This window comes from Pyrus communis, chromosome 2 (assembly GCF_963583255.1).
Source record: "Pyrus communis chromosome 2, drPyrComm1.1, whole genome shotgun sequence".
Lineage (NCBI taxonomy): Eukaryota > Viridiplantae > Streptophyta > Magnoliopsida > Rosales > Rosaceae > Pyrus > Pyrus communis.
The window spans coordinates 34117773-34189861 of NC_084804.1; the positions used below are offsets into that span (position 1 = coordinate 34117773).

A 72089-nucleotide genomic window follows, 5' to 3' on the forward strand; every position below is an offset into this window, starting at 1 on the left:
AATATGTTCATAGCATGTGGTTCTTCTCTATTCACAGGGATGTCTTGGAATCTGGAGATTCAGAATGCAAGGCATGGGCTCGTGTTGAAAGTTTGAAGTCCTCTCTTGATGAACGCAACTTGGAATTACGAGTTAAGACAGCAAATGAAGTTGAACATAATTTGAAATCATTCAGCAAACTAAACGTTCAAATGTTTACATTCAGTCCTTGAAAATTAAAAATAAATGTTATAAGATTTGAGAAATGTGGGGTGTATAGAAAATGTGAGGTGTATGTAGAAAATATAAGGTGTATATTAAGAATGTGGGATGTGGGGGTATTATAGGGAAGTATATGGGGTGTATTAAGATAATTTTTAAGTGAAAAAGCAAATGTGGGGTGTATTATGTGGGGTTTATTCAACAATTTGTGGGGTGTTAATATAATAAGCTATTTTTAAAAAAATTTAACAAATAATATTATTTACACTAAAGGGGAGGTGGGTGGGCTTAGCCTCACAATGGGTTGGCAATAATGTAATTTAATCAGTTATTTATTAAATATTATTTTCTCTATTTTTAATGTAAATTCTATAAAAACCGATTTTATTACGTGGATTCAGCTGTTTTAATTGTTTTATGAGGAATTTGTTCTAGCATGATATAAGATTATTTATTTACTTCAAAATATTTAACTTTCCTTTTGTCAATTTACGTATATAAATATATTTAAAAAGCATAAGTCGCGTGTAGCACATCGTGATTCAAAAAAAGTTTTTTGCACGCGTATGCGCATGCATGAAGGCTAGTATTTTATAGTATACTTAGGAGTTTGATGCAGTAGGTGCCGAATGTTCTTTACAATATATGAAATTTGTCAAGAAACTTGAATATCTTTCTGATTTGTTTTACCAAGATCTTCCAATCACCTTCAATGTCAATTTTAGGATAACGCATTCAAACTGCCCAACGGATGAAAGCCCTTTTCAATGTTGTAGCCTCTGCTTGCAAAACAAATGAGAAGTCTGGAGGAAAAGCACTGTTAGTATTCCTTAACCTTATTATTATTATTTAAAAATAAAAATAAAAAATAACATCATATACATTAAGAGAGAGAGTTTGGCTTAAACTCATAATGAGTTAACTTTTTTTAACTTATGATAACAAAATAAGGAAAGTGATAACAACTAAATAGCATTTATATTTTAGATCTTCTATACTATATGCCATAGGTAAACGGATACTTGTGAAGAAACCTAACCATGTGATTATATCCATTCTCCACACAAGTTTTCTATATATTAGAAATTGATGACTGTTGGGACAAGATAAAAGGAGTAGGATTCTCTTCTCTCTCTTTTTTTCCTCCTCTTCCCTTCTTTTTTATTTGAACGGTTATGGTTAAGTCACGTCAGCATCTTATATTAATTTTTTATAAAAACAAAAAAACAAAATAGAGAATATAAGAGAAATGGACGAAAGGGGATGAAAAAAGATTAAAAGGAGTAGGATTCTCTTCTCTCTCTTTTTTTCCTCCTCTTCCCCTTTTTTTTATTTGAACGGTTATGGTTAAGTCACGTCAACATCTTATATTAATTTTTTATAAAAACAAAAAAACAAAATAGAGAATATAAAAGAAATGGACGAAAGGGGATGAAAAAAGATGGGAGAAAATGCTAGTTAAAGATAAAAGGGTTACATGTCAATTGATCAACATCACTCTACTGTTTCCTCACTGCATCAGCTTGTCCTCGTCTACATGGACATAGAGACCTCCCTTTAATAAAACTCATAGGTTTGAGATCAGATTACACACGGATTCGGCTTTCCATCAGTCCATCTCTCTCCCAAGTCCCAACATCTTATTCTTACATGAGAAATTGTTCAGTGTATCAAAAACACGACTCAATGTATTAAATATTATAATAAAATTTGTTGATTTTTTTAAATATTTAAGTATTTATCTTATAACAATTGATATGCCGGGTCAAGTACTCGACATACCAAAAAATCTCTCTTTATATACCACAAGTGGGACCACTTCATTCATTCTGTTTTTTTTTTTTTGAAGAACATAACATGAGACCCTGTCTGCATTTGTCCAAAATCCCGAAAGCGATGAAGGTGAGTCCCAATGGGCGGCCAACTGGATTTATATCCAACATAAAATAGCCAGCATTTGCATCACCACTCCCCACCCTCCAAGAATGGAGGGACACAAACCAATTATACAATCTAGAATGGTCTCTGTTTGTGTGTATCGTTAAGTTTAGTCGTTCGCGCCTGACAGTTGATAGAAAATGAACTCTATGGGCATTAATGGCCAAATATCACCAATGTGACATACGACTGAAAAAACATAGCAAAAAAAAGCTAATTCTTAATTTTGTGAATCGCATCTCTACGGTAAATAGTGATTTTTGATATTTTAACATCTTCCATTTTTGGTTGAAAGGACAAGACGACCAACTTACTACATTGTTGCAAAAAAATGATGATTTTGGCGATTTAATAAGTTTAGTAGGTTAAAAACACTTTTAAATCTGAAGATTATTTTTCAAATTTTTTGTAAATTCTTGTTTTGTTTTTCTGTTGCAAGGGCTTCCTTAGACTCTTTAAATCATTTTTAGAGCTTTAATTTGATATGTGTTATTCATCGTATATATAAAAAAAATTAGAGTTTCTCTCAACTTCTAATGTTTTATAAACAAACCTATTGAAGAGTGGTCATTTGTAATTTCTTTCAAATCGTGATAAAATCATTGATTTAAAGTCTAATGGAAAACTACTTTCATGTTCGGTTTAGAGAGCACTTTTTTCGTTGAGAGTTCCTCATTCCTCTTTTCTCCTTTACGAACATGGAATGATCAGCATTGTTTCCCTGGAAACACATCGTTCTATCAACGATTGACCATAACATAACTAGAACTTGCTTCTCCTACTACAAATGAAATCCATTTATTAGATTAATTAACATGACCGTTTGATAATTGATATATCATACCCCATATTATCACAAAATTTGATATGTACCTAAAGTGAAAGCCTTACTGAATTTAGGAACGCAACTTGTGACATCATATGTTGAAAAGACTACATAGACTCTACTTTAATGCTTGAACTAGGGACAAGTTTTTCAATTTGTGCAAGATATACACATGAGAACTGTTAGCCGGCCATTAACTGTGATAGAGACCCACACATTTACCTAACCATCCCACACCCTCCCATTTTTCACTACCAAATATCTTTCCATTAAACTTTCTCACCATATATCCCTTAATTAGGCCTTTTTGTTCCATCAAACCTTCGGTGATGACTCAGAAACACACCTCCTAAAGATCCGTTCAAGTAATCTTAAAAGAAAAAAGGTTCAAACACTATTACTACATGTTACCTTTGTTTGATTTTGCACCTTGCTTAGTCACACACAAATTCATGTACAGAGCCAACATCTCCATCCAAGGGCACATGACTCAGTTCCTGCATTTATTTCCTAGTGTTTCCACATTCCCTTCCTCATTGTTTTGTATGTGTGCCTCCATTTCATACATACCCCAAAGCCATTCACCAAAATTCTTATCTTCTTCCGTTCTTATTTATTTATATTCGGGGAGGGGCGAACTGAACAAAAAATCTCGGAGTGCATGCAGAAGTATATATATGTTATCAACTGATTCAGTTATATACCATTTCATGTCATAATCATTCATTCATACGCCAAAAGCTATTCGTAAAACTACAAAGCTTGTTCCTTAATTTCTTACTTATTTACATTTGGAGAGAGTCACAAAATCTCATGTGCATGCAAAAGTAAACGCTCTCAACCACTTCAGTTACATACTCAATATTATACCCAGTATTATGAATATCTATAAAGTACAAGTAATCAGTCTTTGTAGTTTGTGCCACCATTATTACTAATCTCTCACTTCCTTGCACTTTTCAGGCTTGGCGACAACAAAACACCCCCTCCCTCCCTTCCTCCGCGGCCCCATCTCTCTTTCTCGATTTGCTCTTCCTTCTTGTATTTCTTCCTATATAGCTAGGCTTTTTCATTTCACTTGTTTGGTGAAATGGGAAAGAAACATGATCTGTTGGTTGTAGTAGCGGTATTGCTGCTCATCTTTCTGGTAGGCCACACCCAAAGCTCTAGAGTGCTTCATCGGAGCAGTCAAGTGTTCAAGGTAATGAAGCCTAGCAGCAGATCCGGTCATCAGAAACTGCATGACAGCAGCTTTTTTGCGTTCTTACCAAAAGCAAGGCCTATCCCACCGTCTGGTCCTTCCAGGAAGCACAATGCAATTGGTTTGCAAAGTTCCTCGCAGCTCTCACCTTGAAGAAGACATAGAGATATATTTCTACAGAAAAAAGGTAGATGTAGCTGCTGCTGCTCATAAATCTTCCTCAACTCAGAGAACTAATATTGGTGATGGGTAATGCAGATGGGGTTGATGAATATATATTCACAGTTTTTGTTTTATTTTTGTTTATGCAGTCTAATTTTATGAGAAGCAAGCATAAAATAGCTTGGCAAGTTAATGTTTATGGGAATTTTGTAAAGGGGAAAAAGAAAATCAAAACATTAATTCATATTTTCTGCTATTTCTGTGGAATTAATCCTGTTTTTTTTTTTAATATAATTGAATTCTGCATGTAATTTTCACATGTAATGGAAGTGAAGTTATATGTTTTGTAATTATATTCAATCCAATCAGATGAAATTGTCCCTTCCGTAAGTTTTTGATGTGATCACATAGCTAGCCAGCTAGTAACAGTAATGCAGTACTAGAGATTGAGTGAACGCGAACTCAAAATATTTTGACAACAAGTGAGTGAGTGATGATGACGTGCGTGATCCTGTTAAATATTATAGGCTGACATGTCATCATCTCATCCTTTTATTTAGTTTTGCTCCATGCCTTTCCATCATCATCTCTCTCTCTCTCTCTCTCTCTCTCTCTCTCTCTCTTCTGTGTTTTTGCGTTTGGTTGGTGCAGCTGGCGAGGTGATGAGGAAAAAGAGGGGAGGAGGATGAGTTTTCAAACAAGAAGTCTCACTTGGTGATGAAAGAACCTAAGACTCACATTTCTTAGTTTATTATTTCCAACATTTTTTTCAAACACAAGGGGAGAATAATCCACTTTTAATTTGACTTTTTTGTTTGTTAATTAATTTAATTTTAAATTTTGTTATATATCTTATTTATTAAAGTAGACCAAAGTCTGTAACCGAAAAATAAGTCACCTACGAAACACCAAGCATGAAAATAAATAAAGTGATACTATTTGCACATTTGTTTTTACTTTTCACACACCACTTTTAATTTTTGGTCATCGAATTGAATGAATTAAGAAGATTAATAAAAAGAAATTAATAAGAATGGGTAAGAGATAAAAAAAAAACCGTGTAAATAACACTACCAATGTCTATCTATTAAAGTCTAATTTGGACCGCGATTTTGGAGGGGGGTAGGATAAGTTGACCAACTAATTCATAAAAGTTATAAGTTGGTTAAGCCATATCACATCTTGCATTAAATTCAAACTGCTACACTGGGAGAGACGTGAGACTAAAACCTTTTTCATCTTGCGTTCTTGTGCTGTAATACCTTATAATGTATAAATTTTCTTCACATAATAATATATTATCAAATTAAAATGTTACAACAGCGATGAATCCGATTTATACAATTGTGTTTATACAATTGTGAATCTTGTTCATACAAGTTGCACTCGTAGAACTGGTGATTCTCAAAGTAAAGTCCCTAGGGTCAAAAGTTGCGACTGTTACATTTTACTTTGGATTGTGGTGGAGGAAGATTCAAAGTGGTTTGGTTAAAACTTAATGCAAAGAGGGGTCCCTGCTGGCTTTTCACTTTTGACTGATGTTTGAATTTGCAATGCAAGTTTCAGTGTCGGTAGGTTATGAAAATGATCACGTTAGTATTTGAATAATGGAGCCAGAATGATCTACAATTATTCAATTAGCATTAAATATATGAAGAAATACTTTGTTATCTAGAATACAAATTTCGATATCCTCACGCGGAGCTTGTATGTTTTTTGGGGGCAACAGAAGTAGAAGATTGAATTGGAATGGATATGTCACTATTTTAATATATGTTGAAAGAAGAAATGAAAATTTTGTGATCAACATGAAAGTAGTAGATGAATTATTTAAAAATAAACTTATTGATTACAATCGTCTTTTAAATATATAAGAGAAGGAAGAAATTTTGTTTATGTCTAATCTTCTCAAATTGAAAAATCATTCTTGTCTACCATAAAAATACTTGATATTGATTTCAATCCAATCTTCAGATTCGATACAAAACGAGGCCTTTCTTGTCTAATTAATAAAACGTCGTCCAAAGAGGGCAAGTGAATAAGTCATTGGTGGAGAGAAATGAATGCATACTTACATGGTGCGCCTATATTTGAATTAACTTGGATATGACTATCCATTGCATTGAAAGCATTTTGAAAGAAGAAACAGATAAGAACTTCCAAATTTTATCCAAGTTAAAGATTATTCATGGAAAAAAGATATCCTTACTAGTCCCCTCATAAATGATAGAATTAAAAAGAACAATTTTTCTTCATGAGTAACCTGTAACTTGAACAAAATGGATAAGTTGTCATTCATTTCTACCTTCCAAATGCCTTCAATGTAGTGAACAATCCTATCCAAGCTAATTCTCTCTAGTGAGCGAGGCCCTAAAGGTTACATTCAACACGACTTCTTATTTTTACTTAACATTCAAGTGAAGAGGAATACCACCAAAACATAATAATGGTGGTATTCATTTTCACTCGAAAATGGGAGGTTGTGGATGGCGAATTCGATACCAAATTAGGCTGCTCATTGTGTGGCTTAACCAAACTCCCCCTCTCCTTAGTGTAAAAATGTCAATGTACTAAACAAAATATATATATATATATATAAAAAAAATAATTAAAAAAAGAAAAAAAAAAAAGAGAAAGCAATCTCTTTGGATTACCTACAATAATCATAAGGTTAGTTACTAAGCATTACGCTTGTGCTAATCGTTTCGCTACCAAGTTTAGATGATTTTCGCTAGAGAAAAACTTAAGTACCAAAAGTATGGAAGAGCAAGAAGAGACTTTGATTTGCTCAGATCATCGTCTCATAAATGAAGATTTTATATACACTACAATACAAGAGGTGTATAAAAGGGTAAATACCCATAAATTAAATGGATGAGAGAAAATCAATTTATGAAGGAAAATAAAAGAAAAAAAGAAGAAAAAATTGGGTAAGTGGGAAGGAATGAAAGGGGAGAAACAAAATAAAGGCAAAAGAGGTTGTTTGCATGCTTCCCTTCATACCCACCACCCTTTTGTTGCTTCCTCTCAACACCACCTACACAGTAATTCATACAAAATAAGTTAACGGAGGACTGCCTTCCTCCTGCCCCTCCTCTGCTAAGCTTGTTGAGATGAGGCAGGTGAGAGAGCTCCGTCTGATCTACGTGCAGCTGAGCCAGCAACCGAAGATTTGTCTGACCCACGCACATTGTACTTCTCATACACTTTCTCACGATTCTCCGACCACCAGATCTGTGCTTGGTGCTCTCCAAATCTCTTTCGGCTACAAATGAAAATATATATTATCAGACTTTGATTACAAGATTATTCCATCTTTGATCCATAACAGCAAAGTTATGCACCGAGTATGTGGCATGTTACGGCCAATATGATCAAGAGATCATTGGCCGACCAGCTGACACGTTTATTGTAGTAAGAAACTAGCAAAACCAAGAGTACCTGAAGCGCACTCGTTTGAGATCTCTAGTTCCATCCCGCAGAGCCACAAGAGTTATATAAACACCAGGCTCATATTGTTCAATCCATTCTGCCTCAACTGTATTACCATTAGCAGGCGATGGAGAATTCATGGATCTCGCACCATTCTCCCCATCTTGAAAAGGCCTGGATTCCCGGCCATCAACAGTTTCAGACACACTACTACTAACTGTCTGAAATGATCCACCGCCATTGGGTAGTTTATCTGGGGAGTTTATCATCCCATTGGAGGTCAGAGGGTCCCGACTGTGCTGCATGATTGTTTCATTTGTTCCAAGTTGACCCTTGGGTGAATGAGTCGGGCCGTGATTTCCATTTGTTGTAGCAGAGTCGATTCCCAAGGAGGAGATCAAGTAAGAACTGCTGATGGAAGTTGATCTTGAATGCTGCTCTTCATTAGCATCTGGATAGTTAATGCCATTTGGCTCCAAACCATTTGGCAGGAATGCCTGCTTTATGGTCTCTGAATCATAAACCCCAGGTGGAAGCCGTTCTGCCAAATCCTTGAGCTGAAATTATTATCAACGACGATGATCACTATGGCAGTCCAGCATAAAATAAAAACCAAAAAAAGTAGAGGTATTCAGCTACCCAACTCAATAGTAAATAACACCTTTTAACTTATTCAAGTCCGACAGTTTAAAAGATTGCAACTGACAAAAAATAGGTATGAAAAACTTGTACCATTGGATCCTTATTGCTACAGCCTACAGTTTCATTCATAGAGATAAACCTACATCAATCATGTACTATTCTACTCTGAACTGAAGTTTATTTTATTTCAAAAAGAAACGATTAAATTAAACGTGTACTAAATAGAAGACACAAAAGTTGATGATCGTGAATAAGTTTAGGAAATGAAAGCAAGTAGCAGAAGAAATGACCTGTGCGGTTAGTGACTTTATAACTTCTTTTGCAGCTTTAGATTTAGCAGATTCGTCCGCGGCCAATGCCATTGCTTCTTGTACTTTCTTTGAAGAATTCTGAAGCTCTAATTCTTGACGATCACATCTCTGTCTAAGGCTCTCAACCTTATAAAAAACATTTACAATCAAATTATTAAAATACGATAACTACAAATAGTCAAACATGAAACCCACCACCCCTCTCAAGAGGTTTATAAAAGTAGCAATAAAGTCCAGAAAAGTATGAACTTACCCGTGAACGTAATTTTAGCACTTCCTGATTCAAAAGTTCATTTGTTTTCTTCAGACTATCAGCAATACTTTTTGAGAAGGAAAGTCCTGATGTAGTAGGAACAGGAGTTGCAAAACGAGGAGGGCTTGGTCTCCTCGAGAAAGGGGACACGGACCTTGAACTTGCTCCAGATGGTGTAAGAACTGGTTTGGGAACTGTTCGTCGCAGATCAACAGCCGTTGACATAACAACCTCCTTTAATTGCAACAATGAAGGTGCTTGAGCAGAGCGGACAAGTGAAAATGTGTCAGCTTTCTTTCCCTGCTTGGCTGCTTTAGTATCTAATTGCTTTATCAAATCCATATTCGATGGTACAGCAGTCTTGTATAATTTTATGTCAGCCTTGTCCAACCTGTCCTTGTTCTCACCTGACAACCGAGGTATAGCATTCCTTCTGTTATTACTACCAGTTTCTGACACCTTATTCAATTTCATATAACAAGGATCACAAACTCGATATGGTTTTCCAGGATTAGGAGCCAGAGCTGCCCTTGTTGCTTTTTTTGAACTGCATGAGTGGCAGTGCACAAGTCCACAATTATAGCAGTTGTGCCTCTTCCTTGTGAACCCAAAAGCCTGTCTACAAGCAGAGCACTGTGACTGCTCAGCACCAGATACCCATTTGTGAAGACAAATAGCTGCTGTATATTCTGAACCGCAACCAATATATTTCACATGTCTATCCTTTAAAGCTTCAACCAAAGTCGGTGTTTTCCGATCTTCAACATCTCCATGGCCTAATCTCCCATTAGCTCCCTTTCCCCATGTATAAACTTCATTCCTGGATGTTAATACTGCTACATGATAAGCACCACATGCAATTTCTTCAATACAATCCCCACCGAGTTTGTCTTCTACCAAGCAAGGTAGCTTTCCATCAGAATTGGGATTCCCAAGCTGACCATAAACAGTACTGCCCATTGTAAAAACATGTCCTGAAGTCGTCAAGCCAACTGTTAAACTGTGCCCGCAAGCAATTTTGTGAAAATTGTAGTCAATAAGGGCTGGAACACATGTCGGTTTAAGTCGGGCTTCCTTGTCCCCATGCCCGAGACGATTTTTATCTCCATCACCCCAAGTAAACAACTTACCTGATGAAATACTTGCACTAGATTGTGTTGCAATAACCTCCACCACAGCAGCAGTGTGCCACACCCCACATGCAACAGATATTGTCCTCAACCCTGATAGGGATTCTATTTCTCTCGGATAAGGAACATTTTCTCTGTCTCCATGGCCTAAGACGCCAAATGTGCCGTCGCCGAATGTGAAGAGTTTCCCCGTTGATGTTATCAAGGCTGTATGCCATGGACCACAAGTTACAGAAGCAACTTGAAGTCCCTCAAGAGGACCCGAAATTCTCTTTGGTATCCAATGGCTGACATCAGTGCCATGACCAAGTAGCCCAGCATTATGCGTACCATCTCCCCACGTATAAAGTTCCCCAGCCATTGTAACAGCACATGTATGAAATTCTCCACATGCTGCAAAATCAACACTAGTAGCTGCCAGAGATTCAACTAGATGAGGTTGAACAACATCCTTCCCAGCACCATGCCCCAGTCGTCCTCCAGATTCTTCACCCCATGTAAACATTTCACCTTGTCTCGTGACCAAGGCTGCATGCTTGACCCCACAGGCTATATGATGGACATCCAAAACAACATTGGACTCTAATGGCCTAGGGACAAGCACATCTGATCTTGGGCTCAAATAATTCACATTTTTATCAGCCCCAACCTTAACAACACTATCACAAATAACCTCACCCCATATGTACACATCACCTAGAGCTTCACAATCATCCTGTCCAGAACCATGACTTGAAGTGCTAGGAGCACTTGAAACACTAACTCGAAATGCATCTGAACCAGATCCTTTAACTTGCATATTTGTCAGGTCTGATGCAGCATGTGACCTCTCAGAAACTGGAGAATTTTCAGGGGGAAAACTCTTGGGCGAAGTATTTGGTTTGAAATTAACAGAAATCTCTGGAGAGCCACTATCTCGTGCACCACTAGCAGAACTATCAGTAGGACTATTTGATGTCAAGTCCTTGCCATCCTGAAGTACCCGAAAACATGATAAGCAGGCAGTCATTCAACAGGTGTACTTATACATATCGAAATGTAAGAGAAACTTTCATACATCCAAAGTCTATGTGCGTGTGTGATTTCACCATAAAGAGGTTGGATGACTACAATAAAATCATATGAACAGAACTATAAGGTGGGATGACTCATTTAGAATATATATATATATATATATATATTAAACATATAAAGTAATAACAAATAAGATAAAAAAATGTCTATAAAAAAAAGCCAATCCAAAAATTACAAAGGGAAAGAAAAATATATATTAAACATGCAAAAACACTATGTCTATGCAAGGAGAAGTTTAATTTCTTTAAGAATCAAATACTCAAATTTAAATTAAAAATAATAAAAGAATCTTATCATAGTATTTCAGCATTTCAAATTTAGCTCAAAAGCTCCAATACAGCATGTTGGTACCTATATAACACAGATCACTGCAAGACAAGAGAAAACATAAAATTTAACCACAAAAGAGGTTTCTAAGTTGGCATATTTACATCAAGGTAGAGGCCTCCATCACTCCATCCGTCAATTTTCGAACGCCCACCTCTGCCAGAGGAAATGAGTGCTTTAAGGCCTGCAATCCACACTTGCGCCTCAACTTTGTCCTTGCAAATCTGGACGCAAATAACAGATTATCATAAATATTGTTATTATAAATAAAAATAGGAAACAATGTAAAGACAAATAATTTTGAGCTTCCACCACTAACCAGATCAAGAGACCGCTTTCCGTTATTGTATATAAGAGAAAATGATAAATAGTCCTTTTCAGGACGTAAATATCGTTGAAAGACAGCCTGTAACAAATTTTGGAGCAAGATGAAATTAGAATAAGTATCGCTAGAAGACTTAAATTTAAACTGCAGTAAATCTATGCCAATCATGTACTAAAAAATTATATCAAATTTCTCACAGTTCTTTGTCCAGGAACAATTCTTGTGACAGAAGCCAACTTCAAACTTCTTTCACTACTTGAAATCCAGATCAAAGTTGATTCGTCCTGAAATTATTAAATGCAGCAGTAAGTAGAAAGTAGAAAGAATTTAAGCAGACAAATTTGTGAATTAAAATACAATAAATATAATCACAAGCAAGAATCATAGAAGGCCATTGAAATGCTATCTACCACAGAAGGCCAGTGAAATGGTATCCCATTAGCAGTATTTTACATTGCATACATCAAAACACAAAGTAGCATGGTTATGCAGCAACGTAGCAGCACAACTAATGCCAACTGACATTTAACATATTCCAATACCTTACAAGGTGAATTGTATAGTCTATCAAACCTTCGTAGCTATTAATGATATGTTTCTCCAAGAACTATAGACCATATTTTGCCTTGACTGACCTCAAACTACACTACAAATAAGTTCTCAAATCTCTTATCCAAATTAAATATGCCATAGAATCTGGCAAACTGCCTACTGTACCCTTTGGTTCCAATCTGCCACATGGATCGGAACCTAAATTAACTCAGATTTCCCCTTCAGCTATTAATTTATTTAGCAGAAGGGAAACTTGATAAATTTTATCTTTTCCGTTATAAGCACAAATGGAAATTGTATACTTGTGGGAGAAGATGGAAATTACCTAATTGACACTACATTACCACTGCTAAGCAGGAAATTCAATTAAATATGTTTTGTAGCATTCTTGACTTCATCCTTTCATAAATTTTACTGTCTGTTCATGCAGGAATTGTGGAATAAATTTTTTATTTCAACCTTAATAATTGAGCACACCATGTTCTTTTCCTTCCATGGAGTGGACAAACCACCAATATTTTAAAAATAAAAAATAAATCCTAATAGAGAAGCATTAGATACAAACTTACAGTAGAAAGTCTAAATGGACAAAACTTAGGCTTTCCCTTACGACCATATTTCAGTAGTTGAGCACCCTTCTTCAAAGCAATTATTGCCTGAAAATCATTTAAGAATCATTCAAAACCATGAGAAAGATATGAAGGGCAGATAAACGCTGTATGAACTAAACATAGGACCATAATAACCCACACAAAAGAGTAGTATCATTTATACTCGAATATAGAATTCTACACCATATCAAATGCTATTCTAATTATAACGTTACCCTGAACTCCATACCGCATATAGTAATGACTTTTTGTCTTCCAATTCAAGAAGCACACCAACTTAGTTCTCATTCAGTTACAAGTTACAACCTTCCAAAACATATAATAATTCATAACTGTTATCCTGCGACTAAGAGAATAAATCGCTAAATCCAAACTTTTAAGATATTAAGAAACCCTATGCGTCCTCTAAAGTTACTATAAAAACTGTTCCAACTAGAGCAGCAGGTTTTACACCCTGCGAAGAAAGTAAAATGTGGTTTCCATGCAATGCCATTTCCATTAGATCACTCAGTCGCAATAATCACTAGACATTTATCGTTCGAAGATGTCAGTACTTTACATATGCCTCGGAGCAAACCCAGTTGCCGATATGGAAAATGCACTTGGGAAAAATACAAAATTAAAAAAGGTTCGAAACTTCGGTCCTGTTTGGTTCTGTAAAAGCACCCATACTGCATCCATTGAGCCAAAAACGATGAACCCAGAAGTGATCCTCAAAACCAAAACCTTAAGAAGAATATGTACCCACTAATTATATCTAAAAAGTTGTATGTCAATTACCAAATCAAAATTCCCTCACATTTTTAACATACCTGAAGATTATGTTCCCAGTAATTATATCTAGAGAGTTGTTTTTCAATTACCAAATCAAAATTCCCTCACATTTTTAACATACCTACAAAACTTAAAAGTATCAAGCTAAAAATAAAGAGCTCTCCATCCAATTTCCACTTTTTGGAGGAGGAAAAAAACAAATCTTCTGTTTTTCTAAGTAATTAAACAGACAAATAATTAGGAATTTATTTCATTTTCTTTGTATTTTTTGATACATTTGCAAAAACAAAAAAGAGGCAAAGAGAATTTAGAGAGAAAGAGACCGACCTGGTCGATGTCACGGTTGGCATTCCCGTAGCTAACAAGATCTGCCATTCCATGTGACAGAAATTACCGTAACGCCACCACCCTCTCCGATCCCCCGCCGGAGCTCCGTTCATCATCTACCTTCCAACTGTCTCTCGCGCCTCCGTGCAATACCATCAACGGCCACGTCACCACCACCACAACCACCACTGCTCAGCTCTCTCTTTCTCTACACTACGCGGCGCAGATCTGCCGAAAACCGAAGACCTCCAGTTCTGATCTTTGACTCCGAGCAAAGAAGAAACTGAGCTCGAAGCCGTGGACTGTTGGGAAGCTGGTTGCGGAGAGACCGACGGCGGGTTGAAAAACGAGAAGGGCCTCAGAGAGGAATTTAGGGAGTGAAAGAGAAAAGAGAAGGGACGAAAGGGCGTCGGAGAATGGGACGGGAGGGGAAGCGGACCGGACGAAGGAGCGAGGGAGGGAACAGAAGAGAGAAAATTCCCTGGAAAGAGAAAATTTGGGGGGGTGGGGTGGGGGCCGTGGGGCGTGTCCGAGTCTGTAAAAAGCACAACTGGTCAAACTTGTGAAAAATTGAGTACTACCGATCAAATAAATCAAACTCGCAAAATAAAATAAAATAAAATATGTATCTAGAATTTTAGAATTTGATGCAACTGAGTACGAACTTGTTGAAACTACATGATGTTAGAGATTTTAATAATAAATATATAAATTATTTTATATATATATATATATATATATATATTATATTGACTTGGTGCTGCATTGTTACAACTTTTAGTTAAAAAAAATGATGCTTACTCAAATTGTATGAGTAGAATTAAAAGATATAAATAATTAAAATTTACTTTCTGAAAATTCTAAATAGAAGATATGTCTTTTGGGTCAACACTATTAAGAAGGGTTGTATATCTTCAACTAAAATAAAAAGACTCGATGAATGGGTGCTTTAATGCCTATAAATACCTATTGTGGCATAATGTTTCACACACAATTTCAGAAATTTATTTTTACATTCCTTGTTCTCTCTTCTCTCCATCACATTCATACAATTTCCTTCTACTTATTTCTAAGGGAATGCAATTCGGTTTTGCTAATCGAATATTTCATACTTTGTTGTATCTTGGAAGTGACTTGCCAAGAACCATTTAGCAAACTCATTCTAGTGGGGGCAAATAACACTTTAAGGAAACGATTCAAGTTGTACCTCAAAGTCATCATTCAGATTATTCTCTATAGAAAATTCTCTATATTTCTATATTTACTCTAACACATGACCAAGGTGGAAAGTTACTCAAAGTTTTTCTTTTTATAAACAAGGTTAAACAAGCCACTAATTAGATGTGTCCTCCTCGTATGTTGTTTTTAAAAACGTTTTGTTGTAAGACTAAGATTGCAGCAATCAGTTTTGGTTTTCTCTTTTTATATAAGTAGTGTCGACCGGCCATATAAGTATAACTTTTCTTTCTTGCAAGAGTTTTATTTGTTATTTTCCAAAGTTTCCATTGCTGGAAATTGGCGAGGTGTAATGTCTTCAGCCAAATTTGAACTGAATGTAATTGTAGTCTAAGTTTTGAATTTCGTTTTTCGTTTTGTGCTACATAAATGTTTACGTAACTACTCATATACGTTATGATATATTCAATTTCAAAAACACTTTATCATTATAAGATTGTGGTTAGACTTTAGTGATGATTTTGCGTCCTTGTAAGAGTGCAAGCGATGCATCCTTTTCTTCTTTACGGGTGGTATTAGGTTTGAGCGTTGCGAGAATAGCACGATGACGATAATGGCCTTCATTAGGAGTGATGTGGCGAAAAGAGAAGCGACCAAAAGTTGTACGTTGGTCTACACACAAGCAGGACTGGAGAAGGGTAGAGAAGGTATTGTACAAGTGAAGGTGGGTTCAGAACTTCAGAGGGATTTGGTGGCGGTTGTAACGCCGAAGATAGCAGATTTTGAACCCAAACGAGGAGAATGTAGGAGTTTGTGAATACCTACAATTGCACCAATGTTTCATAAATCCATATTAATTTGTGCACACGAATGTCATTGATTTGTATTAAGGAAATACATGGACGAATATTCTATGCATTTTTAAGTGGAGAAAATCCAACAAAAAAACTCGACTCCTTTGTAAACATGAATATCAACCAGTAATGTGCGTGTTAAAATATTGTCATTCTTTACTTACTAAAGATAAAAGAATGAATGCATGAACTCGAATGCATAAACGAGTATTTGGTTTGTTTGAATACTAGGAAGTGTTTTCTAATAACTAAAAACACTTATAACTAAAGTCTTGTTTGGTATTGTTTTTTTCATCAAAAGCTATTTCACTTTAAACTTAAGCATTAAAAAAATGTTTTGTAAAAACAAAATATCTTGCTTATTTTAAAAGCAGTAGCCTCCAGACATTATCTTTGAAAGCAGCATGCATGTTGCTTTTAAAAGTTATTTTCATAAAAAGTTGAGTTGAACCTTTAATATATATTTTCAATTCCTTAATACCCTTATCAATTAAAAAAATTATTTATCTTTTTTACTTGGTTTTATATTATGTTGAGAAAAACAAAAGTTTTATTACACTTATTTTTTCTCGCTCACACTTTCTGTATTGCGTCCCTCCAAGACTTAGTAGCTAAGAGCTCGTTTAGATGTGCTTTTAAAATGATTGAAAACGCTTTTAGAGAAAACATTTTTGGGTTTCGAAAGCACTAAAAGTGCTTTCTGCAAGAAGCACCAATTATGTGATTCTTCTAGGAAGCACCTTAAGTGCTTTTCCAGGATTTACTTGCATCTTTACTAATGATTGATTCTAAAATCATTTTCACCAAGCACTTTCAATCATTTTAAAAGCACATCCAAACGAGGTCTAAACTTCTTTGGCAAGCAAAGGATTTTGGGCAGTTCTGACGTACAGTCCAATTAATGTGAGAATTTTTAATTCTTGTAGTTTTGTGTAATATTCTTCCGTACTTAGGATGTGAACTTTTCGTATATTTACTGCACCATTAGTATAACAATTGCAATTTACATTCCGCACTGAGCACTTTCATCAATAGTTTTAAGTTTCGATTTTGATTTATTCACACTTTTTATTTTTATAATATGACTTCGTCATTTTTCAGGCGTCAACCATCACGCCTTCATTTTGGTGGATATCCGAATTGGGATGTGTCAGCAGGAGAATCAAGTGTTCAAATGTGAGTACAAGTTTTGAATTATAGTATCTTATCGATGCTTTAAATCACTTTTGACTTGATAAGGGAATTTGTGTAATTGTTATATAATCATTCATGGTGTTGTGTATGGATCTTTTTAAGATTTTTGTTTAAGCAATTGGTTGAATGATGATCATGTTAGTCATTATGTGGATAAGTAGACTCAAACAATTTTGGCTTTGTTTTGTCCCAATTGATCATGTCTCTAGTGAAATTGTAATTCATTTTGATGCTTGTAAATCAAATTGTACTTCGACTAAGCAATTTATTGAATTATTAATTTATTACTTATTGTGTTCGAGTAAATGAAAGTTAGCAGAATTTGTTGTTAATTGAAGCTTAACATTATTATCGTTAAGTTTGTCCAGATAAGTGGGAGCGAATAACTTCGGTTTGCTCTATAAGTAAGTTCACACTGTTATACATACATATTGGGCATCAATAATCTTAAGCCAATTATGCGTTATGTATATTGAGAGCAAAAACTTACTATTGAAGTCGACAATAACTTCATCTTCCTCGATTCTTTAAAGATCAGATTTATTCTTACATGCAATGAGTATGATTTAATTTTCTTTAGTTTGAGAAGCCACGTCAAAATAGACAAAAACCCCTAAAACCTGTGGGACTTTGTTCTTCAAGAAAAAAATAAGGAGGGAATATGGTAAGCAGTTATTTGAAGCGCATGTTCCACCAAGGTGGCTGTTTTGCATTCTGATTTCTCTCTCAGCTCTTCTTACATGATCGATGCTTTTATCTACGTACTCACCCATGAATAATACTAAAAAGAGAAAAACTCATACTATAGATATATAGCACCTTATGTTTACACATTTTCCCAAACCCTAACCCTAATTCGACAACCCTAACCCTAATTTTGTTCTTTTGTTAACTCTGAATGGTGGCAGCTGGCAGTGCATGGCGGTCCACTAAGGGACCAGAGTAGTTTCGGGTCCATCCTAACACTATGTAAAAAAATTTCTAGCGACATGAAAAGAAGATGAATTGTCCTTGTGAAGAAATTGAGTCAAACGACATCATAGCTTATATTTTTCAAACAGTTTTGTTTACTTTGGCTTTGTGGTTTCTTGAAACTCAAGAATGAGGTTTTAAAATCGACTTTAATGTTATGTCTAAAGCAACCTAATCAACTATTATTTGCAACCCTCCTCTTTGCCCTCCTTTTTTTTGTCAAACGATTCAAACCAGATTTCTTTGTATTTTTGTTCATATAGTTTCACATTTTTTACTGGTTACCCTGGTCTCTACATCCTACTTAGTTGTATTATACATTTTCTTTGATTCTCTCTATTAAATTTAGCAGATCTTTTAATTTTGTGAAGATTATTTCAATTGCTCATATTACGAGTTCGTAATTTTTTCTCAATACAAAATGAAAAGCCCTCTCTCACAAAGAATTCTAGCTCAACCGTTGTGGCAGTGCCATGATTGCGAAATTTTCCCATGCTAGGGCTAGCCTATTTGCTGATTCGAAACCAAAGAAGAAGAAAAAATCTGATACCAAAAAGTAATTTCCCTGATCACTTATTTTATAATCCTGAAAGCAAGAAGGTGGGACATGATTTTATCGATGAAGTGGATTTGGAAGAGTGGGTAGCTTATGCCACTAATAATGGCAGTAGTATAATTACATGATGATAACAGATAACCACTTGAAAGCCGCCTATTTGCTGTTTGGTATTTGGTTCGTGATGCAAATTATAATTGTGCTACTGATTAAAGTAGGGTGGTAAGTACAGCGAATTCTTCATGATGTGAGAACCGAGAAGTATATATAATGTAGGAACGAGGCTTCCAAAGGCTTGCTTTGCGGACAAGAAGCCAAAATTGCAAAGTTGATTTGACACAACCACAAAACCTACCTACTTGGCATGGTCGCCTTCTTGCCATGCATATGGGACCATTGCATACAAATTAAGGATCACTTTCACTCTTTTGAGGACCATTTTCATAAGTGCTTTTAAAAGACTGAAAATATTTTTAGATAAAATATTTTTGGAATCAAACTTTAGTAAAATGTAAATTAATTTTGAAAAAACACTTAAAGTGTTTCCAGTAAGAAGTACATAATTTGTACTTTTTAGCATGAAGCACTTCAAGTGCTTTTACCAGAAAGTAATTGAAGTGTTTTTGGAATCCAAAATTATTTTTTCTGAAAGAGTTTTTAGTCATTTAAAAGTACTTGTCAAAGAAGCCCTAATTTTCTTTTCGATTGTCCAACTACATTTTACCCAATTGGTTGTCTATCATTATCGTTACCATGGTAGCTAGTGAGCTTTTTAAAACCCGAAGGAAATATAGATGCGTAGTGGGAGGAAGACACAACAAACAAAACACCCATAGAGGTTCAGGAGATCCTCTACTCATCAAGTTCTTTTCACTTCGTAATACCCCACCATGTTGTGACGGGTACAAACAAACTGCAAGTGTCACTAATTATCAAGTTCTTTTGATATGGTCTCTTGATTATATATATATATTCATATGAATTACATATGACCGTCAGATGATGATTGTATTAAATACATGTTACTATTGTAGCCAATAATATTAGCAGAAAAGAAAAAAAAAAAACAAAAAGTTGTTTGTATATTATATGTTTGATTGTGTCATATGATCTGATATTTACAAATTTACTTAAATTACCTGCAAATAACACAACCCCAACACACTTGCACCAACATCTATGAAGATATGAAGATAATTCTTTGGCATTGCACCTGAGGAAAAGGCCGACTACAGATTAAACGAAGGACCACCCAAAGCAGCCTAGCAGTTGCTAGTTAGGGCAGATGTTGCAGCCTTTTACACAAGGATGTACTTTGCTTGCTGAAACTTGATGACATCAAAGAGTATAAGCATGGAAGAACCCGTGAAGTACTAATAACTGCTAACACGAAATCTGGGCCCTTGGATAGTAGATAATATCCACTCATATCCACATTCTTCTTGGTTTCTAGTTAGTAAAGTTTATGACAAGAGAATAGAATGAAAATATTTATTGGTTTATTTCTTAGTATTGAAAGAAATCTCAATATCGAATTCTACACATGAATTAACTGAAAAAAAACTACATAATTATGGCATTTAGCCCAACAAATTCAAAAAAGCCCATACATAACGGTTATAGGTCCAGCAAGAAAATCTGAAATGAAATATGGTAATTGGGTTTAAGCCCAAAATACAACCCACTAGCAATTTCAATATGATTATTAAATTTGACTTCAACCTACCTTCTTCCCAGCCCAGTCTGAATATTTTAAACCTCTTCACCCTCTTCGGACCATTAAATTCTGACTTTAATTTGCTTTGATAAAAAACTGTTTACAGGATAAAAAGTTTCTTCTCATCTTGATAAATAGTAATGTCCAAAGACGAAGTGTGTGTGAACATTTTTAATTTTTTTTTTAAATGGATGGAGAGAGTAAGAGAGTGTGAGAGAATGTGAGAGCGGGGAGAGAGTAGACAAAGATTTTTTTTTATTATTATTTTTATCTTTTATCTTTTATTTATTTATTTTTAAATTGAAGACATTAAAAACTATATGTGGATGATGCTTTTAAAAAACAACAAAATTTGTGTTCTTGTAATTACTAAATTGCCCATCATTTTTAATTATATTTAGTTTTAATTAGAGAATTAAAATTGTAGTTTTATGGAATTTTAATTAACAACGAGAGTTCTATTAATATGTAGTTTAAAGTAGATGGAGTACACCAACTAGAATTACTGGCTGGAAATATAGATTTGGTTTGGCATGAGAAGTAGAATCATCATTACAATAAGAGATGAACGTCTTCTAGTTGAGCATGATATGGAGTTTTGATCTCTCCAGAACTGCTCAAAAAGTGCTTTTGGAAGAACATTCGCATCCCGTCACCTTGACTAACTACGAGCGAGAGTGAGGTGAGAGAATGACCAAAAATAAACCTAAATTGTGGATGTCGAGTCGATGGTATCGATTTTAGCATGGGGCAGAAATTTCTCTACTTTGGCACCGCATGTTTGAATTCATACCAGAACGGCCAATTTCCCATTGGATATACTATATATACTACGTCAGCTCTGGTTTTTTGGGTTATTTTCTGGACTAGTAACAGATTGGAAAACTAAAGCCTCAGCTCTCTTTGCAAGTTGCATTAAGGCATATGCAAAAAATTCAGAAACTATACGGAAAGAAAGGGCAATTGAAAAAGAACATGAGGTCCTGGAGGCAGAGAATAAACGTGTTTTGGAAAGTTAAAAAATATAGTTTTCGATATATTCTACTTCTTTTTGGAGTTAATTAGTTGTGGCTATATTAGAACCTATTTAAGCACAAAAAATCACCTACCAAGTTCCAACCATGTTTAAAATAGTTCAGTTAGGTAACATCTGCAGCTAAAGTTGCATTCTGAAAATGATGAAGCCGAAATTAACCCGGTACAACAAACTTCTTCTCATCCTGCACATAAATAAATATTCACTTTTTAGTTGCGTCTTAGTCTCGCCATTAAGAATCTACTTTCAGTTTGAGTTCAAAATTATCAGTACCCACAAAAAAGAAAAGATACACAACAAGCACAACATTGTTATAGAATATCCTGCATTTATTTGAAGAAAGATGTACAAACAGCTTCCTTGTCCGTTGTCACATATCATGATCGGCACTGTCCAAGCATTTTTACATCATCCCTACAACTACTTATTTGTTCATAGCATAGTAAATTTTGCTTCAATTCGGCTGATGTGAAAATGTCATAACATATATTGCTTACATATCTTCCATACCTTGCACTTTTTGTTGAAAACTTATTTACATAATACGACTTTGCATGTTTTTTGGTTCAATTTGACATAGATGAGAGACGCACATCATATATACTAAAACTCAAACGGGATGGGTACTGTGGATGACCAGTGGGCGGACCATTTTGCCCCTCGCTTTTTCATTCTTTTCCTGTTTGTGGCATGCTTGGTGCAGTGGAAAGACGGTTTTGCCCATTCTTTCCACGCGTCTGTCATCCTGTGTCTGTATGCTTCCAGATTTTTCTTCTTTGTTTAGCCCCTTCTCTATTTTGCATTTTTTCTAAACTGTGTGCTTTATCCTCTGTCTTCCTCTCCGGTTCTTTGATAGGATCACAGGATGTTACAGTGCAGAAAGTAAAGGGAAGAAGGAAAGAAATAACTAAAACATCTTGATTTCATTTCATGCCTTCCCTAAATGGTGAAAGGGAGCTTATATACAACCCTAGAAGTGGGAACGCTCATGATTGGAAAACATCACCACTTGTTCCACCGTTGGATGAAACCAACCTTTTCCAAGAAAAGACAAAATAACACAAAAGAGGAATGAACAGTTGTCCACTTAGCCAAGATCGTAACAATTCATGCCCCCTAAGAAGAAGTTTGTCCTTAAGCATTGAAGGTAGGGAAGCGCTCGAGGATGACGTCTGCGTCCTTCTATGTAGCATTGTGTTCTGGTAAGCCCGCCCATTTGATAAGCCATCGTCTGATCGCATGGTTACCACGTTTGAACAGGCCATGCTACAGAATGGCTTCTAGTGTCCAAGCCACTGTACCTGTATCCGAGATAGAGGGAAGCACGGAGGAGGCGACCACAGTAGACCCGAGCTTTGGTTTAAAGAGAGAGACATGGAATGTGGGGTAGATGTGAGAGTTCGAGGGTAAGTCCAAGGTGTTTGCGACTTTGCCAACACGAGCAACGATCTTGTATGGGATGTATAATCGAGGAGCCAACTTGGGGCAGTTGGTGTGGTTAACTGAGGATTGGCGATAGGGTTGAAGTCGGAGGAAAACCCAATCACCTACTTGAAACTCTCGCTCAGAGCGTTTTTTGTTGGCGTAGTGGCGCATACAATCTTAAGCAAGCTGTAAGTTGTCTCGGATGAGGCGGAGTAATGTTTCACGGTCTCTCAATTTGGTATCCACAAGGTGGACATGGGAGGAGCCTGGCAAATATGATGAGATCCGTGGCAGAGGGTAACCGTAAACAACTTCGAAAGGAGTGAGTTGTGTAGCTGAGTGATAGGTGGTGTTATACCACCATTCCGCCCAAGGTAGCCATTCGACCCAAGAGTTGGGTGTCACCCACAAAGCTACGCAAGTAGTGTTCTAAGGTACGGTTTAAAACCTCCGTTTGGCCATCAGATTGGGGGTGGTAGGCCGAGCTGCGGTAGAGCTGAGAGCTGTTGAGCTTGAAGAATGACTATCAGAAGTGATTGATGAACACAGGATCTCGGTTGCTGAAGATTGTAGCGGGCATGCCATGTAAGCGAAACACTTCACGGATAAATATGTCAGCCACCTTTGCGGCAGAATAAGGGTGTTTGATGGCAATAAAGTGGGCATACTTGGAAAGACGGTTGACGATGACGAAGATTGCATTGCATCCATGAGTTTGAGGGAGGCCTTCGATGAAATCCATTGTGATGTCTGTCCAAATTTGTGAAGGAATGGGCAGTGGTTGAAGTAGACCCGGTGGTTTGATGGCTTCATAATTGTTTCACTGGCAAGTATCGCAAGTTGACACAAAGGACTTGACTGCCTTTTTTAGACCTGGCCAATTAAAATTGCGACGCACCCGTTTGTATGTTTGAAGGAAGCCGGAGTAGCCGGCCATGGGTGAGGAGTGAAATTCCTGTAAAATGCGATTACGCCAGGGAGAAGTAGCTACCACAAAGATACCGTCCCGGTAGTAGAGGAGGTCACCCCGAAGAGAAAAGTAAGGGCGCGTGGGCTGGGTGTTGTTGGAGAATAGCAGAGGCCTCCAGGTCAGCAGCATATTTGGCTTGTATCTCAAAGATATTGTCGAAGATAGGTTAGGAAAGGCCCATAAGAGCCAAGCACTCATGTTGTTGAGACAGAGCATCTGCAGCCATGTTCGAAGAACCCGGGCGGTAATCAAGTGTATAGTTGTAGCTGAGCAACTTGAGAAGCCATTTTTGTTGAGTTAATGTGGTGATTCGCTGGTTGAGGAAGTACTTCAAAGTTTGATGGTCTGTTAGAATTTAGAAGGGGTGCCCGAGCAAGTAAGGGTGGCACTTTTAGACTGCAAATACAATGGCCATCATCTCTTTATCATAGATTGATAAAGCTTTGTGTTTGTCTGCCAATGCTTTGCTTAAGAAGGCAATTGGGTGGGCATTTTGGGAGAGAACAGCCCCGATGCCTGTCTTGGAAGCATCACATTCGATAGTGAAGGGCTAGTTGAAGTCCGGGAGAGCCAAGACTGGGGTGGACGACCAAAGACCAATGGAAGTTATCTTTTTTCAAAAGATCCGTCAGGGGGCGAACGATTAATCCGAAGTTGCGGACAAATTTACGGTAGTAGCCCGCTAATCCTAAGAATCCTCGTAAGCCTTTAATGGTTCGAGGCGGAGGCCAAGCCAAAATGTATTGCACCTTTTGAGTGTCCACTGCCACTCCAACGACTGAGATAATGTGCCCAAGGTAGGCCACTGTTGGTTGGCCAAAAGAACACTTGGATGCTTTGACTTTCAAGGCATGAGTATAGAGAACCTCGAAGACAGAAACCAAGTGTGAGAGATGTGTCTGCATGTTGGGACTGAATACGAGAATATCGTTGAAGAAAACCAAGACAAACTTTCGTAGAAAAGGCTTGAAAACGGAGTTTATGACGACCTGAAAAGAAGAAGGGGCATTCCACAGCCCGAAGGGCATCACCAGAAATTTAAAGTGTCCGTCATGCATGCAAAATGTAGTCTTTGGAATATCCGGCTCATGCATCCTGATTTGGTGGAAACTGGATCTGAGGTCCAGTTTAGAGAAGACTGTAGCACCCCGTAATTCATCTAGCAGTTCATCAATGACGGGGATGGGGAAGGGAAACTTAACAGTGACCATATTAAAAGCCCGATAATTAACACAAAATCGCCAAGTGTCATCGGTATTATGAACTAAGAGAGCCGGAGAAGAGAAAGGGCTAAAATTGACGCGAATAACGCTGGCAGCGAGCATCTCTGTCACTTGACGTTCCATTTCCGCTTTTTGAGCATGGGCATAGCAATAGGGACAAACATTCACCGGTTGAGTTCCGAGCAACAATGTAATTCGATGGTTAGTTGGCCGCTGAGGAGGGTGGCCCGTTGGAGGCTCGAAGAGATTCGAGTAAGTGCTTAAGATCTGCTCTAGTAGGGGTGGTGTTATAAAAGTGCCCGCAGAGTGAATGAGCCTGCATCAGGGAGGCAACCATGAGACTAAGGTCGACCCGTGAGGAAACTGGAAAGGGTGCAGGGTCCGGAGAACGTAACCCAATTAAGCGGTAATTACAGCTATGAACTTAAAATTTCATAATTTTGTACTTGAAATGCCAGCCAATATAGCCTAAGGTCTCTAACCATTCAGCTCCAAGCACCAGGTCACACTCTACCACTAATAAGAGGCGGAGGTTCGAGGAAAATGAGTAATCTTGTAACTAGACCGAGACGTTGAGAGCAAAACTTGTGGTATAACAGAGGCGGTCGTTCGCAACCGTGACATGCTCGATAAGGGAATGATCAATGCGGAGGCCCATACGAGTGGTGACGGAGGGGTTGAGGAAGTTGAGGTCAGCCCCGGAGTCGGCGAAGGCCCGGATGGGTAGATCCCCAATGTGGCCAAGAAGGCGCATAACACGCCCACAGATGCGTTTAGGGGACTCCAAAGAGTTAATAGTGATGGGGGTGGTGGCTTCCAAGAGGACCTCATCAGAAGCTAGCGGGAGGTCCTCAACCGGTGTCTTAGAGACAGCTTTGGAAACTGCAGCGGCATCAAGAAGAAGCAGATATGGCGTTGCACAGATATGGCCAGGGAAGTACTTCTCGGGGCAATAAAGGCATTGGCCGCGGGAGCGGCGTTCACGAACTTCTTTCGAGGAAAGGCATAAGGGTGGCCGTGCACGGGGAAGGTAATACAAGTTTGGGTGGTGGAGAGGAGGAAAAGGAACTCGGGTTGGTAAAGAATGAGCGAGCAGAAAAAGGGCGAAAAGGGCCACGACGTCTATTGTGTTTGTTGTCATAGATGCGGGCAAGTTCAATGGCCCGAGACAAAGAACGAGGCCCTAGGGCTAAGATATCATCTTGCAGTTCCATTCTGAGCCCACCAATGAAAACTCCTAAGAGTTGGGAATTGGACCAGCCTTGGGCCCGACAGGATAAGCGGATGAAGTCGTTGATGTAGTCATCCAGCAAGCCCTTTTGTAAAACATGGGAAAATGACATGTTAAAGTCCAATTGGTCTCCTGGTCCAAACCGTTGGAGAAGAAACTTTGTCAAAATGGCCCAAAGCCCAAACCCAATATGAAGTTTGTACCATTTGAACTAAAGGGTAGCCTCGCCCGTCAAGTGGAGCCCGGCAATGGTGACCCAGTGAGTCGTGTCGACGCCGTGATAGTCCATGTACTCTTTGGCGAGGGCCAACCAACTGTACGAATCATCCCCGGAGAACCGGGTGAGCTCAATCTTCATATGTTTAAGGCCGGTCAGGGCAGGAAGTGAGCCAGGGGTAAAGAAAGGGTGTTGGTGTAGGGGAAATGAAGGGGGGAAGGTGGGGACAAAAGGTGGTGGTGGAAATGAATGATGATGAGGGTGGGTAAGTGGCTGAAGGGGGTAGGGACTATGGCAGAGAGGTCAAACAGACGAAATGGGTACTCCAAGTTGGAGGAGGGATTGCGGAAGGGGGTTGGGTGAAGTGGGACAACATGATGGGTTGGGGAAGCGGGGTAAAAGAGGAACCCAGGGGAATTTGCAAGGACCCAATCGGGATTTGTGGAATGGGGTTGGTAGAGGGCTGCGGTGGCCGAGAGGCTCGAATCTCCTCCATTAGATGGTGTTGGACAAGGCTAATATTAGCCAATGAGGCTTGGATGTTCGTCAGATGCGACTGGAATGACTCATGGCGAGTAGGGGGGAGAGACACCGAGTCATGGAACCCATTGAGCTACTCCAAGATCTAGTGATATTGGTACTCCAACTCCAGGTCGGCGTCCGTGACGTCGGCCACTGCCGTGGAGGCCTTGCTTTTGCCCATGAATGGCAGCAACCTATCGCTGATACTAGATGATAGGATCACAAGATGTAATAGTGCAGAAAGTAAAGGGAAGAATAAAAGAAATAACTAAAACATCTTGGTTTCATTTCATGCCTTCCCCAAATGGTGAAAGGGAGCTTATATATAACCCTAGAAGTGGGAATGCTCACGATTGGAACACATCACCACTTGTTCTACTGTTGGATGAAAACAACCTTTTCCAAGAAAGGACAAAATAACACAAAAGAGGAATGAACAGTTGTCCACTCAGCCAGGATCCTAACATTCTTCTTCTTATCGCTGGGTTGGAAAATATTGGGGCAAAAGTTTGTGATTTTCGTGCTTTAGGGGATCGTATTTGTGGTCTCTGATTTGAGGGGGGTTTCCCATATGTTTAAACTTGGGGGTCTGGGTGTTTTTTCCACCCTGGTAAAATTGCTTTGCAAAATTTCTGGGGTTGCGATCGACGGTGAATATTTTGCGATCTTTGCGTTTGTTTCCGTCTGTTGTTGATGGATTTTGGCGGGATTTATTTTAGGGTTTGTTTCTCGTTTGACGACTGGTCTTTTTGCATCGCTGGGAAACTAATTTTATGCGACTGAGTTATGTTCTATTGGAAGAATAAGCCGTCCTACAGCCGTCCTACCTTGTTCTACCTACACACTAGGACGGCTACCTTGTCCTACCTACACACTTGTATCATGTATATATATCCTTGTAATCTTGTAGAGAAATATAATGAGAAAAAGCATTCTCTTCCATATTTTTTCCACATGGTATCAGAGCCGGAACCTTAACCGGCCTGACTCCATTGTTGTCCCTTCTCTTCTTCTGCACATTCGTTTCGATAATGGCAGATGATAATCTTTTTGTCTCAGAAGCTGAAAGCTTCACAGCTCCTCGCCCTAGTTTTCCAGAAGCTGAAGTCAACCCAAACCAACGTTTGTGTTCTGTGTTGTTAAATGAGTTTAACTATCTTCCATGGTCCAAATCAATATCTCTTGCCCTTGGAGGAAGATCCAAACTTGGATTCGTCAATGGAAGTATTGAAGCACCTGACGTCGCATCGCCGGAGTATGAAGCATGGTTGTGCAAAGACCAGCTGGTCATGTCGTGGCTCCTCAACTCTATGGATCCTAAGCTGTCTGAAATTTTCAGTTTTTCAGAATCCTCTAGTGCTCTTTGGAAGGCAGTCAAGGACATGTATGGAAATCAAAACAATGCTGCTCGAGTGTTCCAGCTTAAGAGGAATCTTGCAAATCTTCAACAAGGTGATAAATCCTTTGTTCATCATCTCGGTTGCATGAAAAACATGTGGAACGAACTAGAAATGTATCGACCACACACTATCGATGCTGCCGTACTGTTAAAAAGGTCCGAGGAAGACAAAATCTTTCATTTGCTTGCAAGTTTGGGTTCTGAATATGAAGATCTTAGAAGCCATATTCTAATGAATCCCGAACTTCCATCATTTGCAAGTGTTTGCACTACTATCCAGCGAGAAGAAGTACGCAGAAAAGTCATGAATGTTGACGTAAAACCTAGTGTGTCTGAGGCTAGAGCTTTTGTGACAAATCACAAGTCATTTGGAGATAAAGTATACAAGGGAAAAAGGCCAGATCTGAAGTGTCTACATTGTAATAATGTTGGACATCTAATAGATCGATGCTGGATATTGCACCCTGAGTTGAAGCCAAGGTTTGAGAACAAGCCTTTAAGAGATCATAAGGGCTCACACGCTAGACCACATACAAACAAGTACTATGCTGCTGCTGCTACATCCATCGGTGGGTCGATGAACTTTACAGTCAATCCGGCTGACTTGTTGAATGAGTTCTCAACCTACCTTCAAACCAGAAAAGGAAGCACAGGTGAAACGTCGACTGGGGAAAGTCAAACTACTCTTCTTGGACAGTTTGCAGGGTTCTTAGCTGAATCTGGTCATGTACCTCAAGGAGACATTCCAGGTATCATGTGTGCTCTTTCAACTGCTCTAAATGTTAGTCACTCTCATGATTTTTGGATTATAGACTCAGGTGCCACAGATCACATGACAAATCAATATTCTAAGCTATACGATTTTGAAAGCCACACTAAACCATCACTAGTTATCGTAGCAAATGGTAGAGGTGTGCCAGTTCTAGGTAGAGGGAAAGTTAAACTGATCTCAGAAGCTGTTGAGTCCACAGCGTTATATGTTCCATCTTTTCCTTTTCAATTATTGTCCGTAGGAAAGATTACAAACTCTCTAAACTGTCGTGCAATTTTTTCCCCCCACAATGTTGTTTTTCAAGATCTAGCCACCAAGAAGCTGATTGGTGAAGGTCACTACCTAAATGGGCTGTACTATTTTTCAGAGGACCTCAATGTTCCAAAGGGGTTCCAAGTCAGCTCAAACCTAGAACATCGGTTGTGGCATCAACGCCTAGCACATCCCTCAGAATCTGTGTTGTCTACGTTGTTCCCTAGTTTATGCAAATCCTCCCTTGTATGTGAAATTTGTCATTTGTCAAAATCTACTAGACTCCCATTCAATTCTTCCATGTCTAGGACTAGCAAGTTGTTTGAGATGGTGCACTTCGATGTTTGGGGACCTGCACCTCTAGAGTCTTTTGATGGTTATAGGTACTACGTTATCTTTGTTGATGATTTCTCAAGAGCCACTTGGTTGTACCTCCTAAAATTCAAAAGTGAAGTTATGGATGCTTTCAAGGATTTTCATAATCTTGTCATGAACCATTTTTCGTCTCAAATTCACATACTAAGGTCTGATAATGGCACTGAATATACATCCAAAAATATGACTAACTATTTGAGCACCCATGGAATTATACATCAAACAAGTTGTGTAGGTACTCCTCAGCAAAATGGAATTGCCGAAAGGAAGAATCGGGACCTACTTGAAAAAACCAGGGCGCTAATGTTGCAAATGAATGTGCCTAAGAGGTTTTGGTCTCAAGGAGTTCTTGCAGCCACCTACCTTATCAACAGACTGCCTAGTCGTGTTCTGGATACAAAATCACCATCTGAGGTTATGCAAAACAAAAAAATTAATCTTTCCCATCTGAGAATCTTTGGATGTACCTGTTATGTTCATATTCAATCCCATCACCGAGACAAGCTTGATCCCAAAGCTGTCAAGTGTGTTTTCATGGGATACTCTTCCACCCAAAAAGGGTACAAATGCTACAATCCGTGCTCCAAGAAGATGTTTGCCTCAAGAGATGTACGGTTTGATGAAAACCAACCATATTTCAACAAATCATCAGATCAAAATCGTCAGGGGGAGCATTTCCTAGATCTCTTCCCATTGCCAAATCCAGTCGAACCAAGTGACTGTGTCCATTCACTACCTCACAACCGGGACTCTCATGCAACTCTTAATGACAACCTGCTTATTGGAGACAACACTGAAGCCTTAGAAGCACAAGTAGTTCCCCATGACCATAACACAACATCTATACAAGAGAGTGGAGCTGAACCTATTGTGATCCCAGCTCAACCCCGCAGGAATCCGACTCGAGATCGACATCCACCATCAAGGCTGCAAGACTATGAAACTTACCATGCCAGGTACCCTATTCACAAGTTTGTAAATTACTCCAAAGTCTCTCACTCTCATGCAGTTTTCCTCAGTAAACTGCCCTATGAAAGTGAACCAAGGAACTTTCAAGAAGCCAATCGTCAAGTTGTGTGGAGGCTAGCCATGGAAGAAGAACTCAAAGCCTTGAATGAAAATAAAACCTGGAGTGTAGTTCAACTTCCCAAAGGCAAGAAGGTGGTAGGCAGTCGATGGGTCTATAAAATCAAGTTTAATTCTGATGGCTCAATTGAACGACACAAGGCAAGATTGGTGGCTCGCGGTTTTACTCAAACTTTTGGAGTGGACTATAAGGAGACATTTGCTCCCGTGGCTAAGATGAGCACAATAAGGGTTTTGTTATCTGTTGCAGTGAACCATGAATGGCCATTGTACCAAATGGATGTAAAAAATGCTTTTTTACATGGAGACCTCGAAGAGGAAGTCTACATGCAACTACCCCCGGGTCATCCACAAGCACAGAATTCAGGTATGGTTTGCAAGCTTCATAAGTCAATCTATGGCTTGAAACAATCTCCTCGTGCCTGGTATGCCAAACTGAGCTCGGTACTTGAAAATTTTGGGTTCAAGAGAAGTCATGTTGATTCATCCCTGTTTGTTCGAATAGGATCAGTTGGCATATTAGTTGTACTAATCTATGTTGATGATATCATCATCACAGGTGATAACATTGATGAGATTCACGCTCTTAAACATTCTCTTCATCAACAATTTGACATTAAAGACTTAGGAGTTTTAAAATACTTCCTTGGGATTGAACTGGCCACTTCCCCCAAGGGACTTTTTTTTAGTCAAAGGAAATATATGATTGACTTACTTCAAGAAGTGAAGATGATGGATTGCAAACCAACTCGTACTCCTCTTGATAGCAAATTGAAGTTGGACTTGACAGGAGAACCTCTCAGTGATATCAGTTACTACCAACGATTGGTGGGTAAGCTTATATATCTCACCATCACCAGACCGGATATAACTTACGCCGTCAGTCTTGTAAGCCAATTCATGCAGGCACCCACTGAAGCTCATTTAAATGTTGTTAAAAGAATTCTCAGATACCTCAAAGGCTCCATTGGTCGGGGAATCGTCATGAAAAACAATGGTCATACTCAAATCATTGCCTACACCGATGCTGACTGGGGAGGGAATGCTATTGATAGAAAATCCACTACTGGCTACTGCACGTTGGTTGGAGGAAACCTCGTGACATGGAAGAGCAAAAAACAAAATTTAATTGCTCGCTCAAGTGCCGAAGCTGAGTATAGAGCCATGGCTTCCACTGCATGTGAACTCATTTGACTCAAGGGCCTTCTCTCGGACTTGGGGTTCTCAATCAACACACCTATGTCTCTTTTCTGTGACAATCAAGCAGCTATGCATATTGCCTCCAATCCGGTGTTCCATGAACGCACCAAACACATTGAAGTTGATTGTCACTACGTTCGGGAACAAGTCCAGTCCAAGGTAATTCAAACCACATTCACTCGAAGCCAAGATCAACTTGCTGATATTTTCACGAAGTCTCTTGCTTCTCCTCAGTTTCAAAGTCTGCTCTCCAAGCTTGGATCAATTAACCTCCTTGATCCAGCTTGAGGGGGAGTATTGGAAGAATAAGTCGTCCTACAACCGTCCTACAGCCGTCCTACAGCCGTCAAGCCGTCCTACAGCCGTCCTACAGCCGTCCTACCTTGTTCTACCTACACACTAGGACGGCTACCTTGTCCTACCTACACACTTGTATCATGTATATATATCCTTGTAATCTTGTAGAGAAATATAATGAGAAAAAGCATTCTCTTCCATATTTTTTCCACATGTTCTCTAAGTACTGTTTTGGGTTTTGGTTAATTTGGATGAAATTGTAACCATTTTGTTTTGGGTCAGTTCTGATCATGTGCTGCGACTTTCCTGGCTAAGAGGATATTTTGCATTTTGGTTCCTTGATTGATCAATCGCAAATTTGGCAGTGCCTCCGCTAATCCTGTTATTTTTTGGGTAAGTCATTTGTCTTTTCGTTTTTTCTCCGTTTGGGACCACGTTGAAAGGAGTTAGATTAGAATGTGTTTGTAATTTTTTGGAAGAAATGAGAGGAATGATTGGAGTTTGGGTAAATTTGATGTTAGGTTAAAATTCGTTTATAATTTTGGTGCACTGTGCATTGCCAATTCGGAAATCATGCTTCACCAATGGTGTTGCACTGTTTTGGGATTCTGCAAAGTTGGAAACTAGAAAAGAAGACGACTAACATTTTAGACAAAAAGATGTGTTTCGGCGAAAGTGAAAGGGAAAAGAATGCCTTTGGCGAAACTGGATGGGTGTTAGATTAGATGAGGTTGTCATTTTTGGATAAAAACAAAGGAGTGAGTAGAATTTAGGAAAATTTGATGTTAGGTTAAAATTACCAATGGAAGAGAATCTTTTATTTAGCTAAATGATTAGAGAACTTAAAAGGAGAGTATTATTTTTCTGCCTTTTGTAATGGTAAGAAGGGGTGGGGAAACATTGATTTTAATTCGTAAAACAAAAATTGTTAGGTTAATGTTAAACAGCAGATACAGTGTTATTCTAACTTCAATTATCAAGAAATGTACATCGTAAAAAACAGATTTTTGCTTATTTTTTTCGTTTGAAATTTCTATTTTCAGTTATTGTTATAAATTTTCTGCCGTTTGGTTACAATATACTCCTAAGAAGAATTTTACATTGCTATTGATATCTTGCATGTTCGCAATTTCTGTTTTCAGTTATTGTTGTAAATTTTCTGTCATTTGCTTATAGCATTTTAGCTTTTGCTTTAGATTTTCCAATGCCTAAGAAAAATTTTACATTGCTGTTGATATCTTGCGTGCCCACCTTGCAAAGATTACAAGGTATGTTGCCACTCCTCATGATCTCCATATCTATTGCCTAAATAATTCTAACAAATATTATATAACACGTGTCAACTAGCAAAAGGCTGGATCATGTGTGGGGTCCAGACATCTTCAATCTGGAATTATCTTTTATATATATATATATATATATATATATTTGTATATTGCAATCCTTCTTAGTGATAAATTATTAAATAGACTGTGTAATGTAACGGCTTAATCTTTTACTGCACCTTAAGCAACCAAAAGCTGGAGACGAAGAAAAAAAGATTCCGCCTTGCGCAACTTACAAGGTATGCTTTAACCTATGCTTTCATAAATTTCATTCGAATCAATGCTGGTTGTAAATGCATTTCAACGTATTTAATTTTACGCCCGCAGCATCGCGCGGGCACAATTGTTAGTTATTAACTGTATATAGACATACTTCATTGCTGGATCAAATAAATTAGCTTTGAGGGAAAAATAAATAATCAAATATCAGGCAGGTTATACTGGGATTGAGATGGTGACTTACTAACATGGATTCTGAGAAAAAGCACCATGTTGAGCTTTCCAAGTACGACTCCGAAGCATTGAATGGTTAAATAAAGCAGAAAGCAATTTTTTTTCTTCCTTCCCCCTTTTGTGAGCTTGTTCTTGGTCATCAAAACTACCACTTTCACTTGGATCTGCTTCTTCACAATATCCATGCGTTCAATTCTGCCTTTTGTGAACTTGTTCTTGGTCATCAAAACTACCACTTTCACTTGGAGCTGCTTCTTCACAATATCCATGCTTTTGCTTCAAGATTTTCAATGTTTGGTTGAGCTCTTCCAAATCTTGCTTGTACACCAAATGAGCCCCACACATTTTCACCATATTTGGTTCATTTCCTCCAGCTAGATAACATGTTTCAAATGAAGTTCCAGACATTGTTCTCGAGACAAATAAAATATCCAAAGGTGTTCTGACACCATATGCTCCGTTTCAGAAATGCAACATAAAATCCCAGGCAAACACTTAATACCGACAAAATATTGAAGGGCAGTTGGATTTCCCAAGTTTCCCTTAGGTAGTGCCAAAACAACGCAAAAAGCAATTCCTGTCCAGCTGCTACATGATTGAGGAGGTAGCTCCACATTCAGCGAATGTCCCACAGTTTGATTGTTGAACCACTCGGGAATCCCCTTTCCCGGGCATACAATATAATTATAATCCAAAGAATGACAGATTCCCTGCACCAAAAGAACCCTTAAGGGGGAGAGAGAGAGAGAGAGAGAGAGAGAGAGAGAGAGAAGGACAGAGAGACAAGAGTACCTTACTGGCGAATTTCACGATACTTGAATATATTGTATTCATCCAGTCTTCATCTTCAACCAATGTAATGCAATTCTGAGAACTGAAAGTAAAATCATAAATATTGGCATACCTGCTGCTCAACTTCGAGGGATCCCACAACCTTTTCAAGGAGGTACAATTATCTACGTTTACGTGTAATTTGCTATTTGACGGAAGATCTGGCAGTTGCTCAAGTCTTTGGCACCCCTTCAACCAAAGAGACACAAGTCGAGAAAGGCATTTGATGCTTGCTGGAAGGGTAACAAAATTGTTTCCACTAAGAACTAACGTTCGTAAAGAGGACAAGTTATCCCCAAAATCATGGGGGATATCACCTTCACCAAGATCACAATCGGGTAGTCGTAAGTACTCCAAACAACGCAAACGATTTAAAGAAGACAACACCAAACCCCAACAGGGCTCATGACTCTTTCTAATTCCAAATAAGCGGAGAAGGCCCCACTCGTCCCCTGGCTTACCCATTGATCCAAAAGCATGCAGCCTTTTGAGATTTTTCATATCAACAAGTGGCTCTCTTATTGCGCTTCCCCCCATTTTAAGTTCCTCTAAAAACTCCATTTTCCCTGGGAGTTTTTCGATTTTCGAACTTCCGCTGACATACAGCGTTTTAAGAGACTTCAAGTTACAAATCTCAATAGGAATATCCAACAGATTTATGCAATTATTAATACCCAGTAGGGTAAGGCCAACCAGATGTCCAATTGTTGAAGGTAATTTCCCAATCGCAGTCCCACCTAATAAAACCTCGGACAAATTTTTCATCTGCTTTGAAAATTCTGGAATCTTTTTCACTTTGGAGCATCCACCAAGATCTAAATCTTCAAGGGAATCCATTTCTAGCTCACTTGGGAGACTCTTAATACTTTTACAGGCATTAAGGTTCAAAACTTTAAGTCTTTTAAGAACTGCAAAAGACGGGTGTACCTCAACCAAATTAGTACAATCCTGAAGAATCAACCCCTCCAGATTTCGAAGACCAGTAAAATCTGGGGTACTTATCAATTTACGTGAGTTGCTAAGATCAATATATTTCAAGTTGGGGAAATTCTGCAGAATACAACAAATAATGTATATAAGCTTCCAATTCCAAAAGCTTACAATTTTATTGGACATAAAAAAATTGTTAAATAGCATTCATTGGGTATATTCTTACCTCTTTTCCATCCCAAAGCCGAACAAGTTTGCTATCACGCATTTTTAGTTCAGTAAGGAAACGCGGGTGAAAGCTTGGTGGAAGAGACTTGGAAGGATACAAACTCCAATTCATAATTCTCAAGGAACATGGAAGAAATTTGGGACTTGAAGAAACGATCAAATTGTCAAATTCCAGAAACCTCAGTCCAGACATGTTAGAGAAGGCTTCGCAATTCCAGTGCACCTCCTCTATTTCAGGTAACCGTAGGCCTATGGCTTCAATAGCTCTTGTCCCCTAATAACCAAGAATGTAGGAAATGTCAATTTCACATTTAGTATCGTGCTAAAAAAATAATATCTTCTATCAAACTTAGTAATCTTACATAACTTCTTACCGTATTGGTCATGAATACATGAAAAATGTCATTGGGAAGCCACAACCTACTCCTCAGGCCAGGCTCTTTAGACTCGTTACCAACAATTCTCCATGCCATTTCTTGTATCATATCATGCATCCCTATCTCGCTGTACTTGACTGAAGTATCATACAGGAAGCATTTTTCAGAGGTCAGGAGAGATTTCTCAATAAGAGCATCTATCAAGATCTGGCTTGAAATATCAAAGGAAATGTCTAGTTTTTCAATTACTTGCTGCGTGCACTTCCCTTTGTGGAAACATGCAATATCGAGAAAAATCTTCTTCTCCATCTCTCCTAGTCCATCATAACTTATTTTGAGTTTATCAAAAATTGCTGGATTAGGAATTTTCTTTAGATTATCCCGTGAACTATTCCATGCATCTAGACCTCTCTTAAACAAAGCCGACCCCAAATGTTCAAGAGCTAATGGAAGGCCTCCAGCATGATTAATGAAATACTTAGACAGTTCCAAAAACCCATCTTCAGGCAGATCTTTCTTAAAGGCATTTTGACTGAACAGAGCAAGAGCTTCATAATCATTTAACAACTTGACGCTATGACATAAAGTTATGCCATGCTGGACTAGCAAACGTTCATTTCTAGTTGTAATGATAATTCTACTCCCACTACCAAACCAAGCTTCTTTTCCAGCTAGTACTCGTAGCTGGTTTATTTGATCCACATCATCAAGTACAAGAAGAACCTTTTTGTTGCGTAAGCACTTCTCAGTGTATATCATTCCCAACTGTTGATCCCGAACTTGCTCAATCTTTTCTTTCAAGACTGGGAAAAGAAGTTGTTGTTGAAGACTAACTAGAGTACGATCTCTGATATTTGCGAGAAAGCAGTAAACTTCAAAATGATGGAAGATTCTATCATAAACTAGCTTGGCAAGGGTTGTCTTACCGATGCCGCCCATCCCCGTTATTCCTATGAAGCGAACATCATTGGCATCATGAGCTAATAGCGAACCTAGTTGCTCAAGCCCAGAATTAATTCCGACTAATTTCTGTGAGGAATCTGACACGGTGGACGCAGCTTGCACTTTCCTCCATACACTGTTGACGATTTTTTCAATAAGCTCACTTTCACACCTGCAAGGTATAAAAAACCGATCAAAACAACATAAACGAAGCATTCAAGTTTGACTCTGTTAAGACATGGGAAATTAAAGTTGTTCATGCATGCTTACTTGGATTGCTTTGAATGCCAACCAGAAATTTTGGACAGTCTTTTTAGAACAGCTTTCCATTGGACAACCTTCTTTTTATCTTCGGTAGTGATGAACTTTTCTTCATGCTCCGCGAAGGCTTTGGCAAAAGATCCCCGTTGATTTCCAACGTCAGATGGATCTGTCTCGTAAAAGACCGGCAGAACTGAGTTCCTAGCTTCCATGCATTGAAGAATGGCTGTAAGTTCATTCAAGCACCATTTGGAAGAAGCATAGTTTGGTGACAGAACAACGATTGCAATATGCGATTCTTTTATCGCACTCGGGAGCTCAAGAGGAATACTTGTTCCTTCTTCAAGCTCTCGATCGTCAAAGAAAGTAGTAATTCCTTGGAACTTGCACAATTCGCGGTATAAGTGGGATACGAAACCCTTGCGGGTGTCTACACCCCTAAAACTCAAAAACACATCGTACTTCCATCGAGGAGCTGATTCGAGAGAAAGAAGTGGTGCAGAGGCTCTTTGGGTGCTCATCGCCATTGCAAAGCAAATAAAAAGTGAACCAAAAACCACGATGAAAATACTCACACAAAAGCAGTGGTCTAAAAAAACGGTGCGGTCGCCTAGGTGCTGGGCGGCGGTGCTCCGCCGCGATTAACCCGAAATCGTTTCTAAAATCGGCAAGGTTATTAGGCGGCGTGTGGTCTGGGCGGACGCTAGGCGGTCTGGTGGGATGCTGGGTGGTTTGACGGCTTGAGAAAGAACATCTGTAGCGAGACCCGATTTGTCTGCCCGAGTCTCGCCATCTCCATCTCAATGTGCAAACAAAATCGATCTGCAATTGCGAACGAATATGTCGACAATGGTTGGAGAAATCTGAAGAGGAAGAAGAAGCGAGGGAGGCGCTGTGGGATTGGTTGGAGAAATCTGCAGAAGAAGAGGGACGAAACTGGATCTACAATTGCAGAAACGGGATGGCTGAAGGCGGCAGTGGTTTTTGATTAAGCATGTGCATACCGATAAAAACAAGGATTAAAGCCCAACCTTTCGTTTTGTTAATTAGAATAGAAGGCCCAACAAAACTTATGGGCTTAAAAAATATATAAATCTAACATAAATTGTTTAAAATTTTACATATATACTTACTCATAGATATATATTTTTTTAAATAACATTTTATTTAAAGTTTATTTATATATTATAGAGTAAATTTAATTAATTTTATATGATATGTAATAAATTTAACTAAATCCGCAGACACCTAATTCATCATTAACAAAGTCTAACATGTTTATTCTTTTATTTGTGGCAGATATTTGTTTCTAATTCTATTCCTCACTTCATCATTCTAACTATAGATTTTTTCCAAAAATAAAATCATTCTATTTATAGATAAACCAAGTAACACCGAATAATTAACAAGGGTAAAGATAAAAACAACAATAAAATGTGATGTGTAGGGTAGCGTAGTAGGGGCAAAATTAACAATTTATGCCAGAAAACGAAAACTATTTTTCCACTAAAAACAAAACAAGAGGTGGAAATGTACCAAAAAGTCAGGATCGGTGGCTTACCCCTTCTTGTATTAAGTCAGTCATAGTTGTGGTGGAAAAAATACACGAATTGTTGTGTTGCTGCTAGTCTAGTCCCATCCCCTGGCAACCCATTTCATCCGAGGGATGAAGGAGAGTGGATTAAGTACTAGTGTTCTGCGTCAATACTCAACTCTCAACTTTGGTTTTTTCAGTATTATTTAGTACTACGGTCTAGTGATATTACTCTTTACTTGAAATGAAAGGTTTTAGGTTTGATTCTTGTTAAAAACGAATTTTAACCACATTATTAGTGTGACAACCTGTTCCAAATTTTACGTTTTTATTTTATTTTAAAAGCGTGAATTTACGAAATTGCCCTAGAGGCAAGGACTTTGACTTCCGTCGACCATCGACTTGAGAGATGTGGGACTTATTCTTTTAGCATATCCTCGTAGTACTCGTTGGTACGAACGTATAGGCGAAAGCCGTTTGCGAGTCCGGATTATAACGATATAGTTACAGACGTTCGAAATTGGTTATTCAAGGTCGGCAGGTGCCTAAAACTTCCCGATGTCGATTCACATTTTCATCAAGCAACATATAGTAAAATAAATGTTCACGTCCACTTGGTTTTGGGTAAATGGCAGAGATCCAACCGTTGGATCGTAATGAAATTTTAATATGTTATTCTAGAAATATATTGTGGATCGTTGGGAGTTGCAGATTGGAAATCTGATATGCGGATCTTCCAAATCGAGCTATACAGGGTTGTAGACCCTACCGTCGATCTTTGATCGACGGTTGACTTTTGGTCAATGGGTCTCAAATTATTCTTGAAGGTCCTTGAGGATATGTTTTATGTAAATTATGTATTCTATCGGTAAAAACTTTGAGACGTGATTTGATAATTGGTCACAGGCGACGATAGATCGTGATGTCACGATGTGCGTGCAAGATAATCATAGCGTGGACTCCAGGTGAGTGGGCTTTTTTCTTTCATAGGCATATAATTGATAGTTCCACAAGCACTTCTATAGTGATCTATGCTTGTTACCTACAATTAATCATTTCGAACTACGAATGGCTTGATCCCTGTTTAGGGTACGTAGGCAGTCTAACAAGACGTTAGATGCAGCCATATAATAAATGAGATTAAATAATTGAGACAAAAGCCTTATTTAGTGAATTGAGCAATGTGAGGGACATTGGTGGGAATTGTGAGATTTAGCTTTATGATTTGGGGATTAAATGTTAATCATAAATCAATGCGTGAAGAATCAAGAAATTGAAGTAAGGAAAGGTAAGTATGATAGTTAATGTAACTAGGGTCTAATTGGGCTTATCACTAATGATTACTCTCAAAAGTAAATAGTTTGGGAGTAGGGTGTTATTGATTGTACATGTTACGCTGTATTATATATATATATATATATATATATATATATTGGGAATATCTGTTTGGGTTTAGATTGCATCATGGCATATTCATATGGATATTACCTGGACCTGACTATTGTGAATGCTTTGAAGTGCTATATGACGCCGCGGACGCCCAGGTAAGCCTCAGGTGAGTACATGTTGATGTTAGTGAGTATGATTGTGTTGAGATATAATATAGCTCATAAACCTGCACCCCAGTGTTAGTGCTCCCGCCCGTGGCCAGGGCACAGTCCTTCACGTGATGTTCACCTCCCGTACCTTACGCTCACCTTGGATCCAAGGTAGGTGCACAGTCCTGTCGTACAGACCATTTTAGGTGGTTCCGACTCGTAGGTGACCCGCGATTATTCGCACAGTCTTCACGTGATCGTAGCACTTGAGCGTATTTGTGTTCTTGTAATTACTAAATTGCCCATCATTTTTAATTATATTAAGTTTTAATTAGAGAATTAAAATTGTGGTTTTATGAAATTTTAATTAACAAAGAGAGTTCTATTAATACGTAGTTTAAGGCAAATGGAATACACCAACTAGAATTACTAGCCGGAAATATAGATTTGGTTTGGCATGAGAAGTAGAATCACCATTACAATAAGAGATGAACGTCTTCTAGTTGAGCATGGTATGGAGTTTTGATCTCTCCATAACTGCTCAAAAAGCGCTTTTGGAAGAACATTCGCATCCCGTCACCTCGACTAACCACGAGCAAGAGTGAGGAGAGAGAATGACCAAAAATAAACCTAAATTGTGGATGTCGAGTCGATGGTGTCGATTTTAGCATGGGGCAAAAGTTTCTCTACTTTGGCACCGCATGTTTGAATTCATACTAGAACGGCCAAAAATATACTACGTCAGCTCTGGTTTTTTTGGGTTACTTTCTGTAGTAACAGATGGAAAACTAAAGCCTCAGCTATCTTTGCAAGTTGCATTAAGGCATATGCATAAAATTCAGAAACTATACAGAAAGAAATGGCAACTGAAAAAGAACATGAGGTCCTGGAGGCCGAGAACAAACGTGTTTTGGAAAGTTAAAAAATATAGTTTTCGATATATTCTACCAAGTTCCAACCATGTTTAAAATAGTTCAGTTCGGCAACATCTGCAGCTGAAGTTACATTCTGAAAATAATCAAGCCGAAATTAACCCGTTACGACAAACTTCTTCTCATCCTGCACATAAATAAATATTCACTTTTTGTTTGCGTCTTAGTCTCGCCATTAAGAATCTAGTTTCAGTTTGAGTTCAAAATTATCAGTACCCACAAAAAAGAAAAGATTCATAACATGCACAACATCGTTATAGAATATCCTGCATTTATTTGAAGAAAGATGTACAGACAGCTTCCTCGTCCGTTTCCACATATCATGATCGGCACTGTCCAAGCATTTTTATATTACTTATCTGTTCATAGCATAGTAAATTTTGCTTCAATTCGGCTGATGTGAAAATGTCATAACATATATTGCTTACAAATCTTCCATACCTTGCACTTTTTGTTGAAAACTTATTTACATAATACGACTTTGCATCTTTTTTGAAGTATGTACACATGCTTCATTGCTGGATCAAATAAATTAGCTTTGAGGGCAAAATAAATAGTCAAATATCAGGTAGGTTATACTGGGATTGAGATGGTGACTTACTAACATGGATTCTGAGAAAAAGCACCATTTTTTTAAATAACATAAATTGTTTAAAAATATATAAATCTAACATAAATTGTTTAAAATTTTACATATATACTTACTTATAGATATATATATTTTTTTAAATAACATTTTATTTAAAGTTTATTTATATATTATAGAGTAAATTTAATTAATTTTATATGATATGTAATAAATTTAACTAAATCCGCCCAGGGTTCCATCTACGCTCCATCTAACTGTCTAGGTGCTAGGCCCTAACCTATCATCTGACTAGCGTCTAACATTTTTTAGAATCTTACACAAAAATAGGAGCAGACCAAAAGAGAGGGTTTGGGGAAAGGAAATAATGGAAGAGAGAAAGAGTGAAGGTGGTAGGGAAGCCAAGTGGGACGATACGAATCAATCCAACAAGAAAACAACAAAATAAAGACCAAGAAGCAGACTTAATTGGCAAGAAAAGATTGAGAAAAGTCAGTGTGACTACCTACTCCTACTCCTGCTCCTTAATTGGACCAAAAATAATTATTCATTTTCTAGGGGCCTCTATGCATTCTGAGCGTGGTTTCCAACTACTTGTTGAACGATTTCAAACTGCTTGCTAGACGGGTTCCAACCACTTGCTTGGTAAGATTGCAGAGTTTTTCTGACTAGTGGGATTAATTTAAAGCGAAAAACCGATGAAATAATTGAGAGAAATTGGTTGAGGCTAGACATCATCAAGGATTAACTTTTAAATGTTAATTAAAAAATCGACACTAGCTACTAAGTTCTTTTTATAGATTAGATTCAAAACAATTAGCTTAATTAACACCGAATAAATTAACCAAATTATGAAGAAGGAAGAATATTTTCTTAACAAAGAAACCCTAAGCTCTTTAATTCTCATTCATCATTTAAGTCTGATTTAGGCATCAGCAGACACCTGATTCATCATTAACAAAGTCTAACATGTTTATTATTTTATTTGGTGGCAGATATTCGTTTCTAATTCTATTCCTCACTTCATCATTCTAACTATAGATTTTGTCCAAAAACAAAATCATTCTATTTATAGATAAACCAAGTAACACCGAATAATTAACAAGGGTAAAGATAAAAACAACAATAAAATGTGATGTGTAGGGTAGCGTAGTAGGGGCAAAATTAACAATTTATGCCAGAAAACGAAAACTATTTTTCCACTAAAAACAAAACAAGAGATGGAAATGTACCAAAAAGTCAGGATCGGTGGCTTACCCCTTCTTGTATTAAGTCAGTCATAGTTGTGGTGGAAAAAATACAGGAATTGTTGTGCTGCTGCTAGTCTAGTCCCATCCCCTGGCAACCCATTTCATCCGAGGGATGAAGGAGAGCGGATTAAGTACTAGTGTTCTGCGTCAATACTCAACTCTCAACTTTGGTTTTTTCAGTATTATTTAGTACTACGGTCTAGTGATATTACTCTTTACTTGAAATGAAAGGTTTTAGGTTTGATTCTTGTTAAAAACGAATTTTAACCACATTATTAGAACTCATCTGTTGTGAAACTTAGATCACTCTTCCTTAATATAAATTATATCGCTTATTCAAAAGATAACCTTGATTTGTTTAGTTTGGTTTTGGACGACTACGGGCTGGACTTGTGTATTTTGTACTTTTAGGCTTTAGCCTTGACTTTAAATCTTTCTGGCAAGTTAATGGTGGATTCAACTGATGGTTTGAATTTTTCTTTTCAAATCAGTCTGTCTCACGTTCAAACTTTCTTATTCTTCTAAGTGTAGTTAGTGTACAATTTAGCTTGAATAAAATAAAAAACATTGGGGAAATTCAAGCCAATTTCATCCTTGAATAATAAAAATTTTTTCCAGTCAATCGACTATAATGCGAGTGAAAAACCAAGTACCTAAACTGACTTTTTTCGCTAAAATATGTCCTTAAACTGATTATTATTTGCCAATTTCATCCTTGACAAAAAATTTGATGGTAATTTATCAATTTAAATCACGTAAGTTGCACATAACACACTATAGGAGATAATATTGTCATTTTCTTGCCCATATACCCTTAATATTTCGTATAGATTGTGAGCTTAATTATTAATTTACCTTCCAAAATTAACTCTGTGCATTATTTTAACCAAAAAAAGAATTCTTAAACTCATTACAAATTAGAGAATTTTGTCTCCAACCTTGTCTGTAACTCGCAAGCGGATGAGCACAACTTGATGATCTCTCCCCTGGTATCCATGATAGCTTTCTCCATGTTCTTCATCACCTGGATCATAGTTGATTGTAGCTCCTCATTGGATCAGTACTTGTGTTCTGTGTCAATACTCAATTCTCAACTCTAGCTTTGTTCAGTTTGGTATTGTATTTCGTACTACTACGGTCTCGACTTGTGTATTTTGTACTTTTAGCCCTTTACCACCTTTTGGGCTTACTACCCCACCCAGTTTGTTTACACCATATTGCCTTGTATTTCAAATTAGCCAGTAACCAAGCTTCAACATCAAGGTTAAAGGACAACCTTGCTCTTCTTAAGGCCAAGAGCACAAAGTACAAGAAGAATCAAGAGTCGAGTTTCTCTTGGCCTTTTGCTCATTTGTTAAAAGCCTATCTTTGGTAATTGACCAAGAAAGATCTTACATTTTGGATGGCACTTCAATTTCCATATATAATACGATGGAGAATGAGACCATTCAACTCCCTAAAAAAGGAGATCATAAGCTGTTTTGACATTGAATTGACCATTTGAACTTTGTCCCCATATTATCTTATACGTGCCAGCGCACAAAGCACCAAGAGGGTGACTAGCTATAATTTGGACCAGCTCTTCTGGAAGATCATTCCTTAATTTGTTTAGATCCCGCCAACCATCTTTAATGCAAGCAGCAACACAAAGTTCGTAGACATATCACTAACGCTATCAAGTTTATTGATTAGCGGCTCTCTAAAATCCAAGGGTCCATCCAAAACTCTGTGTTCAGTCCATTGCCTATCCTCCATAGCATACTTTTTCTAAGCAAATCAACACCATGCAGTACATACACTCTTCCAAGTATAAAGGAAGGACCACCCAAAGCCGAGTGCAGATTATAGGAAGAACCTGAACCACCCAAAGCAGCCTAGCAGTTGCTAGTTAGAGCATTCCCAAATGGGGGCTTTATCCTCCAAGAGGCTACTATATTTCAAGCCTTAGTGAGAAATTTCATCTCCAATGAGAGGAAAATGGGGCTAGATCCACCATTTGGGCTATCAACTTCCTTTCTTGTGTAGCATAAACTTGGGTTACATCTAGCCCTAAAAAACAATGGGTCCTACGAGAAAAGTAGCAGCCCATATGAGCCACATTCTGTCACTCTCCCTCCACTTATGATTACACTTGTACTCTCTTGTATTATTTTTTTAAATTCTTTTTTCTTATATATTTTTCTTGCAATTTGGCTAATTATGATTGTTTTAAATTCCATAAGAATCAAACTTTCAAATGGATTTAAAGTTCATGGGAATTAGTAGGTGAAATTTTCAAATAAAGTTTTTCAAAATTGTATGATACTAATTTACCAATTGGTGCTAGGTAAATTGTGTTATTCGTGAAAATCAAATTATTTCAGAGTGTATTGGAGATTTGTATCTTTCAACGGATAGAGATTGAGATAAGAATCTAATCCAACGAACGGTTCCTAAGTAATGAAAATCTAACTTTATCATAATTTGAACTTTTTAGGTTGAAAGGTTCACAATTTTTTTTTTATTTTTATTTTTACGTTTACACGTCCAAAAATCAACTTAAAAAAGCTAACACAAAAAAAAAATCATTGCATAATCAAATTACTACATAAATAAATATATACTGCCCCATATAGAGCCTGAAAGAAATAGTCTTTCATTGTGAGAGATTCTTTTATAAAGCCTCAAAGATTATTCGAAGCTTTAAAATGATATATATCCACAATTTTTCTAGCCCTATGTAAAGCCCCTCCCTAGGATGCTCTTAGCCTATTAGGGCAGATGTTGAGCCTTTTGACACAAGGATGTACTTTGCTTGCTGAAACTTGATGACATCAAAGAGTATAATCACGGAAGAACCCGTGAAGTACTAACAAATGCCTACACCAGATTTGGGTCCTTGGATAGTAGATAATATCGACTCATATCCTTATTCTTGTTGGTTTCTAGCATGTTTGTAAACTTGCGTATAATATTCGTATCATAGGCATGTATTTTTCAATAAAATTTTTTGTTTTTCGTACGCATATTAATAATCTATTAAATTGCACATTTTTTTAAATTCTAATGTATGATACACTAGTATACACATAAGAACGCACTTTTTATGTTTAAAACATATCATTTTCAAGTATTTTTAATAATACAAACAAAATTCACGCATTCTATTTATATTTTAACATATTATGAATAAATATAATATAAATATTAAAATTTAAGAATTATGGCCCATTGAGTGATAATCATATGTCGTCATGTAGAAGGACGAAAGAGTTTTTACTCCCAAAAAATTAATAACATTATTTGATAGAAAAAAAATTAAGAACATTCTTTATTATTAAGAACACAAAAAAAAAAAAAAAAAAAATCCAACATACAATTCCATTCCCAACCCAAACATTGAAGCTCAGGTAAAATTTTTATTTTATTTTTTTGGTGTCCTTAATAGTATGGAAAACTTACGACACTAGAATAGAACAAAAACAATTCTAATTTATTTCTGAATATTGAAAGAACTGTTTGAATTTTTTTTTTTTTTTGAATCAAAGAAATGTTCGAATTGAATTAACTAAGAAAAAAAACCTACTTCACAATTATGGCATTTAGCCCAACAAACACAATAAGGCCCATGCATAATGATTACAAGTCCAGCAAGAAAATCTGAATAAAAATATGGTAATTGGGTTTAAGCCTAAATTACAACCCACTACCTTCTTCCCAGCCCAGTGAATATATGAAACCTCTTCACTTTCTTTGACTTAACCGTTTGACTTCTAATATTAATTTGCTTTGACAAAAAATTGTGACAAAAAACTTCTCTCATTCTTGATAATGTAGATGGAATACACCAACTAGATTTATCGGCTGGAAATAGAGATTGGTTTGGCATGAGAAGTAGAATCATCGTTACAACAAGAGACGAACGTCTTCTAGTTGAACATCGTATAGACAAAAAAGAAGATGGCGAAGACGAGACTTGTAATCCATGCGTGAGGATGGATTGCATAACCCATCCTATTTTTCTTATTTCGGATTTGTTACCAATTCAGTCCGTGTACAATTTTGCTCATCAAACGTGGGGTGGATTACATGTCCAGTTTAATTGAAAATAACTCATTCCATCCGGCTGCCAAACAGGGCCATAAGGTTAAGGACTTAAATGATGATGAAGCTGTGGAGCTCTTCGGTTGTAATGCCTTTAGGAAAGTTCGTTGTGAGGAAGATTATTTAGAACTGTCGAAGTGCTTCATAAATTATGCTAGAGGCCTTCCGTTACTCTTAAAATTTTGGGACCTTTTTTTGAATTTCGAAAGCTGATGGTGATGCTTCTCAGAATTGAAGTAACCATCTCCGAATCTATGCTAAAAAAATAATCTCTCTATGTTTCTATTAATCATTCTATTGGAAACCAGTAATTAATCAGAGTTGGTAATCAATACCTACTTTGTACACTTAAATACATGCTACAAATACAATGCGTTTTAATAGGAACATAAATGTTCAAACTTGCAGCCGAATGGTGACGAGGAGAAAGCCAGTGTTCCAAGTGTTAAATCTGGTGTTTATAGCCCACTTGCATCTCCGACTATACATCTCAAGCTCAACCGCGTTCTTCATTCCATGGCCATTCTTCCACGTCCAAACACGATCATTGAATTGCGGCAAAGCACAAGACCCGGTCAATGGGTGGTGAAACTGACCTAGCTAGTACGTAAGCTTCATTCCGAAATGCAACAAGCTGCACTGCAGAGGAGTAGACATTAAGAGTAAAGAAATACCGTAAGGCATAGATGCACCAACAATCAATGCAGGACACAACGTTCGCTTGTAGGTTTACTTGACAGAAGCTCTTCAGACTCCTCTAAGCTACTGATTATGTGTAATTAGGGAGGACGGACAAAAATCGCCACCAGATACGCATCATCGATTGACGCAAAAGGAATTATCGGGTTTCATATTTATGAACTTCATGCAATGAATATAAAGAAAGAACAGGAAAGTCAACACGGTTTATGATCATACGAAATTTCAAAGAGGGGAGAAAAGATTCTGAACTGGGGAGTATACAAATTGAAGATAACATATGGAAGAAGAGCATACAAATTGAAATTAATTAACAAGAAAACTTCTACGGTATTTACATGTTTTACCTGAAAAATCTATGCTTATCCTCCACTGCCTCCTCAATCATGCTTGCCCCCACTATGAAGACCAAAGAAGTGATGAACAAAACAGCTGCCAACAGAAAATACAGACTGGCAACTCTCCAGAACTGCTCTAAAAGCACTTTTGGAAGAACGGTCACATCCCGTCACCTCCACTAACCACGAGCGAGAGCAAGGGGAGCGAATGGCCGAAAACAAACCTAAATTGTGGGTGTTAATAGTGTCGAGTTTAACATGGGGCAGGTGTTTTTCTATTTTGGGACCGCGTGTTTGAATTCATACCAGAATGGCCAATTTCCCATAGGATATACTATATATACTACGTCAGCTCTGGTTTTTTGGGTTATTTTCTAGAGTAGTAACAGATTGGAAAACTAAAGCCTCAGCACTATTGGCAAGTTGCATTAAGGCATGGGCAGAAAATTCAGAAACTATATGGAAAGAAAGGGCAACTGAAAAAGAACATGAGGTCCTGGAGGCAGAGAACAAATGTGTTTTGGAAAGTTAAAAAAATATAGTTTTCGATATATTCTACTTCTTTCTGGACTTAATTAATTGTGGCTATATCAGGACCTATTTAAGCACAAAAAAATCACCTACCAAGTTCCAACCATGTTTAAAACAGTTCCGCTAGGCAACATCTGCAGCTGAAGTTTCATTCTGAAAATAATCAAGCTGAAATTAACCCAGTATGATAAACTTCTCATCCTGCACATAAATAAATATTCACTTAATAGTTGCGTCTTAGTCTCACCATTAAGAATCTGCTTTCAGTTTGAGTTCAGAATTATCAGTACCCACAATAAAGAAAAGATTCACAACTAGCACAGTATTGTTATTGAATATCCTGCATTTATTTGAAGAACGATGTACAGAGAGCTTCCTTATTCGTTTTTCACATATCATGATCGGCACTGTCCAAGCATTTTTACATTATCTCTATAGCTACTTATCTGTTCATAGCATAATAAATTTTGCTTCAATTCCTAATGTGAAAATATCATAACATATTTTTCTTCCATATCTTCATACTCTGCACTTTTTTGTTGAAAACTTATTTACCTACTATGACTTTGGATTTTTTTATTTCAATTTGACATAGATGGGAGGCACATTAATAACTGTATATACAGAGACTTCATTGCTGGATCAAATAAATTAACTTGAGGAAAAAAATAATCAAATATCAGGTAGGTTATACAGGGCTTGAGATGGTGACTTACTAAAATGGATTCTGAGAAAAAGCACCATGTTTAGCTTTCCAGTAGGACTCTGAAGCATTGAATGGTTAAATAAAGCAGCAAGCAATTTTTATTCTTCCTTCTGCCTTTTGTGAGTTCGTTCTTTGTCATCAAAACTGCCACTTTCACTTGGAGCTGTCTCTTCACAATATCCGTGCGTTCGCTTCAAGATTTTCAGTGTTCGATTGAGTTCTTCCAAATCTTGCTTGTACACCAAACGGGCTCCACACATTTTCACCATATTCAAGACTACTTTGAATCCATTTCCTCCCGCATCATAATATGCTTCGAATGAAAATGGTCCCTTACATTTTTCTCGAGACAAATAAAATATCCAAAGGTGTTCTGACACCAAATGCTCTGTTTCAAAAATCCAAAATGAAATCCCAGGCAAACACTCAATTTTGATATTATAATATTTAAGGGCAGCTGGATTTCCCCAGTTTTCCTTAGGTTGTGCAAAAACAACACAAAAAGCAATTCCCATCCAGCTGCTACATGATTGAGGAGGTAGCTCCACATTTACCGAATGTCCCACAGTTTGATTGTTGAACCACTCGGGAATCCCCTTTCCGGGGCATACAATTTCATTATAAGACGATGAACGACAGAGTCCCTGCACCAAAAGAATCATTATGGGGAGAGAGGGAGAGATAGCGCGAGAGAGAGGGAGAGAGAGTGAGAGAGACAGAGACAGAGTACCTCAGTGGCGAATTTCATGATCCTTGAAAGTATTGTATTAATCCAGCCTTCATCTTCAACCAATGTAATGCAATTCAGAGAATTGAAAGCAAAATCATAAATATTGGCAGATCTGCTGCTCAACTTCGAGGGATCCGTCAACCTTTTCAAGGAAGTACAATGATTTACATTTACGTGTAATTCGCTATTTGACGGAAGATCTGGCAGTTGCTCAATTCTTTTGCACTTCTGCAAGCGAAGAGACTTAAGTCGAGAAAGGCATTTGATGCTTGCTGGAAGGGTAGTAAAATTGTTTCCACTAAGATCTAACAGTCGTAAAGAGGACAAGCTACCAATATCAAGGGGGATATCACCTTCACCAAGATCACAAGAGAATAGTCGTAAGTCCTCCAAACAACGCAAATGATTTAAAGAAGACAACACCAAACCCCAACAAGGCTCTTCGCTCTTTCTAATTCCAAATAAGCGGAGAAGGTCCCAATCTTCCCTTGGCTTACCAATTGATCCAGAAGCATAAATAAGTTTGAGATTTTTCATATCAACAAGTGGCTCTCTTATTGCGTTTTGCCCCAAAATAAGTTCCTCTAAAAACTCCATCTTCCCTGGGAGTTTTTCGATTTTTGAACTTCCGTTGATCCACAGCTGTTTAAGAGACTTCAAATTACAAATCTCAATAGGAATATCCAACAGATTTCTGCAATGATTAATAAACAAATCAGTAAGGCCAACCAGATGTCCAATTGTTGAAGGTAATTTCTCAATCGCAGTCCGACCTAATGAAACCTTGGACAAATTTTTCATCTGTTTTGAAAATTCTGGAATCTTTTTCACTTTGGAACATCCAGTAAGATCTAAAACTTCAAGGGAATCCATTTCTAGCTCACTTGGGAGACTCTTAATACTTTTACAGACACTAAGTCTCAAAACTTTAAGTCTTTTAAGAACTGCAAAAGACGGATGTACCTCAACCAAATTAGTACAATCATGAAGAATCAACTCCTCAAGATTTCGAAGACCAGTAAAATCTGGGGTACTTATCAATTTACGTGAGTTGCTAAGATCAATATATTTCAAGTTGGGGAAATTCTGCAGAATACAACAAATAATGTATATAAGCTTCCAATTCCAAAACCTTACAATTTTATTGGAAATAAAAAAAATTGTTAAATAGCATTCATTGGGTATGTTCTTACCTCTTTTCCATCCCAAAGCCGAACAAGTTTGCTATCACGCATTTTTAGTTCAGTAAGGAAACGCGGGTGAAAGCTTGGTGGAAGAGACTTGGAAGGATACAAACTCCAATTCATAATTCTCAAGGAACACGGAAGAAATTTGGGACTTGAAGAAATGATCAAATTGTCAAATTCCAGAAACCTCAGTCCGGACATGTTAGAGAAGGCTTCGCAATTCCAGTGCAACTCCTCTATTTTGGGTAACTGTAGGCCTATGCCTTCAATAGCTCTTGTCCCCTAATAACCCAGAATGTAGGAAATGTCAATTTCACATTTAATATCGTGCTAAAAAAATAATATCTTCTATCGAACTTGGTAATCTTACATAACTTCTTACCGTATTAGTCATGAATACATGAAAAATGTCATTGGAAAGCCACAACCTACTCCGCATGCCAGGCTCTTTAGACTCATTACCAACAATTCTCCATGCCATATCTTGTATCAAATCATGCATCCCTATCCTCCTGTACATGACTGAAGTATCATACAGGAAGCATTTTTCAGAGATCAAGAGAGATTTCTCAATAAGAGCATCTATCAAGATCCGGCTTGAAATATCAAAGGAATTGTCTAGTATTTCAATTACTCGCTGCCTGCACTTCCCTTTGTGGAAACATGCAATATCGAGAAAAATCTTCTTCTCCATCTCTCCTAGTCCATCATAACTTATGTTGAGTTTATCAAAAATTGTTGGATTAGGAATTTTCTTTAGATTATCCCATGAACTATTCCATGCATCTAGACCTCTCTTAAACAAAGCCGACCCCAAATGTTCAAGAGCTAATGGAAGGCCTCCAGCATGATTAATGAAATACTTAGACAGTTCCAAAAACCCATCTTCGGGCAGATCTTTCTTAAAGGCATGTTGACTAAATAGAGCAAGAGCTTCATAATCATTTAACAACTTGACACTATGACATAAAGTTATGCCATGCTGGACTAGCAAACGTTCATTTCTAGTTGTAATGATAATTCTACTCCCACTACCAAACCAATCTTCTTTTCTAGCTAGTACTCGTAGCTGGTTTATTTGATCCACATCATCAAGTACAAGAAGAACCTTTTTGTTGCGTAAGCACTTCTCAGTGTATATCATTCCCAACTGTTGATCCCGAACTTGCTCAATCTTTTCTTTCAAGACTGTGAAAAGAAGTTGTTGTTGAAGACTAACTAGAGTACGATCTCTGATATTTGCGAGAAAGCAGTAGACTTCAAAATGATGGAAGATTCTATCATAAACTAGCTTGGCAAGGGTTGTCTTACCGATGCCGCCCATCCCCGTTACCCCTATAAAGCGAACATCATTGGCATCATGAGCTAATAGCGAACCTAGTTGCTCAAGCCCATAATTAATTCCGACTAATTTCTGTGAGGAATCTGACACGGTGAACGCAGCTTGCACTTTCCTCCACACACTATTGACGATTTTTTCAATGAGCTCACTTTCATACCTACATGGTATAAAATAACCAATCAAAACATAAGCGAAGCATTCAAGTTTGACTCTGTTAAGACATGGGAAATTAAAGTTGTTCATGCATACTTACTTATATTGCTTCGAATGCCAACCAGAAATTTTGGACAGTCTTTTTAGATCAGCTTTCCATTGGACAACCTTCTTTTTATCTTCGGTGGTGATGAACTTTTCTTCATGCTCTGCGAAGGCTTTGGCAAAAGATCCCCGTTGATTTCCAACGTCAGATGGATCTGTCTCGTAAAAGACCGGCAGAACTGAGTTCCTAGCTTCCATGCATTGAAGAATGGCTGTAAGTTCATTCAAGCACCATTTGGAAGAAGCATAGTTTGGTGAAAGAACAACGATTGCAACATGCGATTCTTTGATCGCACTCGGGAGCTCAAGTGGAATACTTGTTCCTTCTTCAAGCTCTCGATCGTCAAGGAAAGTCGTAATTCCTTGGAACTTGCACAATTCGCGGTATAAATGGGATACGAAACCCTTGCGGGTGTCTACACCCCTAAAACTCAAGAACACATCGTACTTCCATCGAGGAGCTGATTCGAGAGAAAGAAGTGGGGCAGAGGCTCTTTGGGTGCTCATCGCCATTGCAAAGCAAATGAAAAGTGAACGAAAAACCACGATCAAAATACTCACACAAAAGTATGAGCAGAGAGGTTTTGGGGAAAGGAAATAATGGAAGAGAGAAAGAGTGAAAGTCGTGGGGAAGCCATTCGGATCAATCCAACAAGAAAGGAAGAGACCAGCGGACTTAATTGGATGAGGATCCCATTCGGATCCAAATATTGGGAATATTAGAGATCCTCATGTCCTAGTCATTTATTATATATTATATGGTTAGTTTTTGTCAGATACTATTTGTATTTAATTTTAAATAATAAAATTCAAATGATTTCTAACTTTAAGAGTTAAGATATGAGAATCCTGAGATCCCTACCATTTGGATCCGGATGGGATCCGAAGGACCAAATCCATTATTGACTAGTAAATTGCTCAAATAGATTGAGAAAAGTAAGTGCGAACAGGCAGCGCTCTACCTACTCCCACTTCTGCTGCTAAATTGGATCAAAAATAATTATTCATTTTCTGGAGCGGATGAGGATCTTTTTTGGAATTTTCTTGGAGTTTTAGAGATTCTTGTATTATGGTCATTTATTGTATATTGTGCGATCAAGTTTTCGTTAAGTACTATTTATGATTAATTTTAAATAAAAAATTCAAAATAATTTGTGATCGCACGATATATAATAAACGGTTAGAATGTGAAAATTCTTAGTATTCTCACAATTAGAATCCAGATGAAATCCAAATCCTTGTAGGGCCTCCATGCATTCTAGAGGAGGTTTCCAACTACTTGATGGACGCTTTCCAAGTAGTTGCTGGATGCTTTCCAACCACTTGCTTAGTAAGATTGCAGCAATTTTTGACTAGTGAGATTAATTTAAAGCGAAAAAGACCTATAAAATAATGGAGAGAAATTAGTTGAGATTGAGGCATATCATCAAGGATTAACTCTTAAATGTTAATTAACCAATCAACGCTAATAGTTATTTTTAGATTAGATTCAAAACAAAGTAGCTTTTAAATGTTAATTAACACCGAATAATTAACTAAATTTTGAAAAGGGAAGATCATTTCCCCCACACACCCAAAAAAAAAAAAAAAAAAACCTATGCTCTTTAATTCTCATTCATCCTTTAAGTCTAATTTAGGTATCGAAAGACACTTGTATTGACAAAGTCTAACCTGTTTATTCTTTTCTTTGATGGGAGATATTCGTTTGTAATTCTCCGCTTGTGTGAAATTTTTTTCCCTCACTTTGTCATTCTATCTATAGATAAAATAAGTAACATAGAATAATTAAGTGAGGTAAGATAACAACAACAATAACTGTCACATCCCCGCCCGGGGAAACCACTTCCCGAGCCCGCTCCACCACCGTAGCACGATATTGTCCGCTTTGGGCTTACCATTCCCTCACGGTTTTGTTTTTGGGAACTCACGAGCAACTTCCCAGTGGGTCACCCATCATGGGATTGCTCTAGCCCCCTTCTCGCTTAACTTCGGAGTTCCTACGAAACCCGAAGCCAGTGAGCTCCCAAAAGGCCTCGTGCTAGGTAGAGATGGGAATATACATATAAAGATCACTCCCCTAGGTGATGTGGGATGTCACAATAACAAGTGTAGTATAGTGTTGTAGTGCCAAAACTAACAATTTATGCAAGAAAAAGAAAACTATTTTTCCACTAAAAACAAAACAAGAGATGGAAATTGTACCAAAAAGTCTGGATTGGCGGCTTACTCTTCTCATTCAGTTAGTCCTGATGGGACCAAAACCCCATTTTACCTGGTTTCTCTGCCCTCTTAGTTCTCATAGAATCTCATCCCCTCTTATGCGGTCACAGTTAAGTCGTTTTAATATTTTATATCATTATTACTTTTTATCTTATTATCTTTATAAAAAAAAATAATATAAAATGTTAACATGATTTAATTGTGACCACACAAAATAAGAGGAGATGAGAGTGTATGGGAACTGGGGTGGCAGAGAAGCCAGGTCCTTTCCAATTACATGTTGGACGGTTTCTAACCACGTGCTTGGTAAGACTGCAACGATTTTTTACTTGTGGAATTAATTTAAAGTGAAAACAACCAATGAAATTATTGAGAGATATTGGTTGAGGCTGAGGTATTATCAAGGGTTAACATTTAAATGTTAATTATTTAATACTATAATCTAGTGTTATTCCTCTTTGTTTATAAATAAAATGCTTTAAGTTCGATTCTGGCCGAAGGAGAATTTGATCCATATTATTGTTAGTCCATTGTGAGGCAAAGCGCACTCCTGTATTCAATTGAGAATTTGAGGGTTTTTAATGTTTTTAATGAATCTAGAGGTATTTAATCATGATTTTAAGTGATTCTCTAAAATTCAACATGTATTCAATCAAACTTTTAAGATAATATTAAAATCCTTAAAAATATTTGTATTCAATTAAGATTTCAAAAAAGTTTATAGCATTCCAGGTGTATTCGATTATGAATTTATTTTAAAGAATTTTAAAAAGTTAAGGAATTTAAGGGAATTTGAGAGCTTTCGTAGTACAATTTATGTAACATCCCGTCCCGGAATTATTGGAACGTACATGTGAAATTACCATTTTACCCCCCCTAGTTCGTTACTTTGCGTGTAGTTTTGTGTTGTGTGGTGTTGTAGGACCACACACACACTCATACACCCCGTCTCACTCTCCCGGGATTCCCTCACTCCCTGTCTCTTCTCTGTCTCTCTCTCTCTCTCTCTCTCTCTCTCTCTCCCCGAGTTCTTCTTCTTCTTTCTTCAACATACGGACACACACACAAATATACTCAAACCTTCACAAATCAAGAAACCAAGACCACCCTCGTGCTCGTGGGGCTGAGAGGAGTCCAGGGGTACCATTTTCAGGTAAGGATGTAGCCGTTTTCACGTCGTTTCGACGAGGTCCGTTTTAGTTACTATTCATGCAAACCTTAAACTAGTGTGCTTTTGGACTTTTGAAGCTTGTAGTGGTGTTTGTGAGGTCCCAAGGAGCCTCGGAGTGTTTCGTTGGACGAGTTTGGACGTTGGGATCGTCCTGTTCAAAGTTGGCCGAGTTTTGAGTTTGAAGACAGGTATGATCGTGTGATTTTTAGGCCTTAAAACTAGCCTATCGTGATTCTACTAGTCCTAAGCTTCATTTTGGTTCAAAAATCATGAAAATTGGTTGAGAAACGAGTGAGAAAACTAAGTTTGAAATTTTCCCAGTTTTCCGGCGCCGTCGCCGGCGCCGGAGTCTCGCCGGAGAAGGTGACGGAATATTTCGTCAAATCTGACGGAATATTCCTGACGCCGTTAACGGAATCTGTCAGTTTTAACGGAATATTCCTGACGGCGTCAGTTGACGCCGTCAGTGTGCATGGCACGTGGCCGCGCGTGGGGGGCGCGTAGGGCCGTGCCTTGGCCGGCGCGTGGGGGTGCGTGCGGCGGAGGAAAAATATTCTAAAATTATGGTTGTGATCCTGAGGTTGTGTAGAGCACGTTGGTATATTCAATTGTCCATTTTGAGCAATGTATGAGAAATTATTACGAGAAGTTGGTTATGTGCTTTTAAATTAATGTTTTCGTAGCTTTTTCGCGTATAGGTGATTCGTATCCCGAGGACGAGCGTACACACTCGAGGTAGGGGGGCTACGACCCTTCCATTTATCAGTGAGTGGGCTTTTGTTTTCCGTATATACCTATATACATTTAAATTCCCAGAAATAGATTAAAAAGAGTTAATTGATTTATGCCATGCACTTTATTATTATCGCTTATGCATCATCACATGCATTAGTAGCGGCATACATTTATATATGTGTATTGATGCTGTGGACGCACAGGTAAGTGCCAGGTAAGTGGTATTCATGTTTGTATGCAGTAGTAGTTTGAGATGCTTAGAGAGCTCATAATCTGCAACCCCGGTATTAGTGCTCCCGCCCGTGGCCAGGGCACAGCCTTCACGTGTATGTTCACCTCCCGCACCACACGTTCAGCTTGGATCCAAGTTAGGTGCACAGCCTATCGTATAGACCACATTAGGTGGTTCCGACTCGTAGGTGACCCGCGATTTATCGCACAGCTTCACGTGATCGTAGCACTAGAGCGTATATATATATATTACACCAAGCCTGTCGTACAGACCACGTTAGGTGGTTCCGACTCGTGTGCAGATTCAGTTATTGAGTTGAGATTGGAGCTCTATATGCAGCCGTACAGGTCACGTTAGGTGACTCCCGGCTACCAGATTGTATGTTATTGATGTGAATTACGCTTGAGCACTTACATTTTATTATGAGATTCCGATGTGGCATATTCTCGAGCATGAATGGCATATTATGGAGCATGATTGACATATCTATACATACGTATATATGTTCATTTTCTGGGAAGTATACAGGTTTTACGGCGAGGGGTTAGAATGTATTTTGCTAAAGAGTTTTCAAAGAGTTTTGTTTTTGCGCCCCTCCAGGTTCTAGTGGTCTAGCAGGTTCGGTGGTTTTTCCCAGAGGGCGTCCCGGCATTTCTGACAGACACTCACCATTGTAGGGTCACCTTCGGGTATATTTATGTCGTATCTTTTCTTTTGGACTGCTGTAGACTTGCTCTGAATTTGTGTCTCACATACGCTAGCACTTGTTTTAGTACTTTGTATGCTAGTTTTTAATTATTCATACTTTTATATTACTATCTTAATAGCTTCCGCACGCGCACATGGCTACGTCACCTTCGTGTGACGGCCAGCACTCCCTGATCTCGGTTGGGGTGTGTCAATTTAAGCATCACAAATCTCACCTCTTTCCTTGAGATTTTGAGAGAGTTGAATAAAAAAATTTCATGGAATCTCTACAAATAAATTAAACTCCCTTAATTTATAAATCCATTAATATCTCTAAAATATACACGCCTAAATTTGTGGACAAAGTTTTGGAAATTAAAGAACATGGAAGTTGATGATTGGTTTATTAGTTAACGTTGATAAACATGCTTATTTCTATTAGTGACACATCAATTAGTGTGCAAATTTAGTATACGAATTTAGTCTTCATTGCATTACCCTTATGAAATATATGTCGCCGCTTTGGAAAAAAAAAAATTTCAATCCATAAAAAGGCATTGTTAAATTCAAAATTATGCGAAAGAACAGTGTCAAAAAACTAAGAATAAGACGTAGAGGAGACACATAATTGGAATATTAACCTTGGCCTGGTTTTATTAGATTTCCCCAAAGAAAATTATGTCTCTTTCGCCAATCCTCTCTTTTAATTATTTGGATAATCAAATAATATTTAAATAGCATGATCAAACCAAGAAACTAAAGAAATGATAAATTATTTGACCAGTCGAGAATGAAAGCATCTCTATAAATAAATAAACAATTGTACACAGAGCCAAAACAAGGACTAAAAAAATAACGAGTAATCCATAAGAAAGAGCCGAACTCGGCCAATGACACACCCCGACCGGAGTTAAGGCGTGCTAGCCGTCACATGAGAGTGACGTAACCATGTGCATAGTGCGGAAGTAAAAATAATAATAAAAGTACGAATAAATAAAAACCAAACTACAAAACAATGTAGTTAACGTGCAAGTGCAAGTGTAAGAGCACAGAAAGCCAAGTGCAGTCTAGAGGAACAAATACTAACTAAACACACCCAGAGGCGGTCTAGATGTAGCCAAACAAACCACAAAACAATCACCCCAAAATGACAAAAAACCACAAGGGGCAAAATCGTCATTTCACACCTACGGTACAAATAATTCGGGACGGGCTGTCACAACCAACACCAAAATGAAAGGACAAAACTTGACAACCAAAAACACGTGAAAGAAGACTTGACTTAATAGTTACAAAATTTCAAGGAAGCTCACTCTCGATGTATTTGCGATAATTAATTTAAACTAAATAGTATCAATGAACAGTTTTCAATCCCCTTATGTATAACGAAAATAAATAAATAATCATGTAACGAGCACATGTTCGTGAGTGAAAAGTTTGAATATGAGTTGATGATTACTTGTAAAGTACTGAATACAGTAGGCAAAATTACCATTCGTTTACCAAAAATTATCATCGGAAATTCACAATGTTAAAATATTTTAAAAGAAATTTTATTTCAACCAATATAACTTCACACCAAAATCACTCACACCAAAGTAGGAATAGACGACGAAGAGATGGGTTTTTTTTTTCGGGGTTTTTTAACTTTAATCCTTTAAGAATATTGAAATTTAAAATAAATATGGTATTAGATTACATATTGATTATAATCCCTTAATTTGTCCTTTATTCAAAATAATTAATGTGCATTTTATTTAATGTCTCCCATTAAATATTTAAATTTATTAATATACAAATTTTAATTTATTTTTTGACCAAAAAAAAGTTTTTTAATTTTTTAAATTTATTTAATATTCTTAAAACTTGAAAGACTCAATTAATGTACATAAATGTTATTACCGAAATGTATTATATTGAACTAATGTATTTAAATGTTAGTACCGAAATGTATGTACCAAAATATATCATATTAAATTAATATACATAAATGTGTGTACCAAAATGTATGCACCAAAATGTGAGTACCAAAATATATTATATTGAATTAATGTACCTAAATGTTTGTATCGAAATGTATGTACCGAAATTTGTGTACCTAAATTTATGCATCGAAATGTATTACAATGAATTTAATGTACCTAAATAAAGAAGACAAAGTACATCGAAATATATTATATAACAAAAATTAGTTTATCTAAATGATCAACAAAATATATTATGATAAATGAAATGAAAATGAAAATTATAATGAAATAAAATTAATACATTAAAAATTAGGAAGAAAAAGAGAAATAATTAAAAAATAAAAATATAATTAATAAATGAGGTTATTTGTAACATCCCACATCGCCCAGGGGAGTAATCCTTATATGTATATTCCCATCCCTACCTAGCACGAGGCCTTTTGGGAGCTCACTGGCTTCGGGTTCCATGGGAATTCCGAAGTTAAGCAAGTAGCGCGTGAGAGCATTCCCTGGATGGGTGACCCATCGGGAAGTTGTCGTGTGAGTTCACAGAAACAAAACCGTGAGGGCGTGGTCAGGGCCCAAAGCAGACAATATCGTGGTTGGGGCCCGACTCCACCATAGCACATGTGAGTTCCCATAAATAAAACCGTGAGAGCGTGGTCGGGGCCCAAAGCGGACAATATCATGCTACGGGGCCCAAGATATTGTCCGCTTTGGGCCACCGTAGCACAATATTGTCCGCTTTGGGCCCCGACCACGCCCTCAAGATTTTGTTTCTGGAAACTCACACAAGAACTTCCCGATGGGTCACCCATCCAGGAAATGCTCTCGCGCGCTACTCGCTTAACTTCGGAGTTCCCATGGAACCTGAAGCCAGTGAGCTCCCAAAAGGCCTCGTGCTAGGTAGGGATGAGAATATACATATAAGGATCACTCCCCTGGGCGATGTGGGATGTTACATTATTAATATATCAAATGACTAAAATTAAATTTTGATCTTACTTATGATTTTAATCTAAAAATCATATTTGCCAAGAATTAAAATGAAGTTTTCTAATTTTTTTTTTTGAGAGTTTTAATGAAAAGTCCACGGTACTGTTCATTTTAACGAAAAACCACATTTTTATACTAAAAAGTCAATTATGATACTATTCACTTTACCCTTTATTTTGTCATTATTATTAAAACTCAAAGTTTTCAAGCCATTTTCATTATTATTATTTTTTTTTAATGTCAAAGCGCGTAGTGGTAATGGTGATTAGTATGACGACATGATTTTAATTATATGGATGATTAAATAATATATAATTGTTAAATTGCATGATCAATGGAACCAACAAAGTAAACAGAAGATTAAATATTTGATCGCTGAGAACGAAAGCATCTCTATAAAATTTCACCAATATAGTCTGTGACCTCACTGCATAGGTCTACATTTTCCCAAGCTCATAAACTCTGAATAAATAAATAAATAAAAAGTTGTTGTTTAGGTATGGAAATTTAGTAAAAGGAGACTTAACTTAATAGTTACAAAATTTTAAAGAAGTATGCTCTCAACGCGTTGTGAAAATTCTCGAGAAATTGAAATATAGTTTGAGCAAAATGTCATCAATGAATAGTCTTCGATCCCTTTATAATTAACAAAAATAACTAAATAATCATGTAACAAGCGCATGCATTGTCGTAATAAAAGTCCGGACATAGATTTAGGCATTCTCGTAAATTTCTTAATAAAGCAAACAAAATTGCAAGCATCATCCGTATACTAAGAACTATCATCGGACCCGTAAATGTTCAAATACTTTTATTTGAACTCATATAACCTCACATTACACCTAAGTTAAACGCGAACTGTCATTCCTTCCCTCTTATATAATTACTATAAGTACAAGATGAAATTAATAATAAAACTAAAATTAATCAATAAACCACATCTGAAAATGTTGACTGAATGCATAATTGAGAAACTTTGGGTTTTTATGCGGTTGGGCAGTGCCAAATTCTTTGAAGGCAAAGAGAAAGAGAATGATAAGATGCGTACTTTTCGTGAAAACTTTTTCTAGTTTTTGAGGGGTGAAGTTTATGTCTCATTTGACTAGGTGTAATTTATTTTTTCGTTATCAATAAAATTTCTCTCATATTGTCGAGATTTCTCAAAAAAAAAAAAAAAAAAAAAAAAAATCGCCTTTTCTTTGCTGATTTGCATGTAGAGTTTCTGTTACTTTAACCAAGTGAGCTGTGATAGTCTTGCAGCCAAATTAACATTACTTATAGTTGGTGTGCACCATGTCTCGAGCCTTAGACGGACAGTTTGGACCTGTCCACAACATTGTGCATGAACTCTCGCATGCATACAACGTGTTTGTGATATAAAGAACTTCACAAAAATCATGAGAATTGAAGATGACGGACCTGTTGGGAGGAGAGAACGTCAATAGAGAAAAATGTCTGCTTTGATTTTGGCTTTTTATTTTTTTTGGAGCATTTTGATTTGGGTCTAAAAAATCAACATGATTATTATGTTAAGGTTAGTATTTTTTTTCCTTCATTTTTATTTCTTTTATACTTATTTATATGTTTTTTTTAAATATTAGAGATAAATTAAAATATTTTAATTTCATCTATCTTCTAATTCCAACAAATCTACTTAATATCTTTCAATAAAAAGAATAAATATACGACCACTGTTTGGATCCAAATTAAAGGATTTGGGACGAGTAAGGTTATAAGCTCGGCCCATGGTTAGACACATTTTGAGTAAGCAACCAGCCCAAAGTAATTTAGCCGAGTTTGAATTGATGAGGGACACTTGAGGATCAAGGGTAGATTCGGCTAAGTCCTAATTCAATCAGGAGTCTTCAAAGATCAGGATGACATAAGAATATTCATAATATTCTAAGGGTTCTGGTTAGAACAAGGAATGCCAAAGATGTGACAACCCGTCCCAAATTTTATTATTTTATAAATCTTAAAATGTGAAATTTACGAGAATACCCTAGGGGCGAGGGTATTGATTTTCGTTGATCGTTAGTTCATGACACGTATGAATTATTACCTTACCGTATTCCAAAAGTGCGTTGGTAAGAATTGTTATTTATTATCTTATTCATTTCTTCTTATTATTTTTTTTTATGTAAAGGGTTGTGGGAGATTAATAAGAAGAAGAAAGAAAAAAAAAAGGAAAGAGGGCTGCCTGATGGCAGCGAAAGAAAAGGAGAGGAAGGAGATGGGCACTACCCAATCAGAAATGAGGAGAGAGGGAGAGTGATGAATGGGAGAGAAGAACCAGGAGGGAAAAGAGAGAAGAAGAAAAGGAGGGAACCCCAAAACGGGTCTTCCTTGACTCGTATGACCCGGCCGGTGGGAACTATAGAAACCGATGGTTTCCCGGCCAAATTTCGGTAAATTAAGCCAAACCATCACCTAGAAACACCTCCCTAGCCTTCTCTCTACCATTCCTACCCCTAAATTCATAAAATTTGGCCTTAGATTCGGGAGAAATGCACCGGTGGTGTGTGTGGGTGTTCAGCGGCAATCCACAAATCGTGAAGCTAACTCAGCCAATTGTCACTACCAATAGGCTCCCTCAACCTCAGGAACAAAGCCCAAGTGATGGTAGGGGCGTTAGAGCATCCATGGGGTCGAATTGAATATACCCAAAAACTAGGGTTCCGGTGGGTTTTTGTGAAATTGGAGCCTTTCCAAGCCAAATTGGCCTTAGCCGCATGCACCAATTGTTTGGACGCCTCGATGTGCGTGCTAAAGAATCCTAGCGTGGACTCTAGGTGAGTGGGTCTTTTCCCTTTTTATCATATGTATATAATTGATTGTTCCACAAACGCTTCTAAATTGATTTATGCATGTTACCTACAAATAATTATTGTGAACTACGATTGGCTTGATCCCTATTTAGGGTACGTAAGCAGTCTAACAAGATGTTAGATGCAACCATAAAATAAATGAGACAAAATAATTGAGACAATAACCTTATTTGGGGAATTGAGCAATGTGAAGGAGATTGGTGGAAAATGTGAGATTTAACCTTATGTTTTGCTGGTTAAATGTTGGTTATAAATCAATGTGTGAAGAATCGTAACATTGAAGTGAAAAATACTTAGTATTGATAGTTAATTTAACTAGTGTTTAGTTGGGCTTGTTACCGATAATTAATTCCGAAGGTATATAGTTTGGGAGTGGGACATTATATCTTACGCATCTTATGCCATTTGTATATATGTTTATATATTTGGAAATATTATGATATGGTTGAATTCAAATTTACATTCTGGTATATCCATATATATGTTACTTGCACATAAATAAAGGTGAACGCTCTGAAGTGTAAAGGTGAACGCATGATGCACAAGTAAGTTCAGGTGAGTTTATGATATTAGTTGAAATGATGGAGTTATAGCATGACTACATGTAAGTTTTAGGCAACTCCAACCTTGTCGTACAAGTTGTAATAATAGGCAACTCTGACATTGTCTTACAAGTTGCCCATGAGTTGTATATGTTACAATAGATGCAATTAGAGCTCATAAACCTGCACCTCGGTGTTAGTGCTCCTGCCCAGAGTTAGGCACAGTCCTTCACGTGATGTTCGCCTCCCGCACCATACGCTCACCTTGGATCCAAGGTAGGTGCACAGTTTTGTCGTACAGACCACTATAGGTGGTTCCGACTCGTAGGTGACCCGCGAGTATTTGCATAGTCTTCACGTGATTGTAGCACTATAGCGTATTTATTTACACCTAGTCCTATCGTACAGACCACTTTAGGTGGTTCCGACTCGTATGCAGGTGTAGTGCCGTACAGGTCACTTTAGGTGACTCCGGCTAGTTTGAGTTATGAGCTATTGATTCAGCCTTACATGCCACAAGAGGTGGATCCGGCTAACATATTACTTGAATATTGGACGAGATATGGATAAGTCGTATAGGTCACTATAGGTGACTCTGACTTATGTGCTAGCATTGATTGATGAGATATGGGTGAGTCGTACAGGTCACTATATGTGACTCCGACTTATGTGCTAGCATCGATTGATGAGATATAGGTGAGTCGTACAGGTCACTATAGGTGACTCTGACTTACGTGCTAATATATATTTGAGCACATGATTATTTATATTACTGATGAGATGCGGTGTCATGGTATATTTATGGAATTACTGTTGATATATTTTTTATTCCACATTAGTACGTGATATGATTTTCTGGAAACTATACAGGTGTTGCATCGAGGGGTTATGAAGTTTAGAAGATCTTTATTAAAACTTTGTTGTTAGGCCACTCAGGTTTTCTGTTTTTCTCGTCTCTCCAGGTTTTAGTGGCTAAACTTCCGTATCGACGAGGATGTTATGCATATTCCAAAATAAGTGACTACCCTTGACGGTATAATTCTTATCTTACTGTGTTGTACTTGACCTATGCTCTGTAATCACGTGTGAAACAGGTTCATTTTCGCTTACAGCACACTCATAATTAGGCACATTTAAAGTTTAAATTTATTCACTTTTTCCTCATCACTTCACTTCATGGCTTCGTCACCTTTCAGGTGTTGGCCAACACAGCTCGATTTGGAGTCCTACTGGACTTTCCGGGTGACGGTGTGTCAGAAGATGGATAGGTTCAAAATCCTAAGTTTGCTATGAGAGCTTTTTCTAATTTAGTGCTTAAGCATAAGACTATGCCAGAGTAGAATTCTCTCTCTCCTTCCCTCCCCTCATATTTGAATGCTTACTGTTAAGCTATGTCAACATTTTGTGTTAATTAGAAGGGGAGAAAAGGGGATGTGAATAGAAGGGAAGAGAATCCTACTCCGACTATGCCTTTGATTGACTTTGTTCCCTGATTAAAAAAGAATATGGGAGAATTTATTTGCAGAATCAAAGTCATATATAACATGTTAGGAGAAATAATACTATTCTCCGTAGTCAATATTTTTGCATACCTACTTACTGTGTTCTTCATGAGTACATGAAAGATGACTTTCCGAAGGAACAACCGACTAGGCTCATCATACGAATCTTGATCAACAATTTCCCATGCCATTTCTTTTTGTTTAACATATTTTTCTTTTTTTGTTTTTGACAAAAATATCCCTGCTATTTTGTTTTTATTATTTTCAGACAGTTTTGGTTTTTTTTATTTGGGGGGGTTTTTTTGTCCAAATTTTTTTGGTGAAGCCTTGAGACACCAAACTCTCATTTTGGTTTTCTAATATTAAAGATGAAAACGACTAATGAAATGATGGAGAGAAATTGGTTGAGGCTGAGGCATCATTAAGGATTAACTTTTAAATGTTAATTACTTAATGTTAAGATCTAATGATATTCCTTTTCGTTTATAATTATATCTTTGGTTCGATTCTGATAGAAAGAGAATTTGATCTATATTATTGTAAATTTATTGTGAGGCTAATCGCACTTCTGTATTCAATTGAGAATTTGAGGGATTTTAATTTTTTTTAATGAATCTAGAGGTATTCAATCATGATTTTAGATGATTTTATGAAATTCAATATGTATTCAATCAAAATTTTAAGATAATATTAAAATCCTTAAAAATCTCTGTATTCAATTAAGATTTCAAAGAAGTTTATAACAATTTAGGTGTATTCAATTAGGAATTTATTTTAAAGAATTTTAAAAAGTTGAAGAATTTGAGGGAATTGGAGAGTTTTTGTAGTACAATTAAGCATCATAAATCTCACATCTTCCGCTGAGATTTCGAATGAATTGAATAAAAAAAATTTCATGGAATCTCTACAAATCAATTAAACTCCCTTAAACTCCATGGATTTATAAATCCATTAATATCTCTGAAATATACACCCCATAAATTTGTAGACAAAGTTTTGAAAACTAAAAGGCATGAAAGTTGATGATTGATTTATTAGTTAACGTTGATAAATATGTTTATTCATATTAGTAACACATCAATTAGTGTGTAAATTTAGTATACGAATTTAGTCTCCATTACATTACCTTTACGAAATGTATGCCGTAGCTTTGAAAAAAAAATTCAATCCATAAAAAGCATTTTTATATTCAAAATTATGTGAAGAAATACGTGTCAAAAAACTAAGAATAAGACGCAGAGGAGACACATAATTGGAACAGAAAACCCACGGCCTGGTTTTATTAGCTTTCCCAAAGAAAATTATGTCTCTTTCGCCAATGGTCTTAGTTCCTCTTTTTTAATGATTTGGATAATCAAATAATATTTAAATTGCATGATCAAACCAAGAAAGTAAAGAAACGATAAATTATTTGATCAGTTGAGAACGAACGCATCTTTATAAATAAATAAACAGTTGTATACATAGCCAAAACAAAGATTAGAAAAATAACGAGTAATCCACAAGAAATACTTGAACCCGGCCAACACCAAAATGAAAGGACAAAACTTGACAACCAAAAACATGTGAAAGAAGACTTGACTTAATAGTTACGAAATTTCAAGAAAACTCACTCTTGATGCGTTTGCGAGAATTAATTTGAACTAAATAGTATAACAGTTTTCAATCCCCTTATATATAACGAAAATAAATAAATAATTAATCATGTAACGAGCGCATGTTTGTGAGTGAAAAGTCCGAATATGAGTTGAATATTAGTCGTAAATTACTGAATATAGTAGACAAAATTACCAACATCATTCATATACCAAAAATTATCATCGGAAATTCACAATGCTCAAATATTTTAAGAGAAATTTTAGATTAAATACTGATTTTTATCCTTTGACTTTATATATCACCTAAAATCTAGCTAATAATTATTAACTTTTGTTTTGTTTTATTTTTAGTATTATAAATAGAATATTTTTACTTAATTTGTATTCAATATGGGTACAAAAATTGCTTAAGTGGTAACAGTATATATGCGTTTATATGCACGTATATATATATATACACACACACACACACACACACATAATTTGTGTACATGTGCATATGTACATAGATATATGTACCGATATATATGCATCTATATATACATTTGTGTATATATACATATGAACCTATGTATATATGTTACCTATATATATGAACCTATGTATATATGTTACCTATGTATATGCACCTATATGTACATTTGTGTACCTATACATATGAACCTATGTATATATGTACCTATATATATATATGCACCTATGTATATATTCATGTACCTTTATAATGTATATTATTTATTGTGTCTACATATTAATTTATTTGTTTGGTTTTGTGATTTTCAGTATAAATTATAGTTTAATTCTCATTAACAAAATGATTTAAAAAGTCTTTCATTTTAAATTACTAAATTTGATATGTAGAAATAAAATTTTCTATTTTTAAGGCCTTATTGATGATTAAATTATTAGGTATTTTAGGAAAAAAAATTTGAAAATAATAAATGTGGGCAAGGGTCTTTAATATGATTGATAATGAGTTTTAAAGTTAGGGACTTTATAAAAGCATCCCGGTTATAATGAAAAAAATACTCTTCTTTAGGTCCTTAAGTCTAAATGCTCTCTCTTTTTTTTTCTATGTCAAAGCGCGTAGTTCTGACATCCCGTCCCGGGATTATTAAAACGTACGTGTGAAATTACAATTTTGCCCCTAGTTCGGTTTTGTCACGTTGTGGGTTGTTTGGTGTGTTGGGGCATGTGTTGGAACCTTACACACTCCCACACACACACACTGACACTGCTCTCTCTCTCTCTCTCCCTCTGTCTTCTCCCTGTCTCCCTCTCCCCCGAGCTCCCATTGCCACTGTACATGTATGGACACACACCAAGAACCATTATCCCGTAGCAGATCGAGGAAACCAAGGGTGGAGTTGTGATCGTGAGGTCGAGGGGAGCACGAATATACCCTTTTCAGGTAAGAACATCGACGTTTTCACGTCGATTTCTTGAACTCCGTTTTGGGTACTGTTCATGCAAAGTTTGTACATTGAGTTTTAGGGATTTCTGAGCTTGTGGTTGTGTTTGTGAGGTTCCCAGGAACTTGGGAGTGGCTCGTTGGGTGAATTTGGACGTCGGGATCGTCCTGTTCGAAGTTGGCCGGTTTTGGAAAGTTTGCACAGGTATGATTTAGTGAGTTTTAGCCCTTAAAACTTGTATGGATGTGTTCTACTAGTCTAGGGCTTCAATTTGGTGTAAGAAACGTGAAAAATGGTTGAAAAACGAGTGAAAAAACACGAGTTGCAGGTTTTCCGGCGACGGTGCCGGCGACGGCGACGGCGCCGGCGTCGGGGACTGGCCGGAGAAGAAGCAGGAATATTCCGTTAAGTTTAACGGAATATTCCTGACGGCAGGGGTTAAGTTTAACGGAATATTCCGTCAGTCTGACGGAATATTCCTGACGGCGTCTGTTGACACCGTCAGTGTGCCTGGCACGTGGCCGCGCGTGCGGGCGCGTGGGTCCGTGCCTGTCCTGGCGCGTGGGGGCGCGTGCGGGGTCCAAAAATTATTTTAAAAATATGGTTGTGATCCTGAGGTTGTGTAGAGCACGTTGGTATATTCATTTGTCCATTTTGAGCAATGTATGAGAAGTTATTACGAGAAACGGGTTATGTGCTTTAAAGTTAACGTTTTTATAGTTGTTTCGCATTTAGGTGACACGTACCCCGAGGACGAGCGTGCACACGCGAGACAGGGGGGCTACGACCCTTCTACATACCAGTGAGTGGGCTTTTGTTTTCCGTATATACCTATATACATTTATATTCCCAGAAAGTGATTAAAAAGGTTTATTTACATTATGCCATGCACTTTATTATTATCGTTTACGCATCATTGCATGCAATATTAGTGGCATACATATACATATGCATATTGGGTGCTGTGGACGCAAAGGTAAGTGCCAGGTAAGTGACATTCACGTTTATGTTTCAGTAGTGGTTGAGGTGCCTTGAGAGCTCATAACCTGCACCCCCGGTGTTAGTGCTCCCGCCCAGAGTAGGGCACAGTCCTTCACGTGATGTTCACCTCCCGCACCACACGCTCAGCTTGGATCCAAGTTAGGTGCATAGGCCTGTCGTACAGACCACATTAGGTGGTTCCGACTCGTAGGTGACCCGCGATTAGTCGCACAGTCTTCACGTGATCGTAGCACTAGAGCGTATACATATATGTTACACCCAGGCCTGTCGTACAGACCACCTTGAGTGGTTCCGACTCGTGGGCAGGTTCAGTTTTAGAGTTGAGATTTGAGATATAGATGCAGCCGTACAGGTCACGTTAGGTGACTCCGGCCGCCAGATGTTATGATGTTGATATGATTTATACCCGGGCACTTACATTCATATTGAGGCTTTGGCATGGCATATCTTGAGCATGATTGGCATACCCTTGAGCATGTTGTGCATGTTTATACATACTTACATATGTTTATTTTCTGGGAAGTATACAGGTTTTACGGCGAGGGGTTAGTTTGTATTTTGCTAAATGGTTTTCAAAGTGCTTTGTTTTTGCCCACTCACGCTTTTGTTTTGCGCCCCTCCAGGTTCTAGTTGCTTAGCCGTTGCGGTGGTTTCCCTTGAGAGCTTTTCGGCGTTCTGACAGACACTCCACACTGTAGGGTCGCCTTCGGGCGTACTACTGTTATCGTTTTATTTGGGCTGCTATAGACCTGCTCTGAATTTGTATCTCACTTACTAGCACTTATTCTAGTACTTTGTATGCTAGTTTTTAATTATTCGTACTTTTATATTACTATTTTATTAGCTTCCGTACGTGCACATGGCTACGTCACATTTGTGTGATGGCCAGCACGCTCCGATCTCGGTCGGGGTGTGTCAGTTTGGTATCAGAGCCTAGGTTTGGCAGTCCTGTGTCTGTGTGAGTATTCTAATAACTTTGGTGTCTTCTGTCAGAACTATGCCGCCTCGTCGGGAACCCCGTCGCTCTTCTGAGCCTAGTTTCCCCGATCTTACTCAGTTAGGGGAAGCTTTTGCTGTAGCCCTTCAGTCAGTTATGCGCCCTCCCCAGAGGATTCCTCTGGAGACCATGTATAATCTGAAGTTGGATAAATTTAAGGGCAGTGAGGGGCCCGAGAGCGCGGAGCGCTGGCTAGAACACATAGAGAAGACCTTCCGGGTGCTGCATAATCAGGGGAACTTGCCTATGGAGAGGTGGGTCGAGACGACCGCTTGGTTTCTAGATACGGAGTCGGCAGCTTGGTGGGAGCAGGAGCTTCGTAGGTTGACTCCGGATCAGAGGATTGAATGGAATGTTTTTACGGGGTTGTTTAGGAGAAGGTATGTGCCCCCTGAGTATATTGACCGTAAGAAACAGGAGTTTTCCGAACTGAAACAGCGGAAGATGTCAGCGAATGAGTACTACCGTAAGTTTACGGACTTGTCCCGTTATCACCCTGATGTCGCTGGTAATCCGGCGGAGATGCTCCGTCTTTTCCGTTTGGGCACTAGGAAGAAGTGGCGTTCCATGGCGTCTACT

The 72089-nt window shown here is 37.5% G+C and overlaps 2 protein-coding genes, 1 long non-coding RNA gene and 1 pseudogene across 5 annotated transcripts; all 4 read right to left on the reverse strand.

Annotated features, from left to right (window-relative positions):
• Nucleotides 1–7087: 7087 nt before the first annotated feature.
• LOC137725177 (PH, RCC1 and FYVE domains-containing protein 1-like) lies at nucleotides 7088–14618 on the reverse strand. Of its 3 annotated transcripts, XM_068463770.1 has the most exons (9): nucleotides 14087–14618; nucleotides 12944–13030; nucleotides 12020–12106; nucleotides 11817–11903; nucleotides 11602–11721; nucleotides 8967–11069; nucleotides 8693–8839; nucleotides 7770–8317; nucleotides 7088–7593 (listed from the first exon to the last, which is right to left on the reverse strand). In XM_068463770.1, the coding sequence occupies exons 1-9, from the start codon at nucleotides 14132–14134 to the stop codon at nucleotides 7428–7430; spliced, it is 3393 nt and encodes a 1130-aa protein (XP_068319871.1). In that variant the 5' UTR covers nucleotides 14135–14618; the 3' UTR covers nucleotides 7088–7427. The 3 variants fall into 3 exon arrangements, with proteins under 3 accessions (XP_068319871.1, XP_068319872.1, XP_068319873.1); XM_068463771.1 differs by lacking the exon at nucleotides 12944–13030; XM_068463772.1 differs by lacking the exon at nucleotides 12020–12106.
• Nucleotides 14619–34527: 19909 nt separating this feature from the next.
• On the reverse strand, nucleotides 34528–38885 carry LOC137726658 (TMV resistance protein N-like; annotated as a pseudogene).
• Nucleotides 38886–48088: 9203 nt separating this feature from the next.
• Nucleotides 48089–48857, reverse strand: LOC137726660 (uncharacterized). The gene is made up of 2 exons (XR_011067656.1): nucleotides 48564–48857; nucleotides 48089–48469 (listed from the first exon to the last, which is right to left on the reverse strand). It is a non-coding gene; the product is annotated as an uncharacterized lncRNA (long non-coding RNA).
• Nucleotides 48858–49011: 154 nt separating this feature from the next.
• Nucleotides 49012–54193, reverse strand: LOC137726659 (TMV resistance protein N-like). The gene is made up of 6 exons (XM_068465597.1): nucleotides 53617–54193; nucleotides 52404–53520; nucleotides 52028–52303; nucleotides 50835–51920; nucleotides 50115–50748; nucleotides 49012–49599 (listed from the first exon to the last, which is right to left on the reverse strand). The coding sequence occupies exons 1-5, from the start codon at nucleotides 54132–54134 to the stop codon at nucleotides 50203–50205; spliced, it is 3543 nt and encodes a 1180-aa protein (XP_068321698.1). The 5' UTR covers nucleotides 54135–54193; the 3' UTR covers nucleotides 49012–49599; nucleotides 50115–50202.
• Between the last annotated feature and the right edge of the window lie 17896 nt (nucleotides 54194–72089).

What these genes read in the sequence shown, in the direction of transcription:
- LOC137725177 (XM_068463770.1), bottom strand. Translation starts at nt 14,134, where the DNA reads ATGGCAGATCTTGTTAGCTACGGGAATGCCAACCGTGACATCGACCAG. An exon ending in GTCCATTTAGACTTTCTACT is followed by an intron (nt 12,107 to 12,943) that starts GTAAGTTTGTAT and finishes TAATAATTTCAG; the next exon opens with GACGAATCAACTTTGATCTG. An exon ending in TAAAGTCACTAACCGCACAG is followed by an intron (nt 8,318 to 8,692) that starts GTCATTTCTTCT and finishes TAATAATTTCAG; the next exon opens with CTCAAGGATTTGGCAGAACG.
- LOC137726659 (XM_068465597.1), bottom strand. Translation starts at nt 54,134, where the DNA reads ATGGCGATGAGCACCCAAAGAGCCTCTGCCCCACTTCTTTCTCTCGAA. An exon ending in TGGCATTCGAAGCAATATAA is followed by an intron (nt 53,521 to 53,616) that starts GTAAGTATGCAT and finishes TATACCATGTAG; the next exon opens with GTATGAAAGTGAGCTCATTG. An exon ending in TCATGAAATTCGCCACTGAG is followed by an intron (nt 50,749 to 50,834) that starts GTACTCTGTCTC and finishes CTTTTGGTGCAG; the next exon opens with GGACTCTGTCGTTCATCGTC.